The sequence below is a fragment of the Numenius arquata genome, chromosome 2 (assembly GCF_964106895.1).
Source record: "Numenius arquata chromosome 2, bNumArq3.hap1.1, whole genome shotgun sequence".
In the NCBI taxonomy this organism is placed as follows: domain Eukaryota; kingdom Metazoa; phylum Chordata; class Aves; order Charadriiformes; family Scolopacidae; genus Numenius; species Numenius arquata.
Genome location: NC_133577.1, coordinates 66,131,738 through 66,183,619, shown reverse-complemented (window position 1 = coordinate 66,183,619; position 51,882 = coordinate 66,131,738). Strand labels below are relative to the sequence as shown.

Below are 51,882 nucleotides of genomic sequence, written 5' to 3'. Positions count from 1 at the left end.
AAGAAGCTACTGCTTGGCAGAGTCTCTGCTTTGAAATGCAAGTTGCTGAGCAAGCTCCTCCATCTCCCACTCCACCAGCTGCTTCACTGTGCTAGTGGAGGCTCCAGGGACTGCCAGCAGTGTTTCGTGAGCTAGAGCTGTCCTTGTCCTGCCCGCTCTTTCACAGCCACGCCTGGGACAGCAGCTTGGAAGTCACCCAGCTCTTCAACACTAGTCACGACCCCATCTGAATGTGTCTTTTTAAAAAAACTAACAACAGAAGTGTTACCTGTGTGTAGGCTTTTGAAAGCACCTGTCTGTCTGTACCTGTTTCCTGCTGTAAATATCACCAAGAAAAGCTTCCTTTGGGAAAAGTGGTGTGGTCACACCTAGCAAAGAGTCCAAATGGCTAATATTTTGTAACAAAATAACAAAAATAGATCAGAGGTATTTTATCTGTTCAATTAATAGAGTTTTAGAAATTATATTGAGATATGTCACTTGTGCGCTAATGTCTTCTTTGCCTCAGCCCCTCTCCTGTGTCCCTGGGCTCCATCGGTGTGTGCAGGCACATGGGTGACACACCAAGGCTGTGCTCCCAAGGAGTGTTGAGCATTGTGGCTTCCTGCTGACCTCAGGGGCATCCCACTGCGGCTACTGCTGATTTTTCATCAAATGCAGCAGGAGCTAGCTCAATGCTCAGGCTCTCTGAGGATCAGATCCAGAGGAAGCCAAGAAGAAATAATCTTGTCCAAGAGACGGCAACTCAATGTGAAACTCAATGTGAAATTCACCCCTGCAGTGAGGCAGAGAGGGAAATGGTGAGGGGGGAAGGCAAAGTCCTTCTGTGCCGCAGCTCATTCCTTGTTAGCACACAGCAGAGCCAGCCCCAAACCCTCTGCTCAGGCCTGTGTAGCTCTGCACCTCTGGGGAAGGAGGCCCTCCCACCCACGGGAAGCAGAAGGCAAGGAGAGCAACTTCACAAGCCGCATGTGCCAATGCACGCGTTGGATGCCAGCTGGCCCCAGAGAAAGTCATGCACCCAGAGACGTCAGCACATGCTGTGTATTAATGCACACACCACCTGCCAACATGTAGGACTCTATGGCAGATAACATGTAGGTACCTCTGCTCTCCACACAGCTGAAGATGCTGTACAAAAACACCAGGCATATGCAGCCATGCAGTGCCTGAGCAGGACAGCTGCGCTGGCTGCCGTTACCATCGCAGCACATCTCACAAGCTACGTAGGCTCAGGCTTGGTTAACATTTGGATGGGAGACACGTAAGGAAAATGACATTTCCCATGCAAATCAGATATACATGCATATTTACACAAAGCATAACCCCAAGGTTAATGAAACTGACCTTTGTGAAGTTCTGCACAGGGATGAGAGAGATGATCGGAGACAAACACGTGCGCACAAAGCAAGCTCTCCTCTGCAGTGGAGGGGGGGGAGGCAACCTACTTCTTTGCAGCTGAGTCAAATAGATGCCGGGTTCATATTGACCCCGCTGAAGAAATGCTGTCTATAGATTGCAAATTCTTTGCTGGCTTCAAAGAATCCCTTAGACCCCCAGGCCCTTGGTGAAACACTTGGGAGGACAGAAATCCCTCTGAGACACAGACAGGAAATTTCCCAGGGATTCAGAGGCTTCCGTTTATGTTTCTGTGTGCCACGGATATATTATAAATCAGCCCATCCCAAACAGTCATTTTCTAAGATGTTTTGAAACAGGAGTTTATTGGAGAAGTTTCTGCCTGATGTTTAGATCACACACCTGGCTGTAAAGATGAAAGCAATAAAAACAGATTGTCTATATGTGAAATACTCCTAACTTGCTCCAATGTGCAGATGCTATTATTAATTGGAAGATGGCCGGTCCCTTTGGGACATATACTATGTAGACACATATAGATAGCGCTGGTTCTGAGAGATTACAATCCAAAAAGCACATACCACAACTGTCACATGGTATCTGTGCACTGTTACATCTATACAGTATACATAATGTGCAATAACATATAGGTAGTGCGTTCAGAGTTGACCGAGAATTTTGAGATGCAGTTTTTCCTCTGAAACTTTTAAGATGGACTTTAAGTTAAGCGCATCCCTCAAGTGCTTTGCTGTAGCTGGGTTCCACTCACCCCCTGTCAAGCAAGATGCAGAAGACTTGACTCTGAACGCTACCCAGCCTGCTGTCTCCTGCTTCACCAGCGTTGTCCCTGGGGTCACATTCCTATCCCAAGGCCAACACAAAGAGTGGAGCCCTCGGGGAGCAGTGTGGTGCCAGGAAGGTTACCGCAAAGCCAAAGCTGCCATGTCACAGTCCTCTGTTTGCAATGGCGAGGGGACAGTGCCTGCAATGTCACTGTTGTGTTTTGGGCCCAACAACCCCTTTCCACCTCACCTGGGGGACTGGAAAGGTAATGCTGGTGCCTCGGGGGTGCCTGGGGCACAGCTGATCACAGAGTCGGGCTCCACCGTTCCCCACAGATTCTGGCTTCCTGAATCGCCAGCTTCTGGGGAAGAGGTGACCCCTCTGTACATCACTGCCCTGATCCTGAGTCTAGCAACCTGGAGTCATGCCATACTCCTGCCTGACCTAAGAAAGGCGGCTGGAAATAAGCGTTTCGAGGATGAGGATGACTGGTGAGTAGGGCTGTGGGATTTAACCAGTTTAGGAGCTCTGTCACACTTGGCCAGTCTTGGACCGTCTCTCCCACAGCTAATGAGTGCAACTGAGGTTAAAAGCTGGCTGAGGAGCTGTGCTCTCTGCCTTAATCCATGCAATCCACGAGCTGGGATTGTTCTCAAGCATGTAGGGTAGGATCTTATTTTATGCAACACCCCTGCTCCATCCTTGGGGTCTGACAGTGTGGCACAGTCATCAGTGACTTATTGAAAACAAGTGTCCTGTCTTCCTAAGCCTTCCTCCTCATGAAGAGTAGGGTCTCCCAAACGAGTTCATTAAAAAAAAAACCAAACACAACAGGGAGTGGAAATGGAGAAGGAAGGATCTTCCTCCGCAGGACTGCAGCGCCAGGGCTGTAGCAGCAAAAGCACGTTAAGTGAAATGTGCCCATCCTGATATTCCATGTAAACCTTCCAATTCCTTCCCATTATGGAAGGCTAGACTTTTCAGTACGTTTCAGCTCTTCATCTCAAATGCGCAGAAGCCTCGCGCTGACTGCTCAGACTTGCTGATCAAACGGGACTCACACAGTGCCAGCAACAGGAGAAATTGCCCCTCTCCTCCACTTGCACAGCTGCAACACTCAGAATCTCCCTGAGCTGGTGGCCCCTCTTTGCTACTCTCATGAATTTACAATTGCTAAATCAGAGAGAACAGGGCAGCCTCCTCCCACACCCTGCTGCAAACTGGTGTCCACCCACAGGGCACTAAAGCTGCCCGTGTCCTTCCATTGCCACCCCGTGCCGTTTGCACAGCTGGCTGGGAAAGAGCCGGGTCAGGGCCAGGGCGACGTGCGCTGAAAGGCGATGGCTTTGCAGGGCTCGGCGCTGGCGGCAGCTGAGTTACTCCTCCGCACCATGCGCAGGTACGGGGATGCTCACTCCACCCACGGCCACCCTCTCGCTGCTGGTATCCCCCCCCCGCAGCTGCCTCCCCCCTGCTCCCCCTGCCTGCGACAGGGGAAGTGCTTTCCCCTTCTTCCCCTCGCCCTATTTTTGAAATGAACCATTCATTATATTCCGTAAAAGACTTGGAGCAAAGTGTTTGGACAGCACAGGAGGAGGAGGACACGTTCCCTGTAGGAAAGCACATATCCATATATTCTGAGCAGACATTTCTCTGCTGGCTCTGGCTGAACATCAAACAGCTAGACCAGGTACAAGCAGGCCATGTCGACATGAGGGTGCAGGATTGGGGGCTGCCAGCTGGGCTCTGATGGCAGCGAGGTGGACGCCAGCCCTCCCGGGACACTAGGAGCAGGGCTTTTTCCTCGCCAGGACAAGGAGCCCTGGCAGGAACAGGAACAACCTGGGACAGCTGATGTTACGACTGTTGTAACTGCCCAAGTAGAAGGCAAAAAAAGCCACCAAAATCATCTTCAGCTTCTTAGGCAGGGGGAAATAAAGTTAGGGGAAAAACAAAACAGCAAGCAGTGCTGCAGCCCTGGCTTGGAAAATTCTTTAGGAAATCCAAGTACAGAGAAAACCTGCTAAAATCCAGGAAAATGTCACTGAAGTGAGCCTGGCCCTACCGGTGCCTGGCGCTGGTGTCTCCAATGAGGCATTATCACAAAGCGGTTGGTGCCTAAGGGCTCCTCCTCTTTCCCTGGTCTTCGCTCTTGTGCAAAGGGAAGCTTTCCCCTTGCTCCTGGAGTAGGTCCAGAAGGGTTTGTGCCCTTGTACATTCCCTTCAGAGCCCGGGAATCAGCAGCAGTGGGGGGAAATCACAGCCTGAGCTTTCCAAAACTGAGCATTCAGCCCCGCTTCCTGGCTGGCCCATCCCTGCCACCTTAGCTCTTCTTTATCTTCCCAGTCACAACCTGTGACCCTCCGCCTACAGAAGGAATTACTTTCTTTGCACGCAGTGTGCCACATCAAAGCCCCGTAGGTGATGGCAGCATGAGCCAGAGCACAGGTTGGTCCCTGTAAGATGGATTTCAGCTGGTGTGAGCAGGCAGCATGCTGGTTTCAGTGCTTACATCGGCTTTCTGCACACTTAGGATCTGCCTCGTAGGACCCAGCATTTGACACAGCCCTTCTCGCCTCCCCGTGGGGACCGGTTCTCTTTTTGTAGGGAGGGAAGAGCGCTGCTCACTAAGAGCCACATGAACCCGGGCAGAATTATCTTCCCTTTCTAAAGGGAAAGAAAAAACCCCATCCCCTGGGATGTGACCTTGGCCTTCAGCCTCAGCTCACATCTTCTGGCATCCCCAGTGAAAAGGACAACCCATCCAGCAGCTCAGAACAAGCGGCCAGGAAAGAAATGTGCAAGGGAAAAGCAGGAGCCCTTATTAAATAGCTTGTTCAAAGATAAAACCACGGCCATCTGTCGACTTGCCCTAGAAGAGGCACTGCTGTAATAATTAGCAGAGGGAAAGGCGGCAGAGATGCCAGTGAAAAAACCAGCAGTTTGCTAACACTTCACACAGGTCTGCCATGAACACAGTGGGAGGAAGGAGCAGAGGGAAAAAGTGCAAATGAAGATAGATCACATTGCCTTGCCGGGGCAGATGCTGCCGGTGGTGAAGGGCAGAAGCTTCCTGGGGGCCACGGGATGCTTTGGGTTTGTTCAATTTGGCACTCAGCATCCCAGGAGCAGAAGATGCCACAAAGGACCTGCAGCAGCCAATCTCTCTCAGATCCAAGGGTTCTTCCCTGAAGAGGAGTCTCCACAGCTCAGGAAAAGTCTGGGGATTGTGGTGCTACCAGGGATAGGGGAAACCCAGTGGGGCTGGGGGCATGTGGCACCCCAACGGGCAGTGGCTGGGACGCTGGCAGGGGGATGGGGCTGTGGAACACCTCTCACCGTGGCTGTGCTGCCCACCCAACATGCTCCTATTTAAACGGTAGGGAGACTTGCCCTCCACCTCCAAAGAGCAAGCTTTTCAAAGCTCAAAGGATCCAGGAACCCCTGAAAACCCATCGGCAGCCCCTGCCCAGCACTCAGACATGCTCCGTGGTGCCAAGGGACACCCCCCATAGCCTGGGCTGCAGAGCCCTTCAAGCTCCCCCACACCCTCCTCCCTGCCCAAGCATCGCCCCACGCAGCCCCTTCCAAATCCCAGTGGGCACTACTGAGATTTGGCTGCCCAAGCACCTGCGGTGGCTGGGGCTGTGACAGCTGCGCTGTCACCAGGCTCCCCTAGGAGCATCACGCTGAAGTTCCCCTCACAGAGCTGAAAAGCCGCTTTAAAATAAGAATCTTGGATTATAATTCCTAATCCCCTCATTTGCAGTAAGCGCAGAGAGGGGACAGAGACGCTGTCTCTCTCCTTCCTGTGGGACCAACTGCTCTTCAAAAACACATCAAAGAGTCCGTGCCACAGGGCTGGGCAGGCGGCGACCTGGAGCGTCCACTAGGCTGGGATGTCATGGCGCTATCGGGAGAGGCAGAGGGGGATGTTATCCCCCTCCCAACAAGAATGCTCATCCCTCTCTGTCTCTTGTCCTTGTCCCCACCAAGGATTTAATTTTAAAGATGTGTCCGCTGGCTCTGGCACGTGTCAGAGAGGGATGCACAAACGAGGGGCTGGTGGCTGGCCAGGCTCAGCCCTGCAGACAAGGGCGAGCTGTGGCCAAAAGGCACATGAGCTCTTCAAGGATGGACAGGGAACAGGGTGGGTGTCCCCGTGTCCTGCCCCTTGTTCCCCAGGGACAGCCTGGGGGCTGACGTACCTCCAACGCTGCATAAACAGCTTAGGAGCCATTGAGCAGACGGGAGGCAGCGCTCTTCAGGATGATGGCAAGGGCTGAGTTTACACTGAAGAACTCCATATCTGGACAAATATGAGGCAGCTTTTGTCTAAAGCTGGGTCAGCAACATCAGCACAAAATTCATGGGTGCTTTTCTTTACAGAGTGATTGCGGGGGTATTTGTGTTTTCCCGAATGGCACGTTGCAATGTAAACCAGCCAAGAGCCTTCTTTCAGCCACTCATCCTTCAAAGGGAGGAAAAACATCCATCCAGGCAGTCATGCCCTGCTCTCCTGGTTTCAGCTGGGATAGAGCTAGTTTTCTTTCTAGGAGCTGTTGTTTTTTGGATATAGTATGAGAATAATGCTGACAACACATATTGTTTTAGTTGCTGCTAAGTGATGTTTACATTAGTCAAGAATTTTTTTCCCATAGAAGCTGAGAGGGAGCATAGACAGGAAAAGCTGGCCAAAGGAATATTCCACACCATAGATGTGTATAAATGTATGCTATTTATATTGTTATATATATTAGTGTATAAATGTGGTTGGCCAGGGGGAAGGAATCTGTGATCACTTCTCTGGATGAGCTGGCCAACCAGTCATTGGGTGGTGAGAGCGACTTGTGTTGTATCACTTTATTTTGTATATTCTTTTACCATTACTATTATTATTGTTTATTATTATTATCCTCTTCCATTATTTCCATTACTGTTCTATTAAACTGTCTTTATCTCAACCCATGAGTTTTTGTTTTGTTTTTTTTTTCCCCCTTTCTCTTCTCCCTCATCTCCCTACTGGGACAGGGGGAGGGTGAGCAAGCAGCTGTATGGTCCCAGTTGCTGCCTGGGGTTAAACCATGACACCTGCTCTGCTGGCAGCCCCTGGACTCACAGGACATGCAATGTCTGAGCAGGAATGGCCCCCAGGCAGGTTACTTGCCCTGTGCCATGGCTATGGAGCCCTCTGAGGCCAGTATCCCCCTGCTATCATTACACCAGTGACTCAGATACCTTCTGCTGGGTTGGGTTTTGTCGTCTGGAAGCAGAAACACCCAGATTCCCCCAGAGGCCCCTGGGGAAAGCTGCTGCGGAGCAGGAATACAGCCGGGATGAACCCCTCCATTGCTGCTCTGCACAGGCCTGCAGCCATGGGGGGGAGGGCTGCTGGTCATCAGGGGCCTTGGCAGGTACATGTGCTACTCTGCGAGGGGCCATGGCTTTGCCCTCATGGTCAGGCTGCAGAGAGCCGAGGGGCCAGGGCTGCTCCCCCGGGCCCCAGTGAAGCTTGGTGTCGTTTTCTTGGCAGTGCAGCAGCATCATGCCGGGCTGTCGGGAGGCATCTCCATCAGCGTCACGGCCGTCAGGTATCGGCGCGGGGAGCACTAACCTCTCCTGAGCGTCTCCAGACATGGACACTTCCCAGCTGACAGCATCGCAGGGATGATGGACGGGTGCTTGGCAGGAGCCCCGTGCTGCCCTCGGGCAGTGCTGCCTCAGCCAGCACTGCAGTGGGGACACCAGGATGCCACCCCTGTTCCCTGCCACTCCCCTGGGTGTCTGCCCCAGGGCCACCACACACGGGTCCCCTCATGGGTATGGTCCTGGGGCTCAAAACCCTTTATTCAGTGATTAACAGCTGCACATGGGTCCCAGACCCTGGGGATATGCCAGGCCAAGCACTAAAGCCAGGGGAAATGCCACACAGCCCCACAGGTAGCCCTCCCGATGCACACTGCTGGGGTATGGGAGCGGACACATGAGGACCAACACTGGAGACAACACCCAAGGCACTGGAGGGAGGGACCCCAGCCCTGGGAGTTGCCCCCAATGGGGTGAACAAACCCTGAGGGCCAGGGTGACAATGTCACTGCCACCGCACAGCTCTGAGCAGATCTGATGCCTGCCTGGACTGACCACAAACACCACTTTAAAGATGCAGAAAGTGGAGGAAAGCTGTTAAAACACATGGGGTGTACAGCACTGCAGCTTCTGCTTTCACGACACCATTGTACCCCTCCATGGAGGGCTATGGAGGGCTGTCAGTAGGGGAGAGGAAAGCATTTGGCACCCCCCCATTAGATATCAGTGAAATAGCACTGGCAGAAAGGATGCTAACAGAGATGGTGAGAAGCTCCCAGAAAGGAAGGAAGGAAGGAAGCATGGACCCTACACGGGGTGACTGAGGAGGCAAGAAAATCTGGCACAGGCGGGCAAGCTTCACCCCAGAGAAGGTGAGACAGGAGAGTGAGAGGGTACAAAGCAGAGAAGGGGGAAACGAGTCACAGATATCTGTGGAATGAGTCACAGTACCCAAGGGCTCCTGCAGTGGCCAAGATGGTTGAGGGGGAGATGGTAGCCAGCCCCAACAGAAGCCCCTATCTTTCAACCCTCCCTTGACATCTCTTCTCTTGCCTTTCCAAGGGCTTTGAAGTGGTGCAATGATCAGAATGATCCTTGCACTCATTTTTAAGAGCTAGCTCCCATGTGTCATTGGTTTCAGAGTTTCCTACCTCTGAGCTGCTCAGGTGGACTCTGACCAATAGCTGGAGCTGTACAGAGACAGGATCAGACATCAGGAGAGGACAAACATGCCGCATGGACACACCTCCAGTGCCAGTATTGGCATCCAACACCGAGCACCGTGCTTCATGAACTCAGCTCCTGAGGAAAGCAAGCAGTGTGCTTGGTGCAAGCTCTGTCACCATGGGTGAGCTGGTGGCCCATGGGGCCACTGCCCTCATTACAAGCAAAACCACAGTGTCCATGCCCCTTAGTGGTGTAGAGCCCCTCCTCATTTGGCCATCACCACCACATGCAACCAGGGTCCCCCAATTCAGAGACAATTCCCCCAGGACAGGAGAGGAATAAGGAAAAGTTGCTCACCCAGAATGACACTGGTTTAAGGGCACCCCTCAATGCACAGCCCAACTGCGCCCCAACACATCGTTTAATAGAGTTGTGGAGACACTACAAGCTACGCGGCAGTCAAGTAGTCAAAGCCTTACAGTGCCACACAGCATCAGTATTGTGAATGTCCCACATGTTTTACAACCAGCTGCCAGCTGTTAGAGAACATCTGGGAGAATGGCAGCAGGAAGAGCTCCCCTCTCCAGCGGGAGAAGGTCATACCCACATCTCCTGGGGAAGTGGCTCTTGAGCAACAACAAAACAATCCTGCCTTTCCCATTGCCCCCCTCAGCCCCTGCTGCTGCAGCAGAGCTGGGGGGTAATGGCATTTATTTTATTTTTCACAGCTTTCAGGAAAAAGAGGATTTCAGATGGATTTGAGCACAGCTCCCTAAATAGCTTCTTAGAATTAAGAGGTTTCACGGGGGATTATTTTGAGTGGCTGCCTGTGGTGGGAGGGAGAGGCCGGCAGGTGCTGGGGGGGCAGAGAAAAGGCAGGAATGAGATAGGTGAGCACAAGGGAGCGGGATCCCCTTCTGAACCACAGCATGGGGGTGAGGGAAGCATCCCACCCCCTGGCCATGCATGCATGCATGACCTACTGGGTGGGCCAGAAGAAATGAGGAGCAGAGTGGTGGTCAGCAGAAGTGATGCCCTGTGGGAACGTCACAAAAGCAGTTCTTACAGAGGAATCACTGGCACTGAGCACGGCACATGCCTTTCAGCTGGTGGCCAAAGCCTGACGTCAAAAACTCAACACACAGATATGGCTGCTTCACTTGGACCTGCCCACGGTGGCAATTCTGAGGCATGGGATGAACTCAAGGGGTTGATTCCCATCCCTGTCTTCTCTCTAGACAGGAAACCGGCATGCGATAGAGGTGGGAAGGCTCTGCTAGCACTAAGGATGGAATGAGTTTGAAATGCTGCAGAAGAGGATCAGTCAATCAGACGGAGCTTGACAAAGGGCAAATTCCTCCCTGCAAGGCTAGGAATGCCAGACTTTGCAGATCCAAACATTCATGGTGGAAATAAAACAGTGCAAAACCAGGAAAGGCCACAAAATTTTTCAGAACATGCACAGCTCTGCAGAGACTGGTGGAATATGGGTTGAAATGTCTCTTCTAGTAATACCAAGAGATAGCGTTGCTTGGCACAGCACTTTCTGGTGCAAAGAGGAAGAGAAGACAGTTGGAACTTCATTATAATTCTGATATTGGGATGGAAATTGGTTCTTAGGGACAGGATCCTGCAAAGAGCTGAGCTCCTCCATGGGGTCCTGAGCTCCAGCTTTCAGCAGGCGGGAGGGTTGAGCACGTGCACAACAAGTGTCTGAGCCACAGACATGGAGGAATAAGGCTGGAAGGAGAGCACATGAGGGAAGCAGGGAAGTGAGGCTGGTAACAGTAGAGAGAGCTAGAAATGAGAAAAGAATAGAAAGGAGAAGCAAGGAGAGCTGTAATTTGACAGTAATGGGAGCAAAAAAGGAAGAAGCAAGCTGAGGTAGGTAATTTCCACTGAACGGATGGTATTGGGGAAGAAGTGAGGCAAAAGAACAAAAAGCAGCAGGGCAGGAGGGAGAGCAAAGGAGAAGTTCACAGAGAGAAAACTGAGCAAATGGTTAAATATCATCAAATTATGTTAATTATGAACAGCCATGTGCGGGGTAGCCCCTGCTGCTACACCTGGAGTGCACCTGCCACACTCAAGGCCACAGGTCAGATTGATGTTGGGACTAAAATCCCAGCAAAAAGGATGTGAAGACTTAGGGATTTCTTCAGCCACCAGGAAAGGACTTTGTTTTCTGGACCCTTCCTTCTCCATTCCCCTGGAGGAACAACCTGGACAGTACAACCCTTTGAACAGCTCTCCCAGCAACCAAGCTCTTTGGCCAAGAGTTTCAAAAATAACCACTGACACCGATTTGCTTTACCTCAAATCTGAGCTGCCCCAATGAAGCCGGAAAAATAGGGGTCTTCCATGGTGTTAAGGCCTTGCTGAAAAATTGACTCCTTTGCCCATCACCCGCCTGCACAACCCAGTCTGCATTTAAGGGAGGGGGGCTACATGACCTGGATGCACGGGCACAAGCAGGTTCCTAGTAAAGGTCATTACTGCAAAGATCAGAGATTAACATCTATTTTCAACACAGATGTCCCTCTCAAAGGACATACATGTATATAAAAAGTGGTTTCCTTTATCCTGCCGTTTATAAAAACAGGTGAAAGTGGAATAGAAAATTTCAGCTACACTGGTGCTGGCAATTATGGGACAAGGAAAGATGACATGTCTGTGACTGGCAGAGATTAGTTGTGATGAACTATGATTGCAGCTTTCAGTGCTTGGCTTTCGGCTTTACAGCCAATCAAGCCTGTAAATTCAGCATTTCCTCATGTCTATTTAACAGTTGCAATTTTTTGACACAAACACCCTAACGATTAGATGCGGGACAGGGCGTGATCTCAGCTCGTGCTGTTGAAGACTGCAAAACATACACTCAAAGCCTGGCAGCCGTGGCTGCTAAGAGCCAGGACACAGGACATGACACAGGTACGAACACAAATCGGTTACACATCTAAAGCAACTTTAATCGAGATGCACTGGTGAGTTGGCAGGAGACCCAACCGCAAAGGAGACTCGTGACAGGACAAGAGGTAACGGCACAAACTTGAACATAAGAAGTTCCATCTAAACATGAAGAGGAACTTTACTTTGAGGGTGGCAGAGCACTGGAACAGGCTGCCCAGGGAGGTGGTGGAGTCTCCATCTCTGGAGACATTCAAAAGCCGCCTGGACAAGTTCCTGTGCAGCCTGCTCTAGGTGGACCTACTCTGGCAGGGGGGTTGGACTAGATGATCTCCAGAGGTCCCTTCCAACCCCATATCATTCTGTGATTCTGTGACTTCAGCTTTAACCAGACAGTTTCTTTCCTCTTTACATTATTGATCCTCAGGCTGGGAGACCAGCAGAAGAGCAGGTTGGCCCCGTCCACCGGCTGGTCCGAGGGACAGGCAGCACAGGGCCAACCTGAGTCATTTTGCAGCTCCTGTGGGAGTGCAGGGCAATTGCACAAAGGCTCTTCACACAGCTTGCGCCTGCAGTGGGACCCCCAGGGGACTTCAGCATGTCACCTGCAAGACCAAACCCTTTGGTAGGAAGTGTGAGTGGGACGTACCTTTTCTTGGACACTGATGTATGAATTTATTGATTCTGAGCTGAACCTGGGAGTGCGAGCAGATGTGGTGATGTTGTCAGGGTGTCGTGGGAGGGGAGAGGCTAATTTGCACTGAGCCACACCAGGTGGGCACACGTATGACAGGTGCTCATCAAATGCCCTGAATACATGGGTATCTCCGTGTGGGGTCGTTGGGAGGCTGTCACAAATGGGAGCATCACTGTCACACCTGCACATGGTGCTATGATGAGCCAACTCCTTTCTCAAGACTTTGGAACCAAGAAATATGCTGCTGCTTTAGGACTGCTCTGAAACACATCCCAGCCTTCTTTGAGGTGTTATACACTCCTCCAGCATCTTCTACAACAGCTCACAGCCCCCTGTGATATCTGTGCTGAGTTGGGATGTGCCAGCACCCGCAGCTGGCTGTACAGACACTTCCCAAGGAAAGTCAGCACTGGTTCATGGGGGTGGGTTTAAGCATGGTGGCTACATCCTACCAGCTTCCTCAGGAGCCTCTGCCTTCCACGGGCTGGGATTTAGGTGTTGCCACTTCCCAAAAAAGGTATAAACTAGACCACCCATGGGCACTATGCTGCATCTTACTGCTTCCCACCCAGGGATGCAGCCAGGGAGGGTGTTTGCCAGGAACTACCCTGTTCCAGCTGCGGGGGGAGACCTGCACAGCGCTGGAAGGTCTCCCCATCACACAGCAGACCTCTTGCCTCTGCACAAAGCTGACTGGAGCAGAGCATGGTCAGTGTAGGAGACTGGGACAGCCTCTAGTAAAAAGCCCTCCACTTACCCTCTTAAATGCATTTTAGGGTCAGGGAGTGGCAACTGCACACAGCTGCAGAGGGCAGGATGCTCCAGAAGAAAAAGGCTGCCTACTCTGCCAGACTCTGGCTCACAGTGCCAGCCCCTATGGACACAGTGAGAGCGGCTGGAGACTGCGCAGGGCTGAAACATGGCACCTGTGAGCGGCACACACTGCTCCGGTGACCTTTTCCGGTGGTGGGGTGATGTCCTACAGCTACCAGCATGCTGGACTCCTCACTGGAATCCCTTGTTCTGCCACATCCCCCCCAGTTGCACTTTTTCTAGTGTTAGATTATGCTAGATCAGTCAACAACAACATGGGATTGAACCTGGTGTCAGCTGGCTCTCTGGGGTGACAGCACAGCTGTGTGCTATGGGATGCTCTGCAGAGATTCACATGGCAAGGCAAGAAGAAGAACAGAGAAGTGGTCAGAGATCAGTATCTAGAATCATCACCTCTTGTCAGGAGAAGGAAGATCTGGGCACCGGCCGCTCCTCCTTGAGAGACCAGACCAGGATGTTGCAGGATGAAGACGGTCACCACACAACGCCCTGGTGGCAACTCATGCAAGGCCTTGGTAATCCGGCTGGGAGGAAGAGATGCGAGAGTGTTCCTCCACCAGGCCCTCTCTTTGACAAGTGAAAGCCACCACGGAGTTGGGGAAAGCGAGCTGTGCCGGAGGAGCTCGAGGGACAACGTGGCACAAGCAGCTACAGGGCAGGGCGAAGAGGTCCGGGCTGTCGTCCTAGACGGCGGCATCCAATACCCTCCCATTCAAGGACATCTTTGGCTGGAGGCCGTTGTTCTGAGCGTGCACCTCTGGCTTGGGCTGTGTCATCTGCTGCAAACGCTGCCCGGGAATGAAGGGAGAGATTGTGTCAGTCAGCGGGACCAGAGGCAACGGTGGTGGGACAGCAGGGCCACAGCAGCAGCTGAGGGCTGGGACCCCTCACCCCAAGCCTCAGAGGTGGCCCTAGTAACCGGACAAGGGGCAGTGCATGTGGCAGGAGTTACTCCTCCAGCACCGTTCAGCAATCCACCGCAAGCCTCTGCAAGTCACCTTTGCTTTGGTGCTGCAGGCAGCACAGCAGCTCCTCCTTTTATCTGAAATAACGGGGCTCACCCTTGCCACACAGGCAAACCGTTACCAGGCAGTACCAGCCACAAGTAGGACCGAGAGCTGCAATGTCACAGGCTTCAGAGAAGACCCTTTTTCCCAGTTTCCATAATTTTTCAACTAGGGTTGATTATAAAGCATTACTAAGCAGCTACAGCAGGATAATATGGCTATGGTCCGTGCCGCTGATGCAAATCAGGAAAATTGTGGATTCCCCATCCCTGGAGGTGTTCAAGGCCAGGCTGGATGGGGCTTTGAGCAACCTGGTCTAGTGGGAGGTGTCCCTGCCCATGGCAGGGGGGTTGGAACTTGGTAACCTTTAAGGTCGCTTCCAACTCTAACCATTCCATGATTCTATGATTCTATGATCAGACCGATCCACCTGCACAAACCCTTACACCAGCAGCAATTCCTGTCACCCTCAGCCGATCAGATGAAAACTGCAGAGCCAAGTAAAGCAATGCAAGAAAACATGGCAGGGCAAGTCATTACTGGAGGCTTGTGAACTGAGCATCAGGAGAGATGAAGAAGAATGAATCACTTTTTGCCTGTCAGGGAGGGACTAATGCTGCAAGTCGCAGCAGAGAAGGCAGAGGAGGATGGAGCCTGACCTGAATAGACATCACTAAGTCAGGAAGAAGCTCCTTCCAGCAAAGGGAAACAAGCTCTTACTCTCCAATACCACTGAAGTGGCTGTTGCTGGGTGAAGTCCCTGAAATTTTCACTGGGCTGCTGCTGCCATTCATGGTCTTTTTTTTTTTTCCCCCCTCACATTCATGCTCAGTAGGATCAAAATGACTTGTAATCTTTCCTGTCTGTCAAAACCACTTAATTCAGCATTGGCATCTAATTTCCCTCCAGCTCCAGCTCTATTACAAACTAATCCAGGATCTGTGCATATAAGAGGCCAAAAATTCTCTCTATCTCCCTGATACTGACACACACACATGCAGAGAAGCCTACTTTCTTCCTGCTGCCATCTGCTGCTGACTCCTGGGTCTATGAACAGTGGGAAGGAGGTCTGGGTCTCCTGATGTGTGTGGGTGCTGTGAGAGGGAGAGCAGGACAGAGAAGGTGCACACCAGCCTCTCACACTGCTGACTGGCACTGCTGGTTTGCACAAGGTGCTGAGGGGATGGGGGGAAACAGGTTCATGAGCTGCCCCTGAATACCAGGACTTGCTTTCACCATCCCTAGTGGAAACAAGATTGAGCCTAAGCAAAGGTTTGAACCCGTATCTGCATTTGCAGTCTTCCCTTTTCTCTCTCTTCCAGCTTGTATTATGAGGGGGTAAGGAGCCCTCAAAACAGATGAGAAAGGACCTACTATTGGAATTGCTGCTGGCCTTCAACACAAAATGGCAAGAACCTAAACTTGACCTCAGATGAGAGACCAGAAACTGAAAGCAGGTATGAGACACCAAACCAACCCTGTCCCCCCACTGGAGGCCATCCAAATGGAGGGCTGGGAGGAAGGAAAGTCAAGGCCACCTGCAACTTGACCTTAGAGGTAGAGAGACTGAAGTTGACCTCAGTCCAGCAATTCCAGCCAAAAACATTTCTGAATTAAACATTATTCAAAATACAGCGTCCATGAAGTAAACTCATGGGATTTAGATGGCGTCTGGTGGCTGTTGCAGCTGAGCTGGGAAAGCCATAAATCAGCACCCCTGTGGTGACTTCTTACACCTGTAGCTTGCAGCAGACAGCATCGAGCCAGGGACTTTGTGCACAGTGCTCTCAAGACTGAATGTCAACACTGTAAATAAAATCTTAACAGTAATTACTAGGTATGACATTCAGAGACACATGATTCACTGCTACATAAAACCCTGCTCAAATGATTTTTAAAAATGTTTTAAACAAGATCAGAGTTGTTGGTATGGTGGGTCCTGCATAAAAGTCTGCATTGCTTCTTAACCCCCTCATTCACTGAGTGCCCTTTACAAAGCACATGACAAACTACTGCTGTACACATTTGTCACTAGCAGATCCTAGCCCTGAGATATTTCAAGCATCATGCTTGGAGGATGCTGACCTCTCTGCAGAGACATGTCAAGTAACCGTGCTCATAACCAGGAACTGCTGGGATTTCTCTGGGTTAAGAAACCTCAAAGATTTCTTCCCAATCTCTTCCAGGGCTCCAGTCCCCTGCACCAAAGAGATATCCAGGGCAAGAGAGCTCCTTTTTTGTGATGGTAACAACACAAAACTCAATGAGGGACAACAGCCTGACCTAAGGGGAGACTGCCTGAAGGTCTACCCACTTGGCCAGATGCAGCCAGACATGTGCTGCCCAGCAGTATTCCCAGCCATCCTCTCCAGTGGGCCTGTGTCGCCAGAGGCCATTCTGTGCGCTGGGTCTGTTTTGAGACCTCTTGGAGGGAGCAGAGCTCCTGCAGTACCAGCCTGAAGTACTCTGACAACTTTTTCAGAGCAGGGTCTGCTTGGTTCTCCTGCAGCCTAGCTCAGTGGGGGGCATACTCTAAGCAGAGAGCAGAAGAGGAGTGATGAAGATGCCCATACCTGCCGGAGAGTCCCCGTTGAGGTGAAGAAACAATATAGCATGTATCCTGGAATCAGTACCATGGAGGACAGAGCCATAAGCCAACCAATGCCTTGTCCCCATGCAGGATAGATGTATTTTCCCAGTGTCAGAGGAGTCATTTCCACCACGCTGAAGAAGAACACACCCTGGGAAAAAAAGCACCAGCCATCACAGGTGAAGGCGAGCAAAATTAGAGTTCATCCATCCATTCTTTCCTTCATTATCCTCTTAGCTCTCAAGAGTCTTAGAGCAACCTAACAGCTCCTTAAACTACTCTAGATGCTCTCAGCCCACCAATTGGTAATTTTAAATAATTTCTCCCCTGATTATCCTACGTAAAATGCTGGAACTGGAATATCCCTGATTTCCTTCTTCACCAAACTACTCAGTGCCCCCACACCAGCTCCTAAGCAAGTTAACAGCATCCTCACAGCTGGTCTCAGAAGTCTTCATCTTTCTATCATTGGCCTTCTTACGCCATTCCCTGTACATCTGCTGGAAGTGCAGGAACCAGGAAAGGCTAAATTGCTCTGCAGTCAGCTATACAATATTTGCCAATGTCTTTTGCTCTGACAAGCCTATCAGGGGGCTGAGGCTGGAGCTGGAGTAGCTGAGAGTCTTCACCAGAACCAGTAATAGCTTTTTAAAATAGTAAATTATTTGCTTATGTTTTGGCATTTCAGAAAGTAGAATGAAGAACTGATGGCATAATTTCGATTAAAACAATCATCTAGAGCTTTTCTTATGGGTGATTTCCAGCAGGCAGAGTGGAAGAGGTTCCTGTATTACTTTACCTATCTCAGGTCTACCTAGAACCACCTTGTATACTGGGTTGAGAACACAATGTTTCCCCTGGAGCCCATGCAAACTAAGAGGTCCTTCTGAATCCACTCCTGTAGATAAGATGCTTCTGTTTTTACCAGGCAGACAAGAGGAGTGAAGAAGGCCCAGCAGATCTTCCACCAGATGCAAGGTTTGTAGCCAATCATTTCTTCAATGTTCCTGTAAAATCTGTTCACACCTACAAGAGGAAATGAATGTTGAAAGAAACATCCCATCTTGGCACCATGGTCATCACCTCTTCTCATGACAAAGCACAGGCCAGCCACAGCAAGAGGGTGACAATGCTGTGGCATGAGAAGCATTATCTGGAGGGGATGGGGTACAGGGACACAAAAGCAAATTTGTGCTAGCAGCTTTCATGTTCCTGGTGTCCTCTTCAAGGACCAGACTGCAGGACCCTAGGCATCTGCCAGTTTGTACAGAGGCCTTTGTGGTGGCCTAGAGAAGTGAGATGACAGCCTTCTGGTCCTGGTTTTCTGGAGCTATCAACCTAAGCTATTTTCAGATGCAAAGTTTTCATTGGTTTCACTGTGGCAGGCTTCTGAAATAACTCACTGTGGCCACGGAGAAAACAAAGGAACAAGGTTATTTGTGCTTACCATAACACCAAGAAATTGAGATGGTCTCAAAGAAGACAAGAAAGAGAAGACACATGCCACTTGCTGAGTAGTAATCAAACAGCTTGAAGACATAAATGCCACCCTGAGGAGACAAAACCAGGTTCAAGAAGTCTAGTTATATAGATTATGGTCAACAGTATCAGCCAGCTGCTTGGATTGCTATTATCTGAGTCTGCTGGCTTTAATGTTAATTTCCTTGGACAGTAGAGCCAGCGTTGCAACGTTTCCACTGGAGTCTGGTTCCCAGCAGCAAAACTGATGTGCTCTTGCAGACAATTAGCCAGCCGGTTTAGACATGGCCAAGGGTGTTGAGAAGTAGAGATTCACTAGAACTTCTTCCTTTTTTCTGTTTCAGATGGAGTCACTTAATTTAGCATCCTCTTCTCCTCCCAGAAGTTTTTCTGCCTTGCCTCCTCATGAATTTACAGTGTTTCACAAATGGTCTCCAAACCACTCAGCCCTAACCTCCACACACGTGAAACTTGGCTTCAACCTCAGAGGTTCAGGGCCCCAACAGACTAGTCTTCTTTAGGTTATCTTAACGCTTTGCACCAAGCGTTCTCTTAGCTTGGGCTCTGTTGGCTTGAGCCCTTATTGCAAATAGCAAAAAACCAAGCCAGACTGACAATAGGATGGTGGTAAAAATTATGGAGGCATCCTAAGTCACAAGATGTAGCACTTGTGAGCAAGCCCATTTATCCAGCATTAGGATGGATCCTAGGGGTGCTGTCATTTCTCCCAAAACTTTTGGTACTGCTGTGCTATGTCAAAATGACTAGAAAGGTGCCATGAGTGGAGATACAAGCAAGGCTGTCTGTACCTGGGTGATGTTGGAGAATCCAATGATGTAAGAGATGAAACAGACTACTGCGATGAAGACCTTCTTCCTGGCTCTCAGGAGATGAGGATACTCATCCATCAGGGCTGTAATGAACCCTTCCACAGTGCAGAACTACGGGAAAAAATATACACCAAAGACGTATATAAGTATTTTGGCCTGACATCATCACCTCCAACATTTCACTCCAATATTGAAAGTTTCATTGCTTTAAATACTCTCTTCAGACACTAGAAAAGGAGATGCCTCTGCACAAAGTTGGTCCAAACCACCTTCTGAAAGTGCCTCTCTCCCTCCACTGAGTACAGAGGGAGCTAAAAGCACCGGGGTTAAATACCTAAAATCAGCTGAGATAGATCTCTGCTTCCTGCCTCCTGTGGAAAGCCTCCTCTTCCCCCAAATTCTCTAGGGCCTCCCTGCCACTGCCCTGCTCCCACACGCTACCAGGCTGTCTCTGTCCCAGCAATGTGTCTGTCTGCTGCTGGGACACGTGCAGGACCTGACTTGCTCTTCCTTTCCCATGTGCGCCCTTCCCAGACTATTGCAACAGCGCTTGTGCTGTTCAATGATCTAAAACACTCCTTGAGGAGCTGCATTACCCACTGCCCAGTCCCACATGCATGTGCATAATAACAACACCTCTGACTACCCAGTCCTTCACTTTATTTTGCTTTTTCAAGCACACTGCATTAAGTACGTGCAGTACATTAAAAGCCCGTCCTCACAGCACATGGTGTTTCTAGAGCTGAAAACACCTGGCTGGCTTGTGGAGTGCTATACCAGGCACAGTATATTAATGCTGTCTGCACCATAACACATAAAGAAGTCCCCATGAGTGTTACCTTCAAATCAGCTTTCCTACTGCCCTATGGCATGAGGACAGTTGGATTGTACATATGCGAAGCGCATTCTTCCCTCCTATTTCTTGTTAAATTGTGAGATTCACTTTTATATCTCGCTCTCAGAAACCGTTGGTAACATAGAGCTCTCAGAGACCACACCATGCCTCTAGCAAAAATACTGGGAAGTTTACGAGGGAAGCAAGCTCGGAATTTCCCTGGTCACCCTCCATATATGTGCAAGCCAGCGCAATGAAAATGAAAGAGGTTTCATTGCTCTTGGATGTCAGGGACCTCCCTGTCCCTGGGAGAGCGCTCTAGAAAGTGCTGGCATTTTTAGATTCAGCTTTGAATAGGGAGACAAGAATTAAAAAACCCTAGAGTGGAGATAGAGGTACAGAGACTAAAAAGAGCACCAGAGGGCTGGAAAGCTGTATGGAAAAAAAGCAGGGAGTCTGAGCGGTGCCTGTAGCTGGGCAGGGACAGTGGAAGAACTTGGACACCACTGGCTGCTGGGGCTAGCTTTCACATGGGACAGAGCAAGGCAAAGGGTAATGTTTCTGCCCAGGGTTTTATATCCGCATGGTGCAGTGTGGAAAGGCAGTATTCCCAGAGCTTCAAAACTCAACTGCTTCAACTCAGATTTTTAATGAGCTAAGCCTTTTATATTGGACACAAGCATCTTCTGCCACTCGGGCATGGGTTAAGCTGCCTTTATACTCACTGACAGTGAGCTCTTCACCCCATCCCACCTGACTCGTTGTCTGGAAGAGTCAGGACTGAGCTGGTGCCACAGTGTGAAGAGACAGCACGACAAAAAAAAACACTGTCAAAAGCTATTCCTTCCACGTGGATGTGTGGCCAGGTGCTGCCTGAGCCACGGGCAGGGCCAGGAGGTCTGGCATCAGGCAAGGCAGAGAGGAAGAAGGGTTTTGGAGGGGTGGCAGGGGTGGTTGGGGGCAGAGAGTGGATGTGAGGGGTGTCCAGCAGAGAAGTGAAGAAAAAGATGCCTCAGATAACAAGAGGGAGTAAAACCAACAGCCCTTTGGTGCAGAAAGAGGGATGAAAGAGGGAAAGCACAGAGGGAAAGTCAGGGAGATGGGTGATGGGCAACAGGGCTACCAAGTTAAAATCTCTTTGCCTCCTATCAAAATTAAGCTGGTGTGTAATGGATGAGGTAGGGAACCAAGTGGTGGTGCGCTGCTTTTTCTAGACATAAAACAGGCAACAGCCTCCGTAGCATTTACTGAAAATTGCCTCATGCTGACCTCAGGCTTCAGAGGTGATGCAGCCTGGAGGGGGCTCACCTTTCCAGCCCTGGGGACTGTGGGGTCCATATTTGCCAGTCTGCATATCCAACCTTAGATGCTTGCATGAGATAAGTAGGCACTTGAGTGAAAACATGCTGCTTTTCAGGAGTGAAGAGGATCCAGGTCACTGTCATGCCTCCTGGTCTGAGCCTTGCCCTGTGCACATGCACACTTCAGTTGGCTTTCCAAAAAGTCTCATTTTTCTCACCAACTGTCCCCAGCCACAATTTTTAGCACATATTCTGTTCTTCCTCATGCCTTGCCCCATTATATTGCTTCTCTTCTAAAGGTTTTGTTTCCATTCACTTCTCTCCTTTGTGCTTTTCCCCCTTCAGCGGCTTAATCATTACACAAGCTGATGGGTCCGATAATCTGGGTTTAGTAGTCAATATAGGTGGCACCTATGTTGAATGGAAGTCTGTCTCCCATCCTCTCCCAGCGTCAGGGGTTTGCTATCCCCTCCTCAGCCATGCAGAGCACCCTGACTAGGACCCACAGCCCCGTGGGAGGATTGACCACAGCAGCCAGATGTGCAGCAGAGAGCCATGAGAGCGGGTCTCGCTGCTTGCAGCTGGAACTCCTCATGAATAACCTGTGAGAGGCGGCCTCACATGGGACAAACACAGGCTTGCAGTCACAAGGCTTGCTAACCCCCCTGGGGAGAAGACGCCTGACCTGGAAACTGGTAGGTTAAAAGAAAGCATTAACATATTATGCAAGAGGGTCTAGACGCAAGGGAGCTAAAGCCCGGATGGATCGGAGGCAGAGTGAACATTAAGGCACACGAGCAGCGAGTGGGGGCACAGGAGGGAGGTGCGTGTCTATCAATATAGGTCATTCATCCCATTCAAGTAACTGCTGAAGAGATGAGCACCCTGGCAGAAAGAGGCAGATGTAGCTGTGCTGCAACTGCAGAAGACTCACTATCGAAGCTAATGGACACGGGTGGACCTACTCCCACCGTCACTGGGGCTGGTTGCTGCATTGTAAACGCAGATCTCAGCCCTACCTTCCTCCGCTAGCTGGGCTTCCGAGCATCTCCGCTGTGCCTGCAGCCCCGTGCCCAGCTGGTGACAAGGGGCAGCCTCAGCACAGCAGCCCCGGGGGAGCAGGCTGCAAGAAATGCCCTATGGGCCAGCAGTGCCTCATGGGCTGGGCTGCTGAGCCAAATGAAAAATGTCTGCTCCCCGTCTGCAAATACTACAAATGGTATTTAATCAGCACATAGCAAACCCATCTCTTCATTTTTTTTTTTTTTTTTTTTTTTAACTGGACGCTTCAAAATGTATATGCAATTGCAGTTGTTGTTGCAGCCTGTGTTATTTGTCCTGTACACAGAAGCTGCCATGCTGTTAATTATGTTTTTGATTGAATCAGAGCTCCAGCATACAGATACAAAGCTTCTTCACATGTATTTACCTCTGCTTTCTTAAAAGCTTGTTTTCCTTTTGATGCTTTGTTCCCCCCGCCTTCCTCCTCCTCCTCCTCCAGGCAATGATAGCCCCCCATGGACTGCCTGCCCTCTGAGACTAGCTGTCAGAAGGGACTGGGAGAATTTCAAGTGGTTTTTTGAGAAGCAAATGCAGCAAATAAATTCCACGCAGTGCTTAGAGGGCTTATTGTCATGTATCGAACTATTTACCAGTGCTGAGTGAATAATCCATGGAGAGTAATTTTTTTTCTTTAAATGTAGCTTCTTTTGGAACACTTAGTCGTTATTTGAAATTATTTGCCAAATAATGTCTGTGGTAATGCAGATGTGAACTTTATGATGTGTTTATGGGAGTGTGCCATAATTCAAAACCAGATTTGGTTGATAAGGTTTTCCTGGAAACCAGGTGTGACATTTCAAGAATAGGCCCGAGTCTGATAATGAACTAAACTTGGGTTTATGAACCCTACCTGTAATCCAAGAGAGCATCCATTTTGTACTGGTGCTTTCCACTGCAAGGAAAGAGCACACAGACACGGGAGGATTTGACAGACCAAGCACGGGCTTTTTGAAGGAGCCTTTGATTTTGACGCCTTCCAAAGGGAGGCATGCTGCAATTCACTGCTTCACCAGGCAGCTACTTTTACGCTGAATTATCACCCAAAAAATACTGCTGGTTGTAAAAACACAGAGACCATGATTTTTTTTTTGCTTTGTGAGGGCTCTGAGGGGTAGCGGGGCAGAGACCTTTTGCTACATCCAGCTGCTTCCCCCTCGAATATCTTGTAAGACTTATCTGATGGCAAAGTAGACAGATTACCCATGCACCAGCCTTTCCCAAGGCACAGCTCCTTCCTTCTGCCAGGATTTACCTCCGCTCACCCATGAACCAGGCCAGGGTGCTTCAGCTCTGTCCAGGGCCGCTTTTGTTATCAAGAGTGATGTCGAAACACTGCATCAAACCGCCATCCCCACACCACGGGAGAGAGCTAATTCAAATGCCGCATCACTGCTTTTCTCAGCGCAAGTTGTGGATGCTGTGCCAGAGCGCTGGGTCTGGCTGGAGACTGGTACCTTGTGCAGAGATGCTCCTCCCAGCTCCTGGGAGTAGAGAAGACGGGGACCTTCTACCCTAACCTATGAAAGTAAGCCAAAGTAATGGCATTTCCTCGCCTCACGGGAAATGCGGTTTGGTCAAGGTGACACAGTAAAGAAATCCAAAGCATGCAAACTGAGCTTCTCACAAAGTACCCAGAGAGCTGCGATGACCACAGACTATTATCATGAAGGCACGGAATGAACCAGTTAATACTGATTTCCCTTATTTCACATACCTATTTTGGGGGTGGGGTAATCATCTTTTACGAGAACAAAGCAGTTATTTATTGAAATAAGTATTTTCCCTTTTTCCCTTGCCCCAAAGTATTTTGGCAGGGATAATTTTCTGCTAGCTCTACTTAAAGCCTGAGCTCAGCTGCCAGAGTCACCCAGCAAGATGGGGACATGCTGAGCCCATGCAGCAGCACCAGCACCGGCACTTCACTAGGGCCAAAAATTGATCTGAACGGAGAAAAGCTTTCCAAAGATCCTCTCCTCCTGCAGGGAAGTGGTAATTGTCTCTTTAACAGCTGGCTGGTTCTGCTGGGATGTTGGAAGCTGGTCATCACTCTTATTTTTAATTGGCAGCAGGACAAGGACTGGTGTGTCAGATACCAGCACATGCCTATGTTAGGGAAGAGCACAGAGGCAATGACCACACAGGAGCTTTTGTTTCACCCCGCTGCATCTCACCATGAAGTGTAAGAAAAGACCCTGCTCAGCACTGTCCCAAGGTGCAGAAGGGGACACCACCATCATATATGAAAATATCTTTGTATCTTACCCCATTTTGTCCCTGCGTCGTCTCACCTGACTATCCAGACCCAACATCATTAGCATGGAGAAGAAGAGTATCGACCAGAGCGGGGACAGGGGTAGCTGTGTGACAACCTGCGGGTAGGCGAGGAAAGCCAGTCCAGGGCCTGTGGTAATGAAAAGAGAGATGAGCCCATGTTTATAAAGCATTTGATGGGAAGTCTGAGCTAAGGGCCACAGGTGAACAGAGAGACAATGATCACAGTCAAGAATTGCAGGTATTTAACATAGGAGCTAGAAACACCTGAGCCTTTGCTTGTGATACACCAGCCTGGTGGGGTGCAGAGGGGTAGGATGGGGAGGCAGGAATGACTGGAAAGGCTTTGCCTTTTCTCTTCCCACAAGCAAGCAAGTCATCAAATCACTGATACCAAATGGAGCTGGAGCACTTTGCTAGAAAAATAAACTGATATTCAGAGCTGGTTATAATTTTCCTGATGTCTTTTTTTTTTTCTTTTTTTCATCACAAAATGCTGTTTCTTGAGATAAAAGCTTTTTCTGGGAAGACAGCAATTTCAAAATATGTCTTTGTGCAAAAAGACACAGTCCCATCTTGGTTAAAAAATTATTCTGAGATTACAATTTCAAAATTTCGCATGAAAAAGGGACTCCAAATTTTTATCATATCTACTGAAAACATAGGCAGTATCTATTCTCCGTAGGCAGGCTTCAGAAAGCAAATGTACTGAATATTTCTCTGCAGCAAAAGCACACGAAACCTCAGCACTAAAAGAAGGTGAACATCAAAGGCAGGTGGAGATGCGCCTTGCAGCCAGAGTGCGATAAACATCAGCCACATGTGCCTGAGACCATCTTGGTGGAAGGATGTGCAAAAAGGGTTGCACGCTTGGGTCCTGGTGAAAGGGTTGCACACTTGGGTCCTGGTGAGGAAAGGCCTGGGAGCATCTCATGCTCACTGACAAATTGCTCTCAAAGATTTCTGGTTCAGTTGACCCTGGGTTTTTGCTTACCTGAGGAGGCCAGCTCTGAGATTGACTTCTTTGTGATGTGTGACATGAAGCCAACAATAGAGAAAATAACAAAGCCAGCAAATACGCTTGTGGTGGAGTTTATACAGCAGACAATAATGGAGTCTCTGGAAGAGAGAAAGAAAGAAAAGAAGCCACCTGCAGGTCCCTACCAAGAGGCCAGGAGCAAAGGGTGGAGTAAACAAAAGCCCAAGCCCTGCTGAGAGGAGTGGTAGCGTGGGTGATGAGTTAAGTGTCCTGCAGGTGGGAACCCCGCTATGATGATCACAGTGTGCCCCCTAGGCAGCAAGGGGATGTCAGAGATCAGGTACCCCAGACTCGCCATGACCCTCTCCCTCACCCATGAGCACTCCCCACCCTGCAGGAGGCTGGAAAAAAAACCCCACAGACCTGTAGACATTGTTGTGGAAAGTGTTGTAGCTCCCCAGAGCGATCAGGGACCCCAGCCCCAGGCCATAAGAGAAGAAGATCTGCGTGGCTGCGTCCATCCAGACCTGTGGAGCCAGAAGAGCAGTGCAGCAGGAGAGATGCCATGTTGCAGACATGTCTCCTGCAGCAGCTCCATGCGGGGCTAGTGAGGGGGATGGATGGAGACCATGGGTCTATGGGCTTGACCACCCAGCCCACTGGGGTGGTCAGAACCTGCGGGCACCCTGTCACTAGGGCCATGGGTTCCTATGATGCTGGCTGCTGACTCAAGCTCCAAGGAAATGTTTGGGCCAGTGGCTGGAAATGTCACAGGAGACACCTTGAAACTTGTAGCTGTGTTACTGCCAACTGGGCTGAACATGTCTGAAGAACAGACCTTTTTCTGTGCCTTTCTGAACATTTCTCTCCAGGGCGAGGTAAGGTTCAGAGGTGGTGGTGCAGGCAGAGAGGAGAGCAATGGAGACAGCTGGCGCATCCCTGTTTCACCTGTGGGGTGGTGATGCTGTGTTTTGTGTCGCACAGATGCAGCCGGAGCACGCTGCCTCCTGGAGCCACCATGCATCCCACAGGTCTGCAGGGTCGGCAAGGACCCTGCACCTCGCCCCACGGGAAGGGGGCTGCCAGGGGCCTTTAACACAGGGCATTAAGTTGGGGATGTGGCATATGCCTCTCCTGCTTGCAGTGTCAGGAGGGAGCCTGCTAGAAAGAGGAGGAGCAGGGACTCTGGATCCTTCTTATGTGGCAAGTGCATGGAGAGTGCAGCCTGGCCCAGCACCAGGCGTACATCCCCAGCCCTCCGTAACCTGTGGTTCGAGGCTGCTTCCAGGGATGGATGGGAAAGGAGGAACAGTCGTGCATCTCATTTTCTGAACCATGTCCCTCAGCCTCTGGTGCAGGTCAGAAAGGACTCACACATCGTGTGAATTTGTGTGTGTGTGCCCACTGTCTCACAGCTGCCCCCAAAGGGGTACTTCTCCCCTCAGAGTCCCACGTCCTATGCTCACGCCGTCTGTTCTTCTTCACTAGCATGTCTTTGATTTTCCAACATGGAGCTTCTTGTGCAAACAAGTGCAGAGGGCAGCTTGCAACGCTGGTCCTGGTGCCTTGAGGGCTTAAAGCCTACAAGGCACATGAAAGGGAGGCAGACCGTTCATTTCTCAATTGCATAGTATTTAAACAACTCTTCTGGTCTTGAGAACCCTGTTTCCAGTGTTAGAGCCAACGCAGCTGGCAGTACAGTTACAGTGAGTTTCCTTCAAAAGAGATCATTGGGACCCCTCGAGAAATTATGGGTGTTCAGTTGTCTCTGCTCACAAGTGACTGGTGACCTCTGGAGCCACAGGAGCATCGCTGCTGCAAAAGGCAGAGTCTGTGTCACCTGAAAAATTTGGCCCTTGCAAGCCTCCATGCTCCTCCTGGGTCCCCTCTGTGCATCTGCTGACCAAGGCAATGTTACTGGCCACCACTCCTCATCTAAGCACCTCCAAAAGTTGCCGCTGTGTGCACTGTTGCACTTGTGCGGCTTCTGAGCTCCCCACACTGCATTGTCATTTCTCTGGGACCGCCAGATCAAGATCAAACCACCAGCCCTGAGATAGTTGGTTAAATAAGGCATTCCCGGCCTGGAGGGCAGATTTCTTCACTGGGGTAATTTCTCAAACCCCATGGATAACACTGCTCAAGTACAGCAGAGCTGCTGCACAGATTTCCAGCCACGAAGGGCCTGCTCTTCAGCTTTGTCTCAGCCTGTGAGGGTCATGACTGCTTGAATGGGGAAATACTCCATTTTATTTTATTTTTAATGCTTAAAATATTCAAGGAAAGTCCCCAGGGAAGACTAATGCGGAGACAACAGGGAGGTAAGAGCTTTGTGCACTAGGCTACGAACCTCAGAGTCGGAGAGCCTTCTGAAGTCAGGTGTGAGGTAGAAGAGGATCCCCTCCTTGGCTCCCGGCAGCGTGACTCCCCGGAAGAAGAGGATGAAGAGCATGAAGTAAGGGTAGGTGGCCGAGAAATACACCACCTGCAAAAGACATCATGGGAGAGTGTCTCCTCACTCAACCTGCCAGTGCCCAGGAGCCTTCCTGCCCGCGGTGGCATTAGGTCCAATGTGTGTCTCTGCAAGGTGGGATGGGATCCCCACACATCACCACTTTTGGCACCATTTCCTTGCATTTTCTGTCTCCCATTCCCTTGCTAGTAATGTTTCTGGCCGTTTGAGGTTGCTCCCTGCCAATGACACGCAAGGACGCACTAATCACAAAAGTAGCAGGATAAAGTCTGGATGAATTTCCCAAAGACGAGGGAATTGCACAGGGATGAATTTATTCCACAAAAGTAATCCCTTTAAGTCATCACATCCTTATTTCACAGAGCTAAAGCTGGTGTTTCTCTAGTCCAATGCATCAAGCAAAAATTTGACTTCACTGCTTGCTTTTCAGCATTGTTTCAGGGACTGGCTGGTTCGTGCCATCCCTCATCACGAGGCCTGCACCAGCAATCACCAGGGCTTTGCTGTGGCTGTGTAGCTAAAACCTGTTTGAGAGCCATCGGGGAAGTTAACAGCTGAGGTGACTTACGCCTGAAGTGCTTCTTTCTGATCTCTCCTCTAGATTATTCCTTTCATAATATTGTCCTGCTATGCCATGCTGTGCTCTAAGTAACACATCTCAGTATCTCAGCATCACTGTTTAACTAAACTAAGCAATTACCTCTCCACTGTCCTAGCCTGAAATGCTACACAGTGAATAACAACGCGCTTCTGATCTGAAGGTCTGCCACCAATAACAAAAGGGCAGCAAGAAAATTTTCAAAGGAGGTGGTGAGGTTTTTTTCCACCAGCAGCATTATAAGACACCACGATTTTCAAAAGGGGGACCCCAGAAGAGGCTTCGGTCTCTCAAAGGGCTGTCCCAAGACTTGAAATGTAATTAATCTCCAAAAATCTCTTCCCAAGTCCTTCAGAGAGACTGAGCGCTCTGAGGACTTTACAGGGAAGAGTTATTTTCTATGCTTAGAATGAAAATTACCATAAACACGGCAGCAATTTTTACAACCATGAAAGGTAAATATCGGGAATTTAATAGTATCTAACACAATTCTGCCTTGAAACACCAAGGCACTCAAACAAAATTGAGTCCAGAGGACATTTTGACAGCCGAGACCCAAGCATGGCAATGAGAGGCAGCACCAAAACACCCAGTCCTTGCGCCGTACCTTGCCCGTCCACTCCACGCCCTTCCAGATGGAGAAGTAGACCAGTATCCAGGCCAGGGCTAGTGTGCCAGCCAGGGGCCAGCGGATGTTGCCAGGCTCCCCCAGGCCCCCAGACATCTGGTGCATGTTCCTCCTAGGGGTGGGAGAGGTTGCATTAAAGGGAAGTCCAACCCTTGGGGGAAGAGGGATCAGAGATCCTAGAGGTGGTTGGAGGGCGAAGGGCCAGATGCAGAAAAGCATGAGAGCCCGCAAAACCCTGAAGGGACCTGAGGCTCATTGTGATGGGATAAAAGAAGAAGAGAGGTGGAGAGGCTGTTATCCCCTCTATCCATCTGACCTGAGGCTGCACAGTGCACCCTGTGCCCACCCTGGCTGATGGCCGGCTCTGACCCCCTCATGCCAAGGTTGTCCAAGGAAAGGTGCCAGCGGGCATGGCCGCAGCCCTGGCAAGCAGGTGCGATGGCTGCAGTGAGGGGGAGAAACCTGGTGTAGGCAGGCTGTGGACATACTCCCAGAACTCGGTGACAGCACTGGTGAGGTTGGTGGTGTCTTCCAGGGAGTAGTTGGAGAAGCAGCGGTCAGTGTTCCAGGCATTCCCACAGTTCTGCCATGGCAGGTCCTGCACCAGCACAAGGACAGTAGGGTTATCATTAATGTGCCCTCTCCTTAAGGCAGTGACAAGAATCAAAATTTGTTTTCTTTTAAACAGAAACCTCCCAAACCTCAGGGTTGGTGTTTTTTTTTGTTGTTGTTGTTGTTTTTGGTGTTTTTTTTTCAAAAAGGATGGGCAGCTCCTCTGGATGGGCAGGAACTTTGCAGCCAAAAGCATGAAATGATTTGCCAAAATAATGATAAATTGGGACACGGATTTTCCAGGAAACAATAGCACAACGTGATTAGGGCAATGCTGTAGCTCTAATAAAATGTTAGCAATTCCCCAGATAGAAAGCCATTTCCAATTAGCTGTTGGTAATTAATAGCTACTAATTAAAATAGCTACTGGGGGGATATTGTGTTTATAATCATTACAGCTTTTGGCTAGCTTCATTCAACAAGTGGTTAGAATTTACTGCACAAAGAATAAACACTGATTTGTTTCTTATCTCTCATGAATAAAAAGCCACGTGGCATTGAGAGTGAGGTCTAACAGTTTGTCTGCACAAATAAACTGCTGTAACACAAGCACAGGAGTAAATTTAAAGCATAGTAGCTATTTCATGCTGTCCCTTGGCGTGATTATAAGCAGGACAAAGGGATTCCTGGGAGATATTTACACTGTAGGTAGCAGTGTGACGGCAGCACGCCGCTAGAGATTTAATACAATCAGCTGTGGCACCGCAAGCGATGAAACTGCAGCGTCAGGGGCTGTGCGAGCAAGCAGGGCAGCTCACCCATGCCGGGTAGTGCCACGGCTGAGGCAGCCCAACAAAAGCAGCTCAGATACATCTTCATGTGCAGCAATCTCATTTCCCAAGTGCAGTCCATGTAGATAAATGCAGAACGGCTATTCTGGGTGATTTCCCTTTGCAGATAAGACCTCAGACCCCAGCTCAACAAAGACTTAAGAAGATGTTTGTATCCATTCCCATTCATCCATGAACACAGACGTGTTTAGAAATATTATCTGTGTTTTAAGTGCTTTTTGGCATCAGTGCCTTTAAGTGCTGCCTTCACTCTCCATCTAAATCAGTTCACTCCAGCAGATGATACCTCCTAACATGCATGCTGGCTTGGCAGAAGAAGGGCTATGGAGGGGCAGGCGGGGACATCCCAGTGGCCACCCAAGCTTTTTGCACCCACCCACTGATTTCATTGTGGACTTGCTAATTGCACTGAAGCAAATGCAATAGCTCGAGCAGCACCGCACAGCAGCCCTTCAGCCAAGCGGTTTGCACATCAGAGATGCTGCGCAACTCTTATAAGGAGGGGCAGGCAGGGGGATGGTTTGTTGCTGCTCCATTTCCTCTGAATTTCAGAGGACAGAAACTGCAGAAGGCAAGCCGCGTTTCTGTTCAGGTTGAAAACACTCCTAGTCAAATTTAGGAGGAACAGGGGACAGGCAACAGCCTAACTTTTTTGATTTGCACCTTGGCTTCTTTGGGGAAACTGGAAGTATCTCTGGTAAAAGAAAAGGCCTTGAGCCAAACACCTGGAGCTGTCTGTGTAGACACAAGCACCGTCACCAGTCAGGTCTGTGACACCTGACTGTACCAAAGCCCCGACCTAAGATGCATCCTGCCCAGAGCATAACTGGGATGTCTTTAAGGTTGCAGGTTGTTCAAAAAGATAAGTTAAGGGAGCTTTTCCCAGCTGTTAGGCTGAAATTAGTCATTCGTCTACCAAGACATTAATATGGTGCGTGATCCTAACCTTGTATGGTAGAAGACCCTGCTATGGGAAAGGAACCCACCATAACGTCAAAATACATGTTAAGAGACAGCCACAAGCAGATGTCTAAATGCTTTCTGAATCATTTTCCCATCAGAAGAAATCCCCAGGATTTCATTTATCAAGGGAAGCATAAATGAGGACTAATTAAGGTCAGGGCTGAGTCCTGGGTAATAAGAACATGTTGTGACAAAACCAGTTGTGGAAATGTGCAGCTCTTAGATTCACAGAGCTCTAGAAATAAGACAGAGACACAGGGTGGGTTTTAAAGACTAATGTGAGTGGGGAACAGTTCCCACAGAGGGGATGGGACCCTGGAGGGGAGGGTCAACTCTCTCCAGAGGACAAGCATCAGTACCCATCAGCACTGCACAACTGCCTTCCCCTTTTTGGGAAGGGTCCAGCAGGGTACTGATGAAAGCTCTTTGCACAAACCATGAGCAGTTAGTGCATGTTTTGTGGCCTAAACAACTCATCCCCACAAAGCAGTGAGTAAGGACCCAGAACACAGCCAATGCCATGCTGTAGACATGTCTGTAACTCACCGCGGTGAAAGAGTTGAAGAGATAGTAGAGAGCCCAGGCGATGATGACAATGTAATAGATGTTCAGCCAGAAGGAGAGAACCACAGCTGCCAGCCCCACTCCTGCGAGCAAAGGCAGAGAGCAGCATCAATGCAGATCTCTGGTGCCCAACTGCCCCACTCATGGATGTCAAAACAAGTTTTGTGGCAGAGCCAGAAAAAGCAAACCAGCTCATCAACACAGCAGCTGATACAGCTACACCGAACTGGTCAGCAAGGGAGGCTTGCTCCCTCACATCTCTCACCCACCCGTTTCCATTGAGTGAGCAGCGCTACCTTTCAGTATGCTGTAGGTACTTCAGGGACATGAAAACAGGATCTGGTCACTTCCCTAGCAGAATCCCTCTTTCCCACATCCAAGGCATTTCTGAATGACCACTGGTTTCCAGAATGTTGCTACTCCAGACACTGTGACAGGTTCACATCTCCTATCTAGAGCTTTCCCGTGCAATTAAACTGAGCCCACGTAGGGAGGCTTGGGGCACGTCTTCTGCAACCAAAGCCCCTCTGTTGCATAAAGTGCATTGTCACCATGCAAGACTGCTTCAACAGAGCACAGTGGTGTCAGTGACTGTGGGCACCAGGGTCCAGGACAGCTTGATAAAGACAGAGGGGGAAAACTCCCTTCACCTTCCACCCCATCCCAGTCCCCAGGGATTTGCTGATTTGCTTCCCAAAGCACTAATGGGTTTTTGTCTGTAGCTGTGTGCCATCGCTTTCACAAACTTACAGTACAGTACCTTTAAACATGGGTGCTAATTTCCAGACTCCCAGTCCACCGACAGAGGTATACTGGCCCAGAGCAGTTTCCAGCAGGAAGAGAGGAATCCCAGCAAACACCAGCGTCAGGAAATAGGGGATGAGGAAGGCCCCTGAAAGAAAGAAGTAAATGCCTCCAGCTATGGTTTCTTGCACTGCAGCACCCACATGATGACGAGCAGACTTGCTCAGAGGCACCAGTTTGCAACTGGAGTTGGTGTGTTTGGCGAGTCTCCCATTGAGATCAGCACTGCCTTTCACTTATCTGTTCCCATCTCTATGGATATATATGTATCATATATATGTCTATACTGGCATCACTAAATATGTGACGCCAGTCTCATTTTGTTGTTAGATATTTATGCAATGCTAAGCCCAGTCTGGCAACAAACCCAAAAGCTTGGACACTGACATTGATAACTTGTTCTTGTTGATGTTTTCTGTCTTACCTGCAGCGGCTCCCAATCCTTCACCTTGAGGGAAAAGGGCACAGGAATGTCTGGTATTGGCCACTACTTTCTTTGTAGCTATTTCAGTCTCTTAAGGAAACTGTGGCTAAGACACTATTTGCTCTTGTAACCACCCTATACACCTCCCCACCCTTGTTCTAGGTTTTATCCTTAAAATTCCTGGTGAAAACATTATTCTTCTCTACGGAAATCATCACAAGAAATGAGGAGGTGTAGCCATTCACTAGACATATTACTTGCACGTCCATTATTAGAAGAGCAAATAGAATAGGAGAGCATCACTGTGTGATTTGAAGGCTGTACATGTTCAGGTCAGCGTGACTTCTAATTGAAGTCAGGGACATTGAACTTGGGACAAAGCTCATTTTCCTGCTTCCTCATGAATGTGCTGGAGCATGCCCTCATTCCTGAGGAAGACAAATTCTTGCAGAAGATGCTGGCTGGGGAGAAAGAGGGGACACTCAGTTTGCTCAGAAGCAGCTGGCCCTGTTCGGGACAGCACTGGTTTCTGCGCTAGCCGGGGGGATGAGCTGTCAGTCTGAGTCTTCTTCTCCCGATGTTAGCGGGAAAGCAAACTCGGAGCCAGTGAGCAAAGCCACTCTGGAGAGCTGCAGCCCAGCTTGCACCTGGCAAAGCCAGGCTCCAGCAGCTGCTCTCTGAGGGCAGGGAAAGCAATGAGGCACAGCCAGGGATGCTGGCTCAGGGGACACCCAGCTGGGGATGCCTGCCTGCCAAGCAGGGAGCTGAGCCCAGCTGGGAGAGGCAGGCGCCAGCACCCAGCATGGGAATCCGTGGGAGGCAGCGTGCAAGAGGAGCTGGCAGCGGGTGGTGGGGAGAAAACACGCTCCGGGCCAGCAGCTCGATGACCACGAGCCTGAATCACAAGCTGGCGTGGAAGAGCAGGCTCTCAGCTTCACCAGCAGCCTGGCATGGAGGAGCGAACAGCTATGAGCATCGCTGTGGGAGGAGCACTGCCTGCTCAGCATCCTCCCCCCAACTCTCGCTAGCCACCACAGCCTGCAAGGTCCACCCCCCTAGGAGCCCTGCGGGAAGCCAGGGTCTGCTCTGAGGATATAGATGCCACCCCACTACCGTTGTGCCTCATTTTATGGCTTGGAGACTGAGCTTATCAGCAGTCACAGTGCCTTGCTCGCTTCTGTGCAAGCAGCTAATGAAATTTGGCCACAGGTCTCATGATCCTGCATTTTTCATCTAACGCAGGCCAGCAAGGCTTCTAGGTGCAAGATTTTATTATACTATTGAGAAAAAAAAAAAAAAGAAAACAGGCAAACTTTTGGACTCCAGTCATTTGTCCTGGCTTGAACAAAAATCATCTAGAATAGGGGAAAGTCTGCAAAGCAGACGGCAGCCTTGAACTGAGGGCTGTTGACAATGACACCGCCACTCCAGAGGGCCAGGTCCCTGAGCAAATACAGATAATATCCCTGTGTGCTGTACAGCCAGAGGGGAAATCAGTTCCGAAATTTGTACCTACAGTTTGCATGCCTGTGCCTAAATCCTTGGCACAGGGAGAGAGAAAGGGATGATCTTCAACCTCTGGCCCTGGATGAGCTGTTGAAAGGCCTGGTTCAGTTCCTGGGCTTGCTACAAATGATTGTGTGTGACCTTGGGAGAGGCCAAACCTGTCTCCAAAGTCCACAGGTCAAAAGAGGTGATGGCGCTGGTCCTGCCCTGCCTGCTCTGGACACCAGCCCTTGGAGGCAGGGAAGGACCACACAGGGCCTGGATCTCCCTGTGTAGCCCCAAATCTGCCTGCCATCTCCAGCTCCTAATGCCATACAGCAAGGAATAATAATTAATACTTAAAACGGCAAATACTGCCTGTGGATCAAAAGTCGAGCATTACAAGCTGTTACATGCCGTTGCTTGGAGTCTCAACGTGTAAATGAGAAATGCATGATGCTTATTTAAAGAAATGTTCTTCTCTCAAGTTATTCAAGCTCAGGATCTCACGGACAATTTTTAGCCCCTACTGAGCCACATTTAGAGTCAATTCAGAGTCCGGTAAAATCCTGTTGACATCAGAAGGACTGCATGAGGTTAGGAATCAGTGTAGAGGCTGGAGCATTAGTCATGGCTGGGCACATTCAGCTGCGTGCAGAGCCAGCAGGGAGCCCAGGCATCATTTTGGGTAAAGCCTGCTCCCCGCAGAGGATGGCCCTTGCGCTGGGCTGCCGTACCCTGGCTGAAGATCCCCTAATTATGTGCCCAACGACAATGCCGAGCAAACCAGCCGTGAGCTGATACGATGTGACAGCGGTAAGTGAGATGACAATATTTCCATTCAGTTCAATTTGCCTGTGCGTAATGGAAGCAGCCCACACGACCGCGCTCGGAGCAGCGCACATGCAGCAGAAAGGCTAAAATTAGAGTCCCACCCACAGTCTGCTCCGCTCCGGAGGCGCCTCCGTCGGGGCAGAGCCAAGACGGTGCCCACCCGATTGCCAATCAGACGCTGTGAGACCCCTTCCTCGCTGCTCCCCATCGGCTCCCGGTGACGCTGTCGTGCGTCAGCCCTCCTGCCTGTCTCCGGCATCAGCAGCCTCCACTTGCTGCTCGTTATTGCCGGCTGTGGGAACAGTCGTGCCTGCGAACAGCCAGACCGGGCAGGGGCGAGAGGAGTGGGCAACACGGGCAGCCAGGAGCAGCACGAAGGGGCAAGTGAGGCAGGGTGTTTGAGAGGAGGCAGGCACCAATTCCTGCCTTTCATCTGTCCGGCGGTTTTGCTCGCAGGCGGCTGATCCCTCTGCGTCCCTGCGTCTGCCGGGGCAGAGAGCACCCTCTGTGCCTTTGCTAATGCTAATAATAGCGCTCCGCACCTCCACAGCACTTAGGATCTCAGCTGACTTTATAAGTAAGATTGATTTTAGCTTCAAAACGCCCTTCATCTAATTATAGATGTCGTCATCCCCACCTTTATGCGTGAGGAAACAGAGCCACAGGCAGCATGGATCCAGTGTGTTTGAGATGACACAGCAATCACAGGCAGAGACTGGACTAAAAACCAGTGCTGGGTCTTAGCCGTGGGGCTAATAATGTTTTATGGGGATGGTTAGCACAGTCAAGTGCCAGAGCGTGGCTAGGTAAAAATGGCAGACCCACACCTTGGCTCTGGAAATGGTGGCAGTGGCTCCTGTAGGTGGACCTGGCTGGTTCCAATAAACCTCACCTGGCTCAGCTGCACAGTCTTACCTCTGCATGAAATGACACACTGAAATAGAACTGTTCTTGTCCATATGGGTAACTGCCTGGTCTCCCACTCAGCCCCACGTGCTTCAGAGAAAAGGCCAAGATCCTCCTAAATTCCATGAAGCTACAGGGACAGGCTGCTGCAGGGAGCTAGTCCCCTCTACTCTTTCCCAGGGTGGGAGGAGAAGAGCATCCTACACCACCTACAGCATGGACAGCAGAAGGGGACTGGTGACATGAGAAGTCATGAGACCCAAAGACAAAGGGAGTTTTGAAAAGGGAATTCAAGGCAAAAGGAAAAGAAAAAAAATGTGGAGAAGCAGCATGAGAAGAGACCCTCCGAGCAGCATGAATGGACATGGCATTGGGGACAGGGACTCTGGGCAATGAAGAGCTAAGAGGGAAGCAAGGAACCACATGGGAAGACTAGCAGGTGATACTAGAATATATATGCAGCTTTAAAAGTGAGGCAAAGGGGTTTGGGACTTGTGGGGGAATCCTGAGAAATGGTTCAAGGAGGGGTTCATCACTTCAAGGGGGAGGGAAGGTTATTTCAGTAACAGGCACAAACAATGGCAGAGCTGGGCATAGGAGGGGAGAGGAAAGACTTTGCTCTACTGACACCAAAGCAGCTCGCACTCCCCTCCACAAAAGCATCTCCCTGCCAAGGCTGAACAAATAGCACCATTTTAGAGGGGAGTTGAGGCACAAGAGTGTATTTCTGCCTTGACCCGAGACATGCAGAAAGTCTGTCCCTGGGCAGGGAGGTGATCTCCCAGATCGCTTGATTTCTAGCCCAGCACTGTTTCCCCATCTGCCTGCCTTTCTCTAGCCTTGCAATGGTTTGGAAAAGTCTCAGCTGAGGACTGGTAAGGAAAGGATGTATTGGGGCAATAGCAAAAAGAATAAAAAAGGCTGGTGTTAGCTGTCCACAGAGGAGGGCACTTCTACCAGTGCATCAGTTGCTTTAAGTCCTTTGCCAGATGCTGCCTTCCCTCGTGGCCTCTGTTTTCCAAACATCTGGATGGAGATGATAACTGTGACCCTTTTCACAGCACTGTAGTGAGTCAAAGCTCATTTCCTTCCATAGGTGATGACACTTACCTGTGCCTGTGAACAGGTACATATGTATGCCTGCTTGTATATGTCTATACAGCCCTGCTATGGTCCATGGAAAGCTTCTAATCAAAACTCCTCAGACATGTGACCCAAACTCAGATGTAAAACTGCTACCCCTTGAGAATACACTAATCTGAAGAGAAACCCACCATTAGCAGATATAAACTGATTTCCCTGGGAATGCCCCAGCCTCCAGCTGGGTGCCTATGTGCACAGTCCTCCTTAAATAAATGAGGTCCCCAGACACATTTCGTTGTACCCATGCAAATTTGGACTGCAGAAACTTGACAAAACTCAAGCTTCTTGCTATATTTCTTTGGGCTGCTTCTTCCCAACCTGCACTTGCTAGTAAAGCCCACAGACTGTGGGAACAGGTCTCCTGGCAGCTTAATAACTCACATTGTTAGGGAGCACTCTCAGCCAGGGGACCAGCTGCTTGCTCAGACCCACACCAAACCAAAGCCCACTCAGGGGACAGGGCTGCTCAGGGATGAGCATAGGGTCTGTGCATTTCTCTCACCTCCTCCATTCTTGCCACAGAGATACGGGAAGCGCCAGACATTGCCCAGCCCGATGGCATAGCCCACGCAGGACAGCAAGAAGTCAAATTTCCCCTTCCAGGAGCCTCTGTCTGGAATCTCTTTCTTCTTCTTGGTGCTCACATCCTCGGAGGTGATGGGCTCTGACTCTTCCAGGGCTGCCTGCTTCACCTCAGTGGGAGAGCTCAGCTCCACGGAGGTGTTGTCCATCTTGCCCATCGTGACTCAGACGTACGGCTGCTCTTGCTCAAGCACTGGAAGAGCAGGAAGGGCAGCCTCCACCCTGGCCGAACACAGATGAAATGGGAAGGCTGGGCAAAGCTCCTAACGAGAAAGTAGAGAAAGAACTGTGTTAGTGTAGCAGGCTTAGGGGAGGGCCCTGCTGGGTCTAAGGTGGACTCACTGGGGTGCACACCAGGGCAGTCTATCCATGCCTCCCTGCTTTCCCCAGAGAGAAAAAGGAGGATAATTTTGCCTTGCTCCACAACCACCCTTCTGAGGACCCACGGTCACGCAGACTGCTAACAACGGGCTCAGACCTGGTTGTTACTAGCACATAGCAAAGTCCTCAACTCTCATCTTATCTCCTCTTCATCCCAACACCTGCTCTGCGAAAAAGCTTCAGGACCAGTATGCATGCAGGGATGTCGCAGCCTGTGGGTGACCCACCACAGAGCAGTCCAGGCAAAGAAATATATCTAGCATGTCTGAGGGACAATGGAGAAGGGCATGATGGAGGTGCCACATCCCCCGGGTCTGGGGCCCAAAACCGAGTGCACCGGCCACGGAGCCATCTGAGAGGGCATGTGGCCCAGTCAGCCACGCATGGCTGTGACAGCACAGCTTTGCACCAGCACCTCCCCTACGGACGTGCCCCACATCACAATCCTGTGCCCTGATCTCCTGTCATGGAAGCAACACGGCCGTGATCACAGCTGTGTGCCAGCAATGCCTGGCAAGGAAATCGCTGGTCTGCTCAGCACTTCCTTGAACGCTGTGTCACATGTGATGTTGAAATCGCCAGGTGTATTCAGACGATGCTTGCTAGTGACTATAGCCAGCCTGTGAACCACTGAAATCTCGCCAAGTCAGGTCTCCAAAGTCCTGAGGACGAGTCTGACTAAAAATTTCATTAATATTTCCATTGATTTTAAGCCCTAAAAAGTATATAACCAGCACACCAAAACAATTCATAAAGAAAGCGAGAACAGGCTACGTTATTACACCGGTGTCTATAACAATATTGCACTCACATCTTGAAAACTAAATGCAGTTCTCCCATCACCTTACAGAAGCAATTGCAAAGTCAGAAAAAGGCATGGAGGAGAGCCACAAGGATGGTCAAAATTGTGGAATGTCTTCCATGTGAGGAAAGGCTAAATGAACTAGAATCCACCATCCTGTGGAAGAGGTGGCTGACAGGTGCATATGAACCTATCAGTGTCACAGAATATGAGTATTCACCCCTTCTGACACAAGAACTATGGGGGATTAAACCAAGACAACAGGTGGTAGGTTCAAAAAGAGCAAAAGGTGATACTCCACAAAATGCACAGCTATGGAGTGAGACTCCCCACCCCAGAATACACTGCATGCTAAGAGTTTACATGACTTCAAAAAGGAAATCAAGAGGAAAAATAATGGAAGGCAAATCCACCAGGAGCTACCACTGCCGTTCAGGAAATCCCTGAGCTGCAAGTTATTGGAGGTAGAGGGACTCTTCCAAGGATGTATCACTCCCTACTTTTCCTGGTTTTATCCTCTCCACTCAGCATCTGCCCTCCACCAGTGCAGAAGACAGCATCTGGGACTGGTGTGGTGTTGGCTCTTACCCAGTTCTCAGCCAATTTTACACAAAGCTGAATTTAAGCCTCCATCAGGGGCTGCAAGGGGCACCAGTGCTACAGTCTCCCAGAGAAGTTTGTTGACAAACATTCCCAGATGTTCACATAAAAAGAAAAAAAAACCAACAACCAAAACAAACAAGTGGGTATGTCAGGAAACAAAGCAACACTATGAAGAAGTGGCATGCTTTAGCTGTTAAAGCTGGCCTTACCTGAGCCGCTTTCTCTTGGCAGTCTTGTCTCCTAAGCAAACAGCACCCATTTGCCCCATGAGGTGCTGGGGGGACTCATTAACTAGCATTTCTAAAACGTCCCGAACAGAGATGGTCTCCCAAGCCCAGGCTCAACAGCAGTATCAGCTCCTGCTTACTACAATTGACATCCCTTGATTACAGCAGATGGATTTCATTCCCCACCAGAATTTGTCACTGAGGCTAGAAAAACTGTGTCAACTGTGAAAGGAATGTCTGAACCAGAAAATAATTGTAATTCATTCTGATATGGCAGTGGAGAAGGCAGAAAACTCTTTGCTGCAGGATGAAGGCTGGAGCCAAAGTCCTCTGAGCTATGGAGCCAGCCCCAAGCCTCACAGCTCCTCTAGCCCAAGGATGGTTGCAGGTAAGCTCATAAGTAAGTGGCAGCACAAAAACACCTTCTGGGGAGAAAAGACCATTTCACAGGGCCCATGAGGCAGACACCAGAAGAAAGCATTGCTGGGCACCTGAAGCAAAGGCTTTGATTGACGGATCCCCTTTCTGTCCTACACCTTCTGATATGAGTGCCACACCACCTCCTGGCTCCTCAGTAAGGCAGGGAGCAAAAAGATTATACAGAACGTGTAGGAGGAAAGTAAAATAAAGACAATTTATAAATCAAAACAGAAGAAATAGCACCAAAACCCCTGGGAAGAATTCAGAGCTGGGCTAAGTCAGGATAATTAGCTATGCCTGGAGACATAATGAATTAGGCTCAGCAGAAGCCATTTTGACTCACTTTTTTTTTCTGAGACAAGAAACAGTAGGTAAGCTGCTATCTTAAAAAAAAAATGTGTATATCCTTCTCTCCTCATGCTCTTTTCCCTGTTCTTGCTGCCACAGTTCTGGAGCGATGCCACAGCCAGATGATCACACCTCATATTTCATATACTTGGGGTAGGATGATAGAGGAGCAGCAGACCATACTAGCAGTTTCTTCTTACCTGAGAAGTGAGGTCCTTCATCTCCAGCTCATAAAGAATAAACTAGATTTATAGAGATTTCTCCACAGTCAAGAAACAGAAAAACACTCAAGAGGACCTACTGAAGGTTCATCCCACCTACTGTCCTGTCTCCTACAGTGACAGATGATCAGGGCAGAAGGGCTCATGCCTGTCCCACAGCCCGGCCACGCCATGTCCTTCCCCAGACACGCAGCTCTGACCAGGAAAAATACAGACATTTGTTGCCCCAGGCTAAGTGTTTAACTTCTACGTTTAGACATCAGCTCACACACTGGACAAGTGGTCCTACTGGGACAAACGCATCAGCCCCTCCACTTATCCACATGGGTCTCCTCCAGCATGACTCTGCCCTGTGCTGACAGCCTAGAGGAGCAGACTCGGTTTGGCAGCTCTCTGTCATGTCACATTATTTGTTCTGAAAAGCAGACGGTGCTTTTGGGCACAGCAAAATGCCTGAAGGTCTCAAAATGATAATCAATAAGACCAGAGCTACAAGCTGGAGGTGGGCTCTGCTTCACAAGGACTTGAAAACAAGCTCAAAGAGTTTAAATATGACACTATAGCAGGTTTCTCATTCAGCTCTTCTAAATATTCTGAAGCCGAGACTATCAAAACAATCGCTAAAAGCTAGGGTCATAAATCCCCGGCAGTAAAGTAGTGACCCCAGTTTCACCGAGTCATGCAGAAGGCCTGGTCTTCTGCTGCTCAAGTCAATAAAACCAATTGCATCGTCCCCAGCGGGTGCAGAGCCAGGCTGAAACGCATTCTGGAAAACAGTCCTTCCCCTCCTTTTTTTGAGGAATCTCACTTCAAATAAGAAAATAACCCTGAAAAAGTATTACCTCCACTTGAAACGCTGCCGCCTGAAAGTGCTAACAACGGTGACCTTTTTGCTTTCCCTGCTTTAGTGTGAAATATTAACAGTCTCCTCAAGTTTGACAGAAACCAAAAATTTCAAGGGCATAAAATCGCCTGAAATGAAACAGCAAAATTACCTGTGGAAATACATGTAAGAAATACTTTCACACCTCCCCACCTCTTACTTGTCAGTGCTTTAACAGCCACACAAATCACTTCTGACCCATGCAGGTAGAGCCACAATTAGTTTAATTACACGGCACAGGCTGTTGTTCAGTCAATTAGACTTTTCCTTCCGTCCACACCATTTTAATGACAGCCAAGTAGCCCCAAGGCTCTCGCGTCTTGTTTAGAGCCGTGACCGGCTGATCAGGGCACAGCAGACTCTCAGCTGATTTTCTGCTTGCATATGCTTGAGCTTCCTGCGTCGGTGAAAGCCGGAGGCGATGGGGAAAAGTCTCCATGTGGGAGCTGGAGGACGCTAGTGGGGTGCTGGCCCCACATGGAACCCACTCTGGGCTGAAGTGTCACTGTCCTGCTCGGCTAGGTCAAGTAGACAGAGGGACTTGTGTTTCATAGCCTTCTCCACGTGCCGGCCAAGAGCCACCCAACCTTTCATCTCCCTTCCTCTGAAGAGAGGTGATTGCCTGCTAACAGGAGAAACCAGCACTCACAGAAGGCACAAGACAATAAATCAGCTCTCTTTGGTGATGGAGCTGCTGAGTGGCCTCCAACTCCACTGTCCTTTTCCATCCTTCTGCATGAGATTTAGGTTGTTGATATCTGGGTCTGACCTGTGGCTGTTGCCCAACCTCTCTCCTCCACCAGCAGCCCTGGGCAACCCGTGTCACTCCCAATTGGCACCACACGACAACCCTATCCAGATGAGCAGAGGGGGCAAGGTGGGGCATGGGCCATGTTTTGTAAACCATTAAACAAACAGGACATCCACATGAGGCCAGAACACATCTCGCAACCCTCGGCCATGGTCCTGGGAGGGCTGTGGCAGTCCCTCATGGCCCTGAAAAAAACAGGTAAGAACTGCTGAGCTGCTGGCACTGGCTGCAGCGTGCTGCATGGTCGCTTTGCCAAGTGACACCTTGATTTTTGTGTTACTCAAGCAGGAAGGCCCGGGACAGCTATTGCAATGCTCTCCCTGGCTCCATTTGAATCTCCTCTGGCTCCTCATCCTGCAGGGGAAGCGGGGTCAGATCCTGCCCCTGGCTGCAGGCTGTGCTTCACCCACATGGGGCCAGGGAGGAGGGAGGAGGTAGCTCCTAGGAGGGCAGCTGGAGATATGGAAGACAGTCAGGATCACTGAGAATGGGGTGGTGTGGGGGACTAGTGCAATGCCATAAGGGACCTGTCGTGAGAGGTAGAGGGACAAAGGACATTATGAAGAGAAAAGCAGGTATCGTTAGTTCTGCTGAGTGAAAAAAAAAAAACCCTCACTATTCCTCCTCTAGGATAAAAGCTGCTGTTTTTATATATTTTTCCACTTTTTTGTACGCACAGACCAGGAATAACATTCCTTGGCCTCCTCTGCCTGCCTTGTTTCTTGCTAAGGGGCAATTCCTCTCCAGGGAAGCTAATGGAAAAAAAAAACCTTCCAGTGACTTCAGCAAGAACATTGCTGGGACAGAAGTGCCTGAAAATGAACATAGAGGGCATTTCCAGCTGAAATTTCTCACTTGCCTTATATCTTCTGGTCCCTTCCATTGCAGCCCAGCACAGTGCCCAGGTACCACCACGGTGCAGGCAGGCATCCCCGCTGGACCCTTCACTCTTTGCCCCAGAAAAGCTGCAGTGTCACAGCGCAGCCAATGCAGTGCGAGATACTGCTCCCAGCAGTGCTTACCTTACCAAAACCGCGCTTCCAACCTAAGATTTTAGCTCAAAGCCTGAGCTGCAGCAACATCCTCCAGCGGGACTGTGTGCTTCACAGGGCTAAATTTCCCCGTCTCGCCGGGAGAGACGAAAAAGGCATAGCTGTGCAAAAGGCATAGCTGTGCGATGTGTGAAGGGTGGGAGGGGGAGGAAATAATAACTCCATACGCACAGAGCTGGATTTGCTGCATCTCCAAAGACATTTCAAGTAATGCCAGTGGTTATTTGCTGTACTGGGCTTGATATGTTTTGGGGTGTTTTTTAGTTTTTTTTCTTTTTTTTTTTTTTTTTTTTAATGAAGTCATTAAACAGAGCAAATTGGGTGAAATTGGTCTTGCAATGGACAGTGATGAGCTTCACCTAAGAAAGTCACCTTGGACTTTGTTGCCACAATTTTATAATGAAAGACTGAATAAAGGAGAAAAAAAAAAATGACAAGGGAAGAGCAGAAACAAGTCTGAGAATGATCCAGAGCCTGCCCTGAAGTGTCCAGCATGGCAGGGGAGCGATCTCTGCTCACCTCGCATGGCAGAGGAGCAAATGACTGGCCACTGCATGGCCCCTGTGGATGGGAAGCTCATAGCTGGGGACAAAACTCATCCACAGGGCACAGACAAGTCCAGCCCGCTCCACACTGGCAAGTACCTGCTGCTCTTGGAGAAAGATGAGCAGGTAAAATCCTTGCACTGCCTCGAACATTACTGCTGCTGCATTCAGCTGAAAGCACAAAGGGGAAGACAGATGGGAGAAGGAGGAGACAAAACGCAGACCTTCCCCCCGCTCCTTCTGGGCAGGGTCACGGCAGCGAACGAGCACTGCATCAAGTCACCAAGAGCTCATCCAAAACATGGCACCTGTGAAACTGCCCGGTGCCGCTCCAGCACAGGTATTCAGCTCTCAGAAAGACCAGAGCCTCACCACACTGAGTTCAACATCATTTTCCTGCTGCAGCACAGCCAAGCCAGAGAGGAAATCTGTGTCCCACTTTCAGATGCCAAACTCTTTGTTCTCCTTCTCCATGAAAACGGAGAGATAATCATGCCCCAGAGCCCTGAGGCTGCTGCGAGGCTCCACTTGCTCATACGCTTTTTTGGGGGTGGAAAATAGAGAATGGCAGATCCAGCTCCCTCTGCAGGAACCACGCACGAGCATTGTTAGCCAGCAGCCCCTTGGCTGAGGTTTTCCTTGCAATAGCCCATAAAATGTGTTCATTACCCAGTAAGGGCATCATCCCCCGCTGTCTAAGATCAGCCTGCAACTAGCTGGGCATTATTAGCTCTACTACTTTAACACTCAGAGCTTCCTTCTCCTCTCCCTACTTCTTGTGCTAAGTGCTATACAGCGATGCAGAATGAGCAGCTCTTCCCCTCTGGGGCTTGTGATATCAGGAGATAAGGCAGGTGAAGGACAGGTTGTTGGCCCCATGCCTTGAGAGCCCTATGCTCTCTCTGGAGATCTGAGCCATGGCTCAGCCAGCCAGCCTGTACCGGGGACAGCTTTTGCTGCATGAGTATCTCCACAGGGGCCAGACACAGCTCTCACTTGCTGTATCCCTGGTGAGCAGGACCCAGAATCATGAGGAGGTCCATCCCCCGTATAAGGACATCGGTTGTTTGTTCCTTGTGCCCATTAAGTTTTTCCAGAAGAAAACACATTTGCAGCTGCTTGTCTTCAGCCTGATTTTTTGTTCTCCTCAGCACAAAATCCCAAAGTGTGGCAGAGCTTCTCTTGGAGGGAGGAGAACCGCAATTAAATGTGCCAAGGGTGTCCACCAAACACTGACAGAACCACAGCAAGGTCACCAGCAAACTGGGGAGCCTTTGGTAGCCAAGCTGCGGCTGTCTCTTCCTCCAAGCAGTACTCATGGGCTGGGGAGCAGGGAGAAGGTAGGAGGGGAGGGATAGGAGGGATGCATGAGTTTGGCCAAATTGCCAGTGCTGTGGAGACTGGGGGGGGCTACACCTAGGGAGTGAGGCACATCCTTCAGGGTCAGAGTCTTTTGGAGATAGATAGGAAGGAAGGGCACAGACATAACCCTCTGAAACACCCCAGCACAGGCAGGGAAGCTCAGCTCCACTGCCAGAAACTGACAGAGCTTGCAGGACCTCTGCAAACGGGTGCCAAGAGCCTGAAAAGCTGGGTTTTGGGCTGATTCATGGGACTGCAGCGCACAAGGCTGGGAAGGGCAGCCCCAGCTCCAGGCAGAGGCAGCTGTACCTATTCCTCTCCTCTGGATGTCACCTAGCCTGTCCCCAGAGTCCTCCGCAATGGAGACCTCTGCCCAGGGAAAACTGCATGGGGGTTCACCTAAGTGCTGTTACAGCATCTTTACTGAGCCATCATTTAAGCTTGCTACATCTCCCTCCAGCCCAAAGGCACCGTGAGAGATTTTCCACTTTTCAGACCCCCAATACCACTTCTGGGTGCTGCTCCAGGACTACCATCCTCCCCCTCCCCCTGCCTGGCAGCACCGGTTCCCCAGATGGGAGTAGGGGGCTCATGCCCTGCTTCTCCACTGCAGCAGAAACACCCTCCCCAGCCTGGGCTTTTGCTCAGGATAAGGGGGGTTTGAAGTGGAGGCTGGTTGCTGCAGCTGCCCAATAACAGCAAGGGGAATCCAGTTGGCTCTACGTGCTGGTGACAGCTGGGAAGGACACTGCCTTCCCAGCAACTGGCATCTTTCTTGACCAAGAGGACATTGTGATGGCAGTGGCAATGGCAACTGAAGAAATTTAGGCATAGCAGTGGTGCAGCTGACGGTAAAGCATAGACAACCTCTGCTCCTGCTGTGCGCAGTATGCCTGCTCCACGCTTCCCCAGTTGAGTAACAGGCAGACAGATCTGCCCCCTTTTTCTCACCTTTACAGCACCTTTTGGGAGGCAGAAACCATCCTTCATCCTGCCTTGTCCTCAAGGTGCTAAGCCCCTCAGCCCCACATCCAACCCACTGTGGATGGAAGAGAGCTCAGCATCTGCAGCAGCCCTTCCCCAGGGACGCTCATGAAGGCAGGTGGCTCTTCCCCACCACCCCTGCAATGCTCCCTTCTCCAACCCCAGCGCTCACGTCTCCAAGACCAGACACTGCTGTCCCAGCGGTTGTACCTACCTCACGGTGCCAGCTGGTTGTGGGTCCTTGGGGTGCACGGCACTGCTCACGGAGACACCAGCTGGGGGAGGCACATACTGACCTGGCCCCGCAGGCGGAGGGGAGCTATGAGCCCCTCCTGCCACGGGGCCCCTCTCCCCCTGCCTCACCCCACGCAGCTCCTCATTGCCCATATCGATGAGCCCTTAATGAGCTTTGAGCTCACGTCCAGTCAAATCAACACCCTGCATGTCGCGGGTGTGGGGCGGGGGGGGGGTACCCAGAGCCACTGGAAAAACACACGTCGCTGGGAGAGAAGAGGCTCCAAGGGCATGAGTAGGAAGGAGAGCAGGAGTGCAGGCAAAGGGCCTGGGGCCAAAAAATGCGGGGGAGGCAGCAGGTGAGTGGGTTGCATGGGGTTGATTGCACCCATATTGCTGCAGCAGTTCCTGCAAGGGTGGCTGCAGCAGTACCTAAGAGGCCATGCTAAAGGCACTGTGCACATCCCTCGCCTGCCGTGTTTGCAGTCAGACAGTGGTCTCCATCATCTCCGTGAGCAGGGTTGGCTGCAGAGGATGCAGAGATCCAGCATGCCACGTGTGGCAGAGAGGTTGGGTCTCTGTCCATGAGTTTCTCCTGCTTTCACACAGCCCTGCCTGACACGGTGTGGAATAATTCCTAAAATATAATTTTTATTAAAAATATATAGCATTGTTCACACATTAAGGAAAGGTATAAAATCGAAACATTTCCAGGGTGGAACACAGCAGCAGCTGGTATGCAAGGAATCCGCTACATCTATGACTCCCTGAACAATATTGCTTGCAAAAGCAACACGGAGGATGGAGTGGAGTGAAGATTCCACGGCCAAGCTCTGTGATTACACAGCAGAATGGGAACAAGGTGATCCTATGGAAGTGATAAGCAGCATGCTTGCAACCCTGAGCCAACAGTCTGTCAAATTTTGATGAAATGCTGTCCTTTGTGCGAACTTTGCTCATTATAATGTCATTATAATAACAAAACACACCTCCAGCCCAAAGGCTACCTGCCTCCAAGGTGCGACCACTCCTCCTTGAGTCTGCGCCCTGAATCTTTCATAAACTATACCCCTAAATGCGAGGCGAGAGAATTTTACACCAATCATAATAAAGGTATTTATGACTAAAGTCACTCAAATCCCACCTTGAAAGTAAAAAATAATATAAAAATAACCCGAGAAAAGGGGGATGCTAGGGAAGACACCATCGTAAACAAGTCAGGGAGGACCCCATCACGGACTGCCTCTGACTCCCGGGACCAGTCGACAGGCTGAGCCTTTCTTCCCCCGCATAGGGACGCCTGTGGGTAAGACTCAGACTATACCGAGTGCTTCCTTGGGGAACTTAGAAATCTCTCTAGAGGGTTACCTGTTACATTTATAACCAGGCTGTATTGTTTGTAACTTTGCCCATTAACATGCTTTGTACCATTAACATTTTTTCTTTTACTTGCACATGCTTTGCAGACTGTACTTATCACCGGCAAACCATAAGAACCTTTATATCTGTTGCTTAAATAAACTGCACTGTTTAAGTAGCTAGCCGTTTCGGTTTCTCACTGAACGCGACCAGACACTGAAGTGCGGCTGTGCTAGTTCGTGAGCACAACTAGACTGAAGGTGCAGTCCACTATTAGTGTATCCAGAATCGTGATAGTTTAAAATATATTAAACGCGACTGGACTGATAGTGGTGAATTGGGCATCACTCAGAATTTAAACCCAGCCGCCCCTAGCCTCCCACCTCGGTGAGGAGTGTTAGAACGCAAGGGGGTTTATTTTCTGCCAAACCTATTTTGCCTCTTCACGCAACACACAGCCCTTGCGCAGGGCCAGGCTTGCAAGAACACAGCCCTGCCAAGGGGGAACAGGGCAGGCAGGGCTCAGGAAGAATCACCCCAAAAGACACCATGGTGTCGCTGGGCAGGTGCACGACTGGCTGTGGGTCAGGCTTTTGGAGTGGAGGGGAAAGGCAGAGGGAGAGGGATACTTCTCATTTGAAGTGTTGGGTACCAGCCACCAGCCAAGGAAAGGAGCCACAGGCGAATGACTGGTTGCTTAGCGTGCAAATCCTGTCATTTTCTCTAAAAGTGGTTGTGTGGAGCCTTTATTTCCCCTTTCTTTTTCTTTCTGGGGCCCAAGACAATTTGCACAGAGAAGTCTCTCTCAAAGGCAGCGTGCAGGAGCTGCCGGCTGTGCGAGCATCGCCTCATTAGCAGCAGCATTTTCAGAGGCACAACGCAAGGAGCCCAAATGAATTAAAGTATAATCCTGCCCAGAGACCGCCAGCAAAAATGACACCTTCTCACTTACCAACTCCTTTCTTTGTGTGAAAGCAGAGCTAGGTATGCTTAAATTAGTGTTTAAATATGCTTAAAGTACACTTAGGGGCTTTCAGCACTGTGGAGACAAGGCGGCTGGTGACCTGGGTTCCCCCTGTACCCCTCAGCCCATACACAAGGGCTTGCTTCACCCCAGCCATCACCCTGCACCAGCTTCCCAGGTGCTCAGGTGAGCTGAGACTACCCAGGCAATACCACACATTTCAATCCTTACTAGCAAAACTCACCTTCTTTAAAGGTCCTTTGTGTCTCCTTAGAGCAGGTGATCACATCCATAACCCATCACGGCTAAACCTAACGCAGCTCATCTGCCAAAGCCCTTAACCCATACAGATGGGAGGGAAAACACTCTGCCTTACATCTTTGCTGGGTTTGCTGCTTGTGGTCCCATCTACATCTGTGCTAATGTCCTGCCAATAGGCTATGATTAAAGATCACATTTCAGGATAAGCAGGAACTAGAGGAGCATGGAGGAGGCAGTAAGACCCCCACCAGGTTATTTCAGCCCTTAAAGGAGAATGACAGTGGCACCAGGAGGACTGGAAAGGCTGGCGAGAGGGAAAATGGAGAAAGAAAATTATTTTTGCTGGGTAAACCCAGGAGGGTTTGAGAGCTGAGTGGAGGATTGCAAGCAGGCTGGAGGCATCCTGAGAAAAAGGTATCCTCTCTGAGCTGAAGCCAAGTGATGTGAATGGGAATCCCTTCTGAGAGCGAGCCACGGGTCTGACAGAGCACCCTGATTCCTCTCCTCTGCCAGGAAGCCTTTGTTCCCCATGTTGCTCTGTGAACCTGATTACCTCTTATTTAGCACCTAATAAGGTAGAGGAGAGGTAAACCACATCTGTCTCAGAAATTTTTCCTTTAGACTCTTGTCTGGGATAATAAGCAGCCAGTGAAAATGTTGTGCTGCCTGCGCCCCCTAGAAAACCCATTCTGTATTTATGGAAGTGAGTGCAGCCTTGCACTGGCCAGACCTGCAAGGACAGGGAGCGTGTAGTGCAGAACAGGAAAATCATTATCACCCATCACACCATGGAGCTCTGCTGGAATTGCTGTCAGCTGAGTCTCGCAGAAGCCAGACCAAGTCCCTGCCCAGTGAGCCATGGCTCGTGGTGTTTCGGGGAGCTTCTTCACAGCTTTTGGTGAAAGCAGGACCGGCAGATGTGAGCTTCCCCCATCTCCTGAGGAACATGTGGGCACAGCCTTGGATGTGCTGGATCATGTCAGAGTCCCAGCTCTCCCTCACCCGCCAGGCTTGCTTTGCAGCCACCATGGTGCCCAAGCCAAGAAAGGGCTTTTTGAATGTAATGCCGTGTTACAAAGTCAGATTTGCTTCAGCCAAACAAACCAAATTAGAGCAGGTACCTGCAGATGGTAGTTTCAGTGGGGAGGCAGCAGCAAAGCCCCTGGCCTCCTTTTGTCAAAAGAAATTAAACTTCAGCTGCAGAGATATCGTAACTCACCCTTTCCTGAACGCGCTGTGCCTGGCATTAGCCTGTCCATCACTGTTCCCTCTTGGTCTTCAATCTCTCCTCAAGCCTCACTGCTGATGTGACACCTCCTAACATAGGAAGACAGAGAGAGATGGTAGCAGTTTGCTTGCAGAGCAGGTGCAGACCTCAGGCCTGAGGGAACCAGCCTGTTATATGCGTTTTCACAGCTCCACACACAGCCCTGGCTGTGGAACACCTGAGAACCACAGCGGGTTGAGTGGAAACACTAGGTACCACAGGCAAAGACATTCACTCTTTTCACTGGAAGCACAGCAAACCATCTACACACCTCATGCACTGCTGGAAAGAAAACAGACCAGAAAGCAGTCATTTCCACTGAAGGAATAAAAACTGATTTCGAAAGCAACAAGTGTTTTCTGTAAAACATTTGTTGTGTGAGCAAGCAGTGAGTATTGAAGGCATTAGGGAGCAAGAATTTCTCTCATCATCAGTTGGAGCAACACCTTCCTTTCCCAGAAGAAAAGAAAGTGGGACTGAGAAAAGAAGAGAGGACATAGATATTTCATACTTGGCTGGAACTAGACATGGATTGGTAAACCCAAATGAATTTGGGACCATGCCTTAGAAGAGAAGCCAAATTTGTTTGGAAGGGTGGGATTTGGAGCTGTTCTCTTGGTTGTTGTCCATAAACATTCATGAGACTAAATTTTGATTCACCAGT

The 51,882-nt window shown here is 50.0% G+C and overlaps 1 protein-coding gene across 1 annotated transcript; it reads right to left on the bottom strand.

Annotated features, from left to right (window-relative positions):
- Positions 1-14,016: 14,016 nt before the first annotated feature.
- On the bottom strand, positions 14,017-38,652 carry LOC141462529 (sodium- and chloride-dependent GABA transporter 1-like). The gene is made up of 14 exons (XM_074144416.1): positions 38,415-38,652; positions 33,077-33,208; positions 32,299-32,399; positions 29,875-29,984; positions 29,366-29,498; positions 28,038-28,172; positions 26,111-26,214; positions 25,703-25,827; positions 24,726-24,838; positions 19,219-19,350; positions 18,378-18,480; positions 17,856-17,956; positions 16,914-17,081; positions 14,017-14,121 (listed from the first exon to the last, which is right to left on the bottom strand). Exons 1-14 carry the CDS (start codon positions 38,650-38,652, stop codon positions 14,017-14,019), a joined length of 1,800 nt encoding a protein of 599 aa, XP_074000517.1.
- Positions 38,653-51,882: the final 13,230 nt, after the last annotated feature.

Bases quoted from the DNA above. Each gene is read 5' to 3' on its own strand.
- LOC141462529 (XM_074144416.1), bottom strand. From the start codon at position 38,652: ATGGGCAAGATGGACAACACCTCCGTGGAGCTGAGCTCTCCCACTGAG. The intron at 32,400-33,076 runs GTACTGTACTGT...CTTTGCTCGCAG, and splicing joins ATTAGCACCCATGTTTAAAG to GAGTGGGGCTGGCAGCTGTG. The intron at 14,122-16,913 runs GTATGGGCATCT...ATTCCCGGGCAG, and splicing joins CAACGGGGACTCTCCGGCAG to CGTTTGCAGCAGATGACACA.